Genomic DNA, 72,089 nt, shown 5'->3' with positions numbered 1-72,089 from the left:
TTATTTGATCTTGTTTTCGAAATATTCTTGCGTTTTCAGATAGATCTCTGAAAAATAAGGGAGGTTTGTTCTTCGTGTTTTTCATAAAAAATGGTTTTTGATCGAGTTTTGGAGCTTCAAAGTCGAAAAATCGTTGTTTTTGGTCGAAATCTGCGAGGGTGTAGCGGAGTTTGCGGCCGGCGGCTAGGGTTTCGGAGTTCACGGCCCGAGGTTCACGGTCCGGAGTTTGCTGCCCGAAGTTCACGATCCGAGCTTGCGGCCTCGGAGTTTACGTCCTCGGTATGCGGTCCTTGGTGGTTTACGGCTCGCATCGCCTCGCCTCGTCCTTGCAAGCAGCTTCTAGCCTCGCATCAAAAATAAGACGCGCTTTGGAGGAGCCGAGAATCGAACCCACGACCTTTCGATCATCAACCCGGCGCTTTACCAACTCCACCAAGAACGACTTTGTTTCTTCCCTCCAAAATTTTAAACTTAACCACTCCTTCTTGCTTCCAACTTTCGAATTTTGATACTTTTAACCCAAAAACTCAATTTCTTTTATTTTTAAATTCATTTTCCATCCAAAATTAAAAATAATAATAATAATAATAAATAAATAAATAAATAAAAATAATAATAATGAATAAATAAATAATAAATTAAATTAAAATTAATAAATAAAATTATATTTTAATTTTTTACTTTTATTTTTTAACTTTTGACCTTAAATTTTGACTTTGGCTTCCAAGTTTGACCTTTGACTTTAAACTTTGATTTTTTTTCGTTTAACTTTTAAATTTTCAAATTTAGCTTTTCGGTTTGACTTCTAAGTTTGACTTTTCAAGTTTGACTTTTGAGTTTAACTTTTTAAATTTGACTTTTAAGGTTGACTTTTGAGGTTTATAATCAAAGGGTTTGACTTTTTAGTTTGATTTTGGCTTCTAGTTGTGCTTTTTAATGGCTTTTAAGGTGTACGAGGGAGTTGAAAACATGAAAGAGAGCCGTTAGGATATGTTAAGACAAAATTTTAACATTTTCGATTATATCCCTGGAGAAACCCTCGAAACTCAGTTGTAGCGATTTATTACACTCACCACTGAGATGAATATAACTGGGATCTTCTTGACTAAGTCCGAGATAAACAAAAAAAACTGCTAAATTCACTTCCGAAATCGTGGGATATGAACGTGGCTATCATCAAGAAGACAAAAGATCTCAATCATCTTAGTCTTGCTGATGTAATTGAAGAACTTGATGCTTTGAAGTGTGGAAATACAATGAGTTATGTAAACCTTCCGGTCAATGAAGTTTCATGTTCTCAATCATGTGAAGTTTCATGTACACTATCTAATGAAGATACGGTTAAATTTCTTCGGGAACAAATTGATTTATTGAAAAGAGAAGTTGAGGACGTGAGATATGAAGGATATCAACTCAGGAAAGGACAGAAACCCCTGAAGGCTGAATTAGAAGCAAAAACCAAGGACTTTAGGAAACTTCAAGAAGAGTATAGCAACAAGTGTGAAAATTATGAGTATATTAAAAAACAACGTGTGGAAAAACAAAAACCCCTGAAGGCTGAATTAGAAGCAAAAACCAAATGTCAGTTTCAAAAATTATACTGCGTCAAGTCAGACTATTGAGTCCTTATTTGAAACCCAATTAAAATTTAAAGATAATCAAAACAAGGGTCTAGGGTATGATAGTGTTCCTCCACCTTTCAATCATAACTACACATCCATCCCTATGACACAGGAAGAAATTGCCAGGGAGGCACATCTTCAATATGGCAAACGAGCCGGATTTGTGTCAGGAGGAGTTATTAATGTTAAAAATTCTAATGCTTCTACTTCATGTGCAGGTAAAGTAGCAGAAGATGAGAACAAGGAGAAAAATATTGAACAAACCAACATCTTCTTGAACTCTGAATCTGTTGCTTCGAACTCAGCTATTTCTGATCAACCTGCTGTTGAGAAATACATGCCACCAAATTCCAGCGAAACAGAGTGCCTCCTGCAATTATGCTTATGGGAAAAATAAGAGACAAGGTAAGGATACGCTACCAGGGGAATGAATAAATAATTTCACAGTGAAGAAAAGACTTGTTTTCACTGTGGAACACTTGGACACATTGCCAAAAATTGTCCTAATCGCGCGTACGTTCCCTACAATGCGCAAGGATGGAAAAACATGCCAAGTGGGAGATACTTCAAAAGAAACCCTTCCAGGTCACGTTCAGACAATGGTGACTGGAACGCGTAGAAGGCCAAAAATCAAAATCCCAAGGGCAAGAAGGGAATGTCGACCAAGAAGTCCAATCCAAGAGATGCCCCAACAAAACCAAGACTGGCTAGGTCAAAGTCATCTCGGCGATCGGCTTCGTGTTCAAAATCAAGTACTGAGCAACCCATCGGATCGAACAAGAAATGGGTTAAACCCAAATACAAATGAGTACCAAAGGTTCAATCTCCCAAATTAATTAATGATTCTAATATTTCTACATCTTCTATTGTGATAAGCAGGATATGTCATGGGAGAGAGTATCGTGCGTTGATGACAAAGGTCGACCTAGTTTTAAAATGGACTGGGTTCCAAAGACCAACTAATCCCGCTCTGTGTTGGAGCAGCTATGGAGGCATATCATCAGATTTCAGTTTGTTGATAGTGGTTGTTCCAGGCACATGATAGGAGGCATCTCTCAACTGTGCAACATTTTGACCTTTGCTTGAGAGTATGTGTCCTTTTGCGGGAAGGGAACAAAGGAAGAGATCACTCATGGGGTTAGTGCTTAACGATGTGAAGAATTTTTGGATCTGTTCTGAGATTACGCGTGCTGTTCTCAGACCTTCTGGATGCAAATTCAATCGGTGACTTACGGTTTGCATTTTCTTCTCTATACTCCTGAGTTTTTCTTAAGCTGATTCGCTTTAAAAACTAATTTTTGTTTTAAGATAGTTTAAATTTGTGCATTTACTTTCGTTTCTCTCCTATGCACAAATTTAGGGGGAGAAATAAAAACAAAACAAAAATTAGAAAATTTTAATTTAAAAATTGTAAAAAAATCAAAAAACATTAGAAAATCAGAAAATCAAAAATATGGTGTTAATGGAATGTGCTTGCAAGAGATGTTTTGGGAAATGAAATTAGCAAGTGATAACGGGCAATTTGAATTGGCGTAACGTACCTAAGTTGAATCGTCTACGCTCTGTTTTCGATGCGCTGGTAGGCACGAAAGATTTTAAATGGACTTGACTAGGGAAAGTTGAACCTAATGAATTTAAGGACTTGACAAACTTTGACCTAGTTAGATCCATTTAACCTAACTTCACGAAGCTCGGATAGGTTGAGCAGGGAGATATACATGGGAATCTACCGGTCACATTAAATAACCCGTATCTAGAACGGTGGATTCACTTTTCCTCGATGTGTGGATTCTATCCTTAATTCTGGTTGGATAGGGCGACTGGTAAATTCCGATAAATTAGGTTTGTAGAAAATTGTTTTCTTTCTTTCTGTCTGTTAGTCATATGTTGCCTCCTCTGCGAGATCGGGAGATCCGACCTGGACTATAACATATGAAACTCTATTTCTCTGCATATTATATCTATGTAATTCCTGTTATCTGTTAGCCATATGTTGTCTCCTTTACGTGACTACCAACCCGACCTGGAACACGGCATATGCAACCTTCTACTTCTCAATCCATCTAAAACAATAAGTAATAGCAATCTGAATATATCCTCTCTTCGAATGATTATCTGCTCACCTGATGTAAGGAGTACTCTGGAAGTCCTTGATGGTTGGGGCATATCAGGAAGCGGGAAACACGTTCTAGTATAATTAAAATTGAACACATACAGATTCTCTGTAGATCTCGCTGCTCAATTTAGGTGGACAACAATATCCCTCGTCGTAGTCAGTTAAATGGTCATAAGGCAATTTTATTTAAGAATTAGGGTCAATCATGATAATGAGGAATTACAATCATTTATATGTATATGTATCATGTCAATGGTAAATTGTCCAAAAATTGTCATAAATTTTATGTGTTTAAGTGGTCCACAATACCCGCGATCGACCAGACAAAGACGTGAAGATAGAAGGTACCGACAAGCGGATAAAGGTTTTCTAAAAACTTTGATCCCAAATCATTCTTAAAGTTAGCTATTATTTTTGTTTTTATTAAGTTTTTTCATAGTGTTCTTCTAATTTGAATATAAGGGGGAGAATTAAAAGAATAATGAAAATAAAAAAATTCAAAAAAAAATCAAAAATCCAAAACTATTTTTGTTTTTGTTTTAGTTTTTGTGCTAAGTTTTCTTTTAGTTTTGTTTTGTCTTGAAAAGTGATTTCAGGTATAGATAAGACTCATGGAGATTGTGTCGAAAATTTCTAAGCCAAAGCTTCATCCGTGATCATCGAAGAATTCTCATTCGAAGGAGCAAGAAATGAAGATTATTCTTTCAACATTCAATTTTTCTACCCTAGAAGCAAGGTGAAGCAGAAATTGAAGATTATGTGACGGATTGCATTGAAGCCTCCTCAATCAGTCTGTTGCTATCTATGAACCTGCTGAAGTGATCCAGAAGATTATTTCTCTATAAAGTTCTCTCTGAAGATTCTCAAGCTGAAAGCACCAATTTTTAAGAATCAGTACATCAAGCCTCCTCACCCAATGTGCGTTAAATGTCAAATTCTAAAGAAATGCCCAAGTGTTGGGTCAATTAAGAAAAGAAAGTTATAAACCAAGGGGGAGATTGTTGGGTTAAAATATGGTTTATACTTTGCTTTTCTGGGCAATTATATTTTTATGTAATATAATTGAGCTTTCAGTCTAGTTTACGGTCAGGTGGAGTTTACGGTCAGTGTTTACAGCCGTAAACCCATTTACGGCCCATGTCCACCAAGCCCATATTCCCTAGTATATATATAGGTGTTAGGGTTGAGGAGTAGAGATTGATGAATAGAAGAGAGTGCACGGTCTAAAGAGAAGAGTGTGTGTTAGTGTATGAATCTCTTGTATCCGGATCTTCATTCATATCAATATATACATAGATTCATCATATTCTTCTTCTTCTTCTCTTCTGTTTGATCTGACATCATCCATTTGATTGGGATTCCGCACCATCAAACGGATCTGATTGATACACAGGCATTTTTGGGTACTTACACCCATAACCATCAAAGATGCTCTTCTGGACCACGACTGGATTGTTGCAATGCAAGAAGAGGTTGCTGAATTTGAAAGAAACAATGTTTGGAATCTAGTCCCCAAACTAGAAGGGGATACCATAGTTGGAACTCGTTGGGTATTTCGCAAAAAAACTGGATGACTCAGGTGTGGTTATCAAAAAAAAAGCCCGACTTATAGAAAAGGGTTATAGTCAACCGGAAGGATTTGACTATGACGAAACATATGATCCAGTTGCAAGGCTAGAGGCCATACATATCTTAGTGGCCTATGCAACACACAAAAATGTCAAAGTACATCAAATGGATGTAAAAAGTACCTTCCTCCATGGCTAACTGAAAGAAGAGGTATACTTATAGCAACCTTTAGGTTTTGAGAATCCTTATCTTCCTCATCACTGCTACAAATTAGAGAAAGTTATGTATGGCTTGAAGCAGGCACCAAGAGCTTGGTATGAAACTCTTTCTAAGTTTCTTATCAAATCCGGATATAAGCGTAGGGTCATTGATCCTACCCTCTTTTAAGCTCAAGTGAAAAGCATTTAATGCTTGTTCAAATCTACGTGGATGGCATTATTTTCGGTTCAACTAATCAAGTTATAGTAGATGACTTCACCAAGTTCATGACTAGTAAATTTCAAAGGAGCATGAATAGAGAGATTAACTTCTTTCTTGGTCTTCAAATCAAGCTCGTCCCTCAGGAATCTTTATTCATCAACAAAAGTATACTGTAGAGTTGTTAAAGAAATATTAAATGGATAACTGCTCCTTGGTAAAGGTTCATATGACCTTCAGCTTTAAGATTGTCATAGACACCATCGGAGAGTCAGCTGATCCAAAAGTATACCAAGGAATGACTGGTTCTCTATTGTACCTAACCGCAAGTAGCCCGGACATAGTCTTTGTAACAGGTTTGTGTGCCAGATATCAAGCTGATTCCAAAGTGTCACATCCGAATGCAGTCAAACAAATTTGCAGATACCTCAAATGATCTAAAGCTTTAGGTCTCTAGTACCAATTAGGAAACAACTCCAGTCTGCAAGCCTTACAGACTCAGACCATGCAAGTTGTCTATTAGACCACAAAAGCCCTTCTAGAGGATGTCAATTCTTTGGTGGAAGACTAGTGACTTGGTCTTTAAGAAAACAAAATTGTGTCTCACTCTCCACCGCAGAGGCAGAATATGTTGCCACAGCAAGTTGTTGTTCATAGGTTCTCTAGATGAAAACTCAACTCATGGATTATGGCTATCGAATGTTACGAATACCAATTTATTGTGATTTAGAGAGTGCAATACATATATCACACAATCCAATTCAACACTCAAAGACGAAGCACATTGAACTACGATAGCATTTTATCAAAGATCATATCTTAAAAGGTAACATCGAACTTATTTTTGTTCCATCCCATGAAGAAATTGCAGATGTTTTCACAAAATCACTTGATTCCACTAAGCTTAATGGTTTATTAGAAATGCAAGGAATGATGAATCCTAATCCACAGTTCTTCTTAAAAGGATAAAACGTGAAGACCTTTGGTCTTTGCATCTAACAAATAGATTTGCCTCATTCACCTCGTTATATGGTCTTTGAAGCAAATATATTTTTCCGTTTTTATTCTCTTTTAAGATTAACTCCTGAGCATAGATCTCATAAATGCCTCCTTCGCATCCTCTGGTTATCGAAGAGTATTTATGATTTATGTACTATCCGTATCACTTTATTATTTTTATATCTAACCTCGTGATCAAGTTTCTCTGTAGTACTCAAGACACCGCAAGCCTAATCAATCGATCTCACTGTAGTTCTTTCCTTTCAAGAACATGAAGTCTGTTTTTCCTGTTTGGCAATAAATAAAGTTTTTTTAAGTGTACTATTTAATGAAGTGGAACATTTAATTTTTACAAATGAATGTTTTTATTCCATTCATTAAATATGTTGTAAAACTTAACGATAACTTTTTAAAAACCGCTCCATTTCCCTTTAAAGTAAAATAAAAAGAGATTTTATGTTTTCAATCTTACTATCAAGAGACACATTTTCAAAACGTTTTTACCCACGTGTCTGACAGTTACCCATACACCACCTCCCACGATTACCCATGCATCATTTTGTTCATTCAATGCGCCCATTTAGCATTAAATGCGGGTCTTTTACGGATTCATTTTAAAAAAAATTATTTTCAAAACCGGATAAAAACCTTTTACTCTCCTGGGTATAGCTATAAAAGCAAGAGTTTACCCAATTTAATATCTTTTCAAATTCGAAGGTATAAATCCCTTCCTCTCCACAGGAAATCTTTTGTGCTTTATAATTCTCTGGCAATCTTTCTCTCTATCCTCTTGCACAAAAAAACTTTCCGCCAAGTTCTTCAAATCTTTTTTCAATGAACAATGGTGAAATCAGGCGTTTCCAAGAAACAATAAAAAATAACTAGTTCGATAGCCACTATGAAAACCCTAGGGCCAACGACTGCTCCAAGCAATTATCGAGGAATCTTCAAGATCATGACTTTTATGACAAACCAATCAAGATCATGAACATATACATGGAGAAACACTTTCTCTTCAACGCATTCAACTCAGTGGCTGACATTGTTCCTCTTCCTCTGCAATCCAAATGTATTTTCTCTGCCTACCGACCAATCGATGATCCTAAAATCATCAACTTCATTCTTGCTAATGATTCAACGGCGACGCTCACCAAGGCCAAATTTCTTGACTTGATCAATCTCAGGGTACCCCTAAACACCATCTTTAAGAGCCCTTCAAATGAAGAAGTATTTAAAGCCCTATATTAAATGGTCTATCAGTCCAAGTTGAAAGGGTTTGCCAATTTCAAAAAGGAAAAACTCCCAGCTGTGTGGCAATTTGTGTGTCACTATCTGATTCAACGCCTTTCCGGTAGAACCAGCAGCACAGACGCCACAGAAAAACAATTTTTGGATCTTCTATAGAGCATCTTCATCGGCAAACCAGTGGATTTTGGGTTAATCTTATGCGACGACTTCTTGACTTATGTTGGAAGGAATGAACCAAGACAGGGCCTCACCAAAATCACCTCAGCCTGCTCGTCTCTATGCATCAAAGACCTTCATGTCGCAGCCAACATTAGCCTAGGCGCAAAACATCAACTTCTTCATCTGTCGTGAACTCAAAAGGTACTCTTTTCCCGAAGATCCAACTATCTTCATTCTAATTAGACAACTTCCTTTACACATCTTGACTGAAGTAGGAACAAACAAATTGCAAAGAAAAAAACCTTTAAAGTTATTGCAATCACTAAAACTAACAGGAAAAGGTCAGCGGTTACCAAACCATATATCGCGGTTCACCCAACATCAGAACCTCATCATACTAAAGACCCTTTAAATGAAGAAGAACCTAAACATTATCAACCTCTGTTAAGGAAGCGAAGAGCCTCTACTACCTCTCCCACTGGCCAAAAGCGTTATAAAGCTCACACCGGAGACTGTCAAAAGTCTCCTGGAGCCATTGGACTCAATGCTAAGTCACCTGAAAATACCACAGCCATCCACTCTGATTCATCAAGTGTATCGGTTTTAGATCGTTCGATTGGATATAGAACCTAATCAGGATTCCAAGTGGATCCTGATGTTGATCAACCTCCCAAGGTCTCTGGGAGCAAACAAAGGTACATCTTTACCCTACAGGAGCTGAACTCAATTTTTTCTTCACTTACACATACACATCACACACAAACTGCACTGTATGGTCCTTTTTCAGTGACCCTGGCTAGAACAAATCCTAGGCCAAACTTGGTTTTAGACCAAGGAAGATTTGGAAATCCTATGCCGCCTACATTACTATCAAGTGGATTAGGCATGGGGAGCCTCATTAGGCAAGGAACCTATAACATCCTCCTCTATAACGTATCACAATCCGCTTTGGGCTCCCAGCACTAAAACTTCCCAGGGGGTCACCCATCCCTAGATTTCTCTCGTTCGGGCACGCTTAACTACAGAGTTCATATGGGATCTGCTACCTTCACGGCTTTAAAATGCGTTGTGATAGGGAAGGTTTCCACAAACGCTATAAGGAATGTTTTGTTCTCCTTCCCAGCCGATATAGGATCAGGTGCAACTCACCTTCACCCCGCATTATAGGGCTCAACGTCACCGTCGAACACATCGACTCCTGCCCTAGCTATGATATCATTTGTAACATCCCCTTCTGGCATGTATCAAAATACTGTCTGCTTTGGGCTCCCGACACGAAAACTTCCTAGGGGTTCACCCATCCCTGGATTGCTCTCGCTCGGGTACACTTAACTATAGAGTTCTTATGGGATCTGCTACCCTCACGGCATTAAAATGGGTTGTGAAAGGGAAGGTTTCCATAACCCTTATAAGGAATCTTTAGTTCTCCTTCCGAGCCGATGTAGGATCAGTTGCAACCCACCTTTATAAGAAAATGTTTCGTTTGTAACGACCCAAAATCCAAGGTAAAATTTCATTTTTATTATAACCAAAAGCATTATTGTAACTTTTTTAAGACATTGAAAAACATTTCGATTAAAAAAAATATTTAAAGATCACATATTGTGGAAAACACAGGTGTATGCGCTGCAATCGTCCTGAGCTCTTTCATTTGAAAACTGGAGTACTTGAAACAAAAACTAAAAACTGTAAGCACAAAGCTTAGTGAGTTTCCCAAATACCTCATACCATACATGTCCAAAAATCCATACAAGTCATACATAACCGTGAGCCATACATATCATTCATATATCATAATCAATAAAGGTGTTATGTGCTGTACATAGTGTTGCCATTATGCCACGAGCCACCTCGTCGTCTTTCTTGCCAGACCGGGGGCCACAACCCTGGGACTTACAGACAAGTGCCAGGAGCCACCTCTGAGTCTTCCATGTAAGCATCACAAAGACAACTAGCATACAGTCTACATCTACTTAACTAATAATTGCCAGAGTTTAGACTCTATTCTTTCATTCAGTGTACTAGGAGCTGCCTCCTAGTCTTTCATACAAAATGCCAAGGGCTATCCCCCAAGTCTTCCTACAATACATAAACCAAATGGGACGATATTGAAGCCTTCGACCCATAGAAAAATGAGGAGATTCGCCTTGAATGTTGAAGCTCACTACAAGAAACTCTAGCTACTGCCCTGATGATTTCCCAAGCTTATAAGAGCTGAAAATGTAGCAAAAGAGTCCAGATCCACAAGCCTTTCCTTGATTCACCACCTTGCACAAAGCTTCCACACTATGAATACACACTAAAACCCACCAAGGATGCACATAAGAAAACTCACAACACTCTAGGATGAAGCTACAACTCGAAATTAGGGTTTAAGACAATAAAGGATGAAAGGGAGGCTCATACCAAGAACTTAAGGTGCTTAAATAGTGATCCAACCCTAAAAATTAGGGTTTTGCGACTCAGCACATTACGATGGGTGTAACGTCTGTATGTTGGGCGTACATCTTGATCATCCGCGCATTACTAATCTAACCTTACGTTAGGCGTACCCCCAGTTTACGCTAGGCGTACCCAGCTATACACACACATGCATCCTTGCATGCATGGGACTACCTTGCCAATAATGTCCATTAGGGACCAAAGCTGCCAATAACATCAAAATACCATAACTTCTTCATTCTAGGTCCGTTTCCAACAAACCTTATATCCACGAAAAGGTGGCAAGCAGCCCTACGTTCCTAATAAGACCCCAAGCCTTAAAACCTCCTGAGCAAAACCCAAAATTTATAAAAGACCGACATATCAAATTACGATTATACCCTTGGCTTCCGAAGACACAATTGAATACTTGGATCACGAATACCATGACACCCACATCCGAAATGAGCCAAATACTTTCTATCTCGAAGCCGAAACCCTCGTGACAACTGATGACTAGGCTGCAGCCCCAAGCAACGAAGCAAATCCGAAACCGAGTGTTACAGAACCATGAACCCAGGGGACACCCTGGTGGTAACTGGTACAGATTCTCATGTTTCAGGTTACAGTTGGACAAACTACAGACCAACCTCTAAAGTAGGCCTGCAAAGGTTTTAAGCTCATAAACGAGCAATTAGAGCAAGAAAGGAGCAATCTCTACTAAACCAACAAAAGAGAGAAGAAGCCAAACGTTAAGCTATGTAGTTATAGCAGTCCAAAATCAAATATCGGTCAAGGGCCGATATTTAATATATAGGTTATCGCAGTGGGAGATCGTTTGGATATCGGTATTTTTATATTACATAGCGCCTTTTGTAATCTTGTGTTGTATTGGATGAATACAAGGTCATATAGTAAATTAGAAAATATTGGAAGCAAATGTTTGTTAATCCCATAAAAACCCCACCATATATCTACATTTTAATAATAAATGAAGTGATTTAACAAAACTTTAGCTATAAACGCCATTTCACCGCTATCCCACTGATATTTGCCAAATATCAATCAAATAGCGGTCAAATATCGGTCAATATTATCGAGATTTGCGGTACCGCTATTTTGCCAACTACCGATAATCGCTATCTGAAGGGTTTTGAAAATTCTGACACTCCTATGGTGTACACGCAATCCTAGAAACCTTGGATCTATGTTTTCTCAAATATACATGTAACTTTGATTTTTCCAAGGTTTACATCCTAACTAGCATGGCATGGGGTAACTGAAATACAAAAACTAGTAGAATGACATACCTTTCTTGTGGAGTTGATTCCTTGAAACCTTGTGAACCCAGCACTCCAAGTGTGATGCCTCAAATGTTTCACACAACACCAAGAACCCTTGGAATAACTTGAGAGAAGAACACTTGACCATAAATTTGGCTAGCCCTCCTTGTTCTTTTTCTAAGTGCCCATTTTGCTGGCCTATGGGGTCTTTATATAGTGTGTCAAAAGTAGGGTTACACCATGTAAACCCTAATTGACATGGCTTTTCATTTCCTTCATGATCTATGGGTTTTAACCTCCGTGGAGCATCCATGGAGCACCCAATGGGTCCTAGCCCAATCTAGTGAATCATGAACCATAAGCCCACTATACAAGAATAAATGATTTACAAATCAATCCCCATATATTAAATTAGTCTCTTTTTATTAATTCCAGCTTATTTCTTGATCAACACTAATTAAATAATATTATTAATATATTAGAACTTATAACATATTAATAAACCATAAGTGTCCTTTTCTCTTTTTTTGTCTATCCAAGTATTATGATGCCATGCAACCCAATGGACCATGCCAAATCGGGTCAAGTACATACCAGAAATAGTTATGGACTTAGACACCTTATCCAACAGTCTCTCACTTGGATAAGTCTAAAAACTATAACTGCAACTATGACTTCAGGAACCGATCAGCAATCATAGCTCTTTCAAAGTCTCACGGAACCAAGATGATCTGCTATTTAAGATAAGTGATCATATAATCCTCTACTATCAAGATATCAACCAAACAAATACATGGAACAATGTCGTACTTCTTGGCCAGCAGTTTGTTTCCCGATTTCCGATTTGTTTGACATAGAACTTAATCGAACACATCAATTTAGTTCTGATCGGGCTTGGTACATAGGTCCAAACAAAATCAAATAGGGGCCCATATATTGGTTTTAATCCTCCAAGGACTAGAAGGATCAGATAATCTTCGACTCATATTCTTGTTCTACTACTTCTTGAATCATATGATGGGTTTGAGCCAAAAGAACATCCTATGTGCTCATGCAAACCTTTATGCTTGGATCTAGGTTTCTCTAATTTTGTACGCATTCATCCAAGACTTTCAAACCCTAGATCTAATGAGTATAATTCGAAATTAATGTGACAAATCAGATCTAGATGATTACCTCTTGTTGCTTGCTTGAATCTTCTTGTCTTTGAAGCTTAGAGTCACAAGTGTCACTCCTCTAATGGCTTACAAACACAAATAGCAAAAGAATGATCTTGGAGAGAGGTTTCAAGAGGCACAATTTCGGCTATGATCTTTCTAGGATTTCATGTGGCCGCAAAATGTAAGCCTTAGGGTCCTATTTATACTGGAGCAGCTAGGGTTTCAGTCTAAACCCTAATGGACAGCTTAGGCCTTAAGCTATCCAAGGAAGCTTCTGGAATAGGGCCTTAGGTCCAAAATTATGGATGGACACATCCTAATTTCGTCCATGCCTAGTCCAAGAGACTCCTCAGCCCAATACTCAACTATCACACATTTGACAGTTGAAGTCCCTATTATTAAATTAATGTCTTTTAGCCACATAACTAATTTCTTAATTAATTATTGTCTGATATTAATTTAATTATATGAATTCTCCAGTAATATATTATTCATATAACATATTAATAAATCATAATAACCTCTTTCTTAATAAACCATCCTATCATGTTGCTTCGGTGAAGGCAACCCAAAAGGACCATGCATAACCGGGTCAAGTATTTACCAAATATAGTTACGGGCTTAGGCACTAATCCAACAGTCTCCCATTTGGATAAGTCTAGTAACTACAAATGTAAGCGTAATCCGATTAGCAATCGTAGCTCTCAAAGACGCTGTCAAACTCTAATCTTATCAGTAACCTGTCCTTTTAGATAAGGAACAGTCCTCTGTTCAAGATATCGTGCAGACAATTACATGGAACATAGTCATACTTATTGTCCAGCAGTTTGTTTCTCGATCTCTGATTCATTTGACAAAGAACTTAATTGAACACATGAATTCAGTCCTGACTGGTCCTGACACATAAGTCAAACCAAATCATCGAGGGGCCCTAATATCGCTTTTACTCTCTTAGGATAAAAGGAATAGATAAACTTTGACTTATATGCATTTACTATCCACTAATCAAATCATACACAACAATGTGTTTTATAACATCAAGTTACTGATGCGTTTACGCATTATCAATTCACAACTAATTAGCAAAGAATAAACCATATATCTAGGTTTTAAGACCATATGATATTATCGTCTTGCGATCACTCGAGATAAATTCCATGAAGTGATTCCAACAAGCGTGGGTTTATTCCAATGCTCAAATCAATCTCATAAGCACTCATGAACATTGTAGCAAACTTTTGCTATGTCTAATACACTTTAGAAAATCTACACACCAATTCATGACAGTCTTCATTCATACCTACTTCCAACATATGAACGACTGTGGACGGTTCGAATAATCTCATTATTCAGGAAGTCAAATCATGCAAAGTTAAACAATAGGTAAACAATTAACATAAGACAGTAACATTACTAATAAATAATACTCTTTTATTTAATCATCAAATGTTAATTACAATTTATCTATTACACGTTTCTAAACTATCTAATCTAAACTAATATTGTCCTTCAGCCCAATGCTCCTAGCGTGCTGCAAGTGCTTAACCGTGCTAAGTCCCTTCGTAAGCAGATCTGCTGGATTATACTCTGACGATACTCTCTTTACTACAAGGAGTCCTTTTTCCACCCGATGTCGAATAAAGTGATATTTTCTGTCGATATGTCGAGATTTGCCGTGATCCCTCGGTTCCTTGGTCAAGGCAACCACTCCTTCATTATCACATAAAATTTTCATGGGCTCCTTTATGGCTGGCACAATACCAAGGTCTCCAATGAAGTTCTTCAACCATATTTCCTCCTTTGACGCTACGCTTGTTGCAATGTACTCTGATTCGCATGTTGAATCAGCTACGGTCTCCTGCTTGGAACTCTTCCAAGTCACTGTTCCTCCATTAAGGGCAAAGACCCATCCCAACTGCGAACGGTAGTTGTCCATGTCGGTCTGAAAACCGGCGTCACTATACGCTCGCACCCTTAAGTCATTACTCCCACCGAGGACTAGAAACCATTCCTTGTTCATACGAAGGTACTTAAGAATATTCTTGACTGTGGTCCAATGCGCTTTGCCATGGTTCCCTTAATATCTGTTGAACATGCTCAAAGAGAAGGCCACATCAGGGCGAGTACAAGTCATAGCGTACATAATCGAGCCAACCACGGAAGCGTATGGTACTCGGATCATTTCTGCTATCTCGGCATCGGTACTAGGGCTTTGAGTCTTACTCAACTTTGCATTACTTTGGATTGGTAACTCTCCCTTCTTTGAATTTTCCATACTACAACGTTTTAGTACCTTGTCCAAGTAAGTATTCTGACTAAGTCTTATTAGTCTCTTACTTCTATCTCTCACTATCCTTATTCCCAAAATATAGGAAGCCTCTCTGAGGTCCTTCATAGCGAAGCACTTCCCGAGCCAGGACTTGACTTCCTGCAACGTCGGGATGTCGTTTCCTATGAGTAGTATGTCATCGACATACAATACGAGGAAGCTAATTATACTCCCACTGGCTTTGACATATACACATGATTCATCCTCGCTTCATAGAAAACCAAACTCTTTGACTTTATCATCGAAACAAAGATTCCATCTGCGAGACGCTTGTTTTAGTCCATAAACGGACTTCTCAAGCTTGCACACTCTATTGGGATGCTTCACATTGACAAGACCCTCTGGCTGAGCCATGTAAACATCCTTAGCCAACTTCCCATAAAGGAAAGCGGTTTTGACATCCATCTGCCATATTTCATAATCATGAAATGCGGTAATGGCCAGCATCACCCTAATAGACTTAATCTTCGCAACTGGTCATCATAGTCAACTCCGGGAGTTTGAGTGAAACCCTTCATGACAAATCGCACCTTATATGTGTGCACATTCCCATCCATGTCGATCTTCTTCTTGAAGATCCACTTGCACCCGACCGTCTTACGTCCTGGTACATGGTCAACCAAATTCCAAACTTGGTTGTCACACATGGACTAAATCTCACTGTCCATTGCCTCTTTCCACTTCGCAAACTCCGGGCCTGCCATGGCTTCCTTATAGTTGTTACGTTCATCTAAATTCACTAGTGTGCCATCATTAATGAACATATCCCCTTCGATAGTGATATGAAAACCATAAAACTGGGGTTGAACCCTAACTCTTTCGGAACATCTAAGAGGTAAGGACTTGTCAATCAGTTCAATCGGAGTTTCCTCCTCGGGTTGAGCGCCAGTGTTAGAGGTTCCTTGATCGCTCGACACTTGAAGCTCTTCAAGATCGATTTGCATCCCACTTTCCCCTTGGCTTATGAGTTTTTGCTCTCGGAAAACCCCTCTCCTTGCAACAAAGATAACATTGTCACTCGGTCTATACAAGAGATATCCAAATGACTTATGCGGGTAGCCGATGAAAATACACTGCTCACTACGAGGTTCAAGCCTATCGTGAGTCTCTCATCTTCCAAAAGCCTCGCAACCCCAAACCTTGATATGTGTCAACGAGGGAGCTTTCCATGTCCACGTCTCGTGAGGTGTTTTGGCAACCTTCTTAGTAGGGACTAAGTTAAGGATATGGGGGACAGTCTCTAAAGCATACCCCCAGAATGAGATAGGTAGTGAAGCGCGACTCATCATGGAATGAACCATGTCCAACAAGGTTCGATTACACCTCTCAGCCACACCGTTCAACTGTGGTGTCCTAGGTGGCGTCAATTGCGAAACGATTCTACATTCCTTGAGATAGTCGTGGAATACAAGACTTAGGTACTCTCCTCCTCGATCGGATCGAAGCATCTTGATTTTCCTGCCCAACTGATTCTCCACTTCTTGTTTAAACTCTTTGAACTTTTCAAAGGTTTTTGACTTGTGCCTGATTAAGTAGACACAAAAGCGGCTCGCATCCATTGTGGTTGATCTAAAGGACCCACACACATCAGTGTGCACGAGATCCAATAAACCCTCACCCCTTTCACAAGTGCCAGTGAAGGGTAACTTTGTCATCTTTCCACGTAAACAAGACTCACACACGTCATCGTCCCTAAGGTCGAGTGACTCCAACACTCCATCCTTTTGGAGTTGGGATATGCGTTTCTTGTTGACATGTCCAAGACGACAATGCCACAGGCATGCTTTATCCAAACCATTCGATGAATCAATACACAACACATCATTTCCTAAATTATCTACAACCATCACAGTTTCATATATTCCATTACAAGGCAATGCTTCAAAATAAAAGACATCATTAAGATAAGCATTAATAGAACCCTTTTCACTATCAAATGAATATCTAAAACCTTGTCTATATAATCCATAAAATGAAATGATGTTTCTTGCCATATCTGGCGAATAGCAACAATTGTTTAAATCTAATCCTAATCCACTGCTGAGCATTAAAGAGTAAACTCTGATCTAGGTGACAGGTGACGATTTTCTGTTCCCCATGATCAAATTTATCTTCTCGTGCTCCACATCCCTATCTCTTCTTAGGCCCTACAAATCAGAACAAATGTGAAAACCACATCTTGTATCAAGTACCCAAGAAATGGAATGTGATGAAACATTAGATTTAATTATGTAAATACCTACGGAGGATGGGTTGATCTTCCCATCCTTGATTGTTTGTAGATATTCTGGGCAACTTTTCTTCCAATGCCCTATCTTCTGGCAGTGGTGGCACTCTGCCTCCTTGGGATTTGAGTTGGGTTTAGCATAACCAACTTTGGTTCCACTAGAAGAGGTGTCATCTTGGAACTTTCCCTTGTGGTGGCTCTTTGAGGGAGCCTTCCTCTTATTACCCTTCCCTTGCCCAATAGCCAAAAGAGGGGCAGCAGTCGGAGCAGGAGTTGACGCAACAGAATTATCTTTGAGATTGCTCTCAGTAGTCCTTATCAAGCCTTGAAGCTTGCTCAAAGTGACCTCTTTCTTATTCATGTGGTAGGTCATGTGGAACTAGTTGTAGTGGGGAGGCAAGGAGTGAAGGATGTTGTCAATTTCCAGCTCTTCATCAAAGTTAACATTCAACTTTAGCGGGCGATCAACATATCTCTGCATCTTTTGTAGATGGGCGGTAAGGGACTCTTCATTACCCATTTGGGTAGTGATCATCAAAGTGATGATCCCGTACCTTTCTTGCCTCACACTTTGGTGGTACCGGTCCAGCAAGTCTTGATGCATCTCATAGGGATACATGTCCTCATAAGACTTTTGGAGTTCAGAAGTCATTGTCGCTAGCATGATGCAATGTACTTTCGTTACATCACGCTCGTAGGCCTCAAAGGTAGCGATCTCTTCGGGAGTGGCAATGTTCATGTCGACCTCCTTCAGCTCCTTGTCAAGGACATACTCTTTGTCCTCGTAATGGGTGACCATTCTTATGTTAAGGATCCAATCATTGAAATTGTTTTCGTCAAATATCACCCTCCCAAACAAGTTCATGAGTGAGAATGAGTCAGAGGAATTTGAGCCGGAAGCATTGTTGTTTTTCATGTTCGACATCTGAAAAGGAAAAGAACAAAGTTTGATTAGAAATTAATCCCCAATTAAACACCCAAATGAGAAATTACGGCTAGAATCCAACAACATTATTTACAAATTAGAAGAGGGATGCCGTAATCTAACAAGTAAATAATTTAATGGTAAGTGAATGACGATTCACTAACTCTCCACCATGAAAAACGGAAAAAAAAAAAGATTAAGTTTTAAATGTATTGAAAATTCCTAGATCTTTTGAGATTCATTGAACTTTTTAATGGCATGTTTAAATCTCAATATACCCCTCTAGTTTGTGACTGGGATGCCGAGGATCACAAAGTGGGTGTGAATAACCATGCAAATGAACATGCTGACCTCATTGTTACAGTCACCTATTCGATGTGCCAGTTAACCACAAACACTCCATCGAACTATAACAAATAACGAGTCACCCTTTGTCACCTTTTCTAAGAACCCAATTAGTGTGCCGGTTAACCACACACGCTCCACTAATGTCTTAGCAAGGGTACAAAGTGTCATTTCATGGAATTGCATCAATTCACTTTTGCCTAAAGTAACTAAGATTGGGAATTTTGTAAAAACATTTAGTTACTTTTATAATTCATTAAACTTATTAATGAGAAATGGTTGCCCTATCCTACCCGTTCGGCTAACGACCCTCCACCAATCATGGGATCGGTGGGTGAGAGTGGACACCCATTAAATGGGCATTTTATAGGCCATAACCTTATACCCCCCCCTCTTATAGATTGCCTTCGTGAATGAGGCCTACTAACGGTAAGACTAGCATTTTAAGTTATACATATATATATATATATATATATATATATATATATATATATATATATATATATATATATATATATATATACATATCTTATAATATTATAAAGTATAAGGTTGAACTTTAAACTTGTAAAATTCTAGGGTTTGAAATTTAAATAGTTTAAATTAACTTTAAACCAAAAATTTTAATTTCAAAACTTGAGGACAAGTTTTGAACTTTTCAAAACACAAAGGATCAAATAGCAAATAATTTTAAATTAAACAATTAATTTAATGATTATCTAAATTTGACCTAATCAATTTATTTACAAGATAATTATACAATTAATTCAAATAATCAAATATTATCAAATAAGGCATTTATTATTCAAATAATTGGTAATTATCTTTTGATTTGATAAGGATATTCACAAAACAATAATAAAATTCGGATTTTATTAATCTAAAATGATTTAGGTAAGTATCTTTAAGCAAAACAGCAAGAAATCCCGAACATCTCTATGTCTGATAGCTAAACTCGTCAAGTTCATCCAACTCATCGAGTTCCCTATGGAACTCGTCGAGTTCATCAGACAGACAGCCCAAAAATCGAATTTAAAGCATGAATGAACAATCTGTTGGATAAGGTGTCTAAGTCCATAACTATTTCTGGTATGTACTTGACCCGACCCGGCATGGTCCATTTGGGTTGCATGGCACCATGCAATTGGATAGACTAAATGAGAGAAATAACACTTGGAGATTATTAATATATTATAAGTTCTAATATATTAATAATATTATTTGATTAGTTTGATCAATAATTAATTTAGAATTAATTAAGTGGTCAAAAGAGAACTAATTAAATATATGGGTTGATTGTTTAAATCATCCATATCTTGTATAGTGGGCTAAGAGGCTCCATGGATTATCAAGTTGGGTTCTACCCATAGGATGCTCCATGGGAGTTACAAACCCATGGGTCATGGAAATGAAGAATCATGACACATTAGGGTTTACATGGTGTAACCCTAGATGTGCCAACACTATATAAGAGTCCCATTCTCCACAAAATTGGCAACAAAAGTTGAACACTAAGAAACTAGAGGGCTTGGCCGATTTTGAGAAGTGTGTGTTATCTCAAGAGTCTTTCCAAGAGCATTTGGTGTTGTGTGAAGCATTTGAGGCATCACACTTGGGGTGCTAGGCTCACAAGGTTTCAAGGAACACAAGCAACAACAAGGTAAGTTATTCTATCTATGATTCAAGTTAAAATTGTTCCCCATGTATGCTAGATAGGAATATAACCTTGGAATTCAACTTTGCATGATAATTAGACAAACATAGATCCAAGGTTATTAGGGTTGCATGTACACTTAGGAAGTGTTAGAATGCTCAAAACTCATCAGTGGTATCAGAGCCTAGGCTTGTTTGTTTGTTATTTGTGCTTAAAAGTTGAAGAAAGTCGAAAATTCTGCTGTCTGACTGATGGACTCGGCGAGTCCATGGGGAGGACTCGTCGAGTTCATGTGTATCTTCAACCTACTCGGCGAGTAGGTTTATGCACTCGGCGAGTAGGGTCGACAGAGTGCAGAATTTCGACTTGAGTTGCTGGAAATGAATTAGAATCATTACCCTAAAAAGTTTTGGTACTTGAAAACTTGTTTTAGAAGGTGTAATGTCTTTTCTAACTCATTTACAACAACTAGTTATCAAAATTACAAAGATTAAATGTGATTTTGATTCTTGAAAATGTTCATATTCATATTCTTGTTCTTATGATGTTTAGATGATCATAGGAATTATTTGTAACCTATGTGGTAGATTAATTCATGATCATAATGTGTTTTAATGGAGTCCATAACTTGTCCTCAAGTTATGGAAAACCAAAAGTCTCTTGGATTAAAAACCATTAAAAGAACACAAGAGTTAGGAAAAATGAAAAGTCCTCATTTTATTACTCTATTAAACTCATAAGTTACAAGAAATGAAAAGTTTTGAAAGTTTACAAAACTTGCCCTCAAGTTTTGGAACAAGTAAAGTTAAGTTAAAACTTTAGTTCCAACCCCTAGAATTTTAAAAGTTAAAATTCAACCCTTATACTTATATTATTATGATTTAATAATTATATATATATATATATATATATATATATATATATATATATGTGTGTGTGTGTATAAGAACAAAGTCGTCTTACCGCTAGTACGCCTCATTCACGAAGCCGGTCTATAAGGTGGGTATAAGGTTGTTGCCTATAAAATGGTGACTTAATGGGTGTCCACTCTCACCCACCGCTTGCTTGATCGGTGGAAGGTCGTTAGCCGAACGGGTAAGACAAGGACTTATTAATTCTCATTCAAAGTATGATGAATATTATAAAGTAACTAAATGTTTTATTAAATTCCCAATCTTAGTTACTTTAGGAAAAATGTGAATAAGGTGCTATTCCATGAAATTACACTTTACACCTTGATTAAGTCGTTGGTGGAGCGTGTGTGGTTAACCGGCACACTAACTTGGACTTAACAAGGTAGGTAAAGGGTGACTTAGGGTTTATTATAGTATCGATGGAGCGTGTCTGGTTAACCGGCACATCGATTGAGTGATAAACTTTAAGGGTACCAAATGATTTGCATGGTTACTTCACACCTCGTTTTGTGATCCTCGGTATCCCAGTCACAAAACTTGGAGGGCACACTCGAGATTGAAACATGCCTTTGAAAAGTTCATTGCATCTCAAAGAATCTAGGAATTTCTAAGAACCATTCAAAAAACCTAATACTAAAATATTGCGGTTTTCGTGGTGGAAATTGGTGAATCGTCATTCACCTACCTTTCAAATATGATATAGCTTAGATTACGACATACCTCTTCTAAGTTATATTATATTGTGATTGGATCCTAGCCTTAATATTACATTTGGGTGTTTTATTAAGGACTCTCTTATATCTAAACTAATCATATCCTCTTTCCTTCAGATGTCTTTCAACAATGCTTCAGGCTCTAATCCTAATGGCTCCTTTACCCTTATGAACTTGTGTGGGAAAGTCACCTTTGATGGATCCAACTTCAATGAGTGGATCAGAAACATCAGGATGATTACCCGCTACGAGGACAAAGAATATGTCCTTGACAAGGAGCTTAAGGAGATTGATGAGTCCACTGCAACTCCTCAGGAGATCGCTGAATTTCGGGCACATGAAAGGGATGCTACGAAAGTGGCTTGCATCATGATGGCCACGATGACAGCGGAACTCCAAAAGTCTTATGAGGATTTCTACCCTTATGACATGCACCAAGATTTGATGGAAAGATACCATCAAAGTGCAAGACAAGAGAGGTATGAAATCATCTGCTCCATGATAACAACCATGATGAAGGACGGGGAATCCGTCACGAGCCACATGCAGAAAATGCAAAGGTATGTGGATCGTTTGCTAAAGCTTAATGTGAACTTCCCGGAGGATCTTGCAATAGATATCATTTTGCATTCCTTACCATCGTGCTATGATCAATTCCGCATGACATATCACATGAACAAGGAAGAAGTCACCCTCAGCAAACTTCAGGGACTTCTCAAGACCGCAGAATCAGGTCTTAAGGGGAAGTCGGTTGCTATCACTCCTACTCAAAACTCTACTCCGGTTTTGGCAATCGGGAAAAGTCGAGGGAGGAAGAGAAAGAGCTCTTCTAAGGGTACCAAGGTTCGGACCCTTGATGGCTCTTCTTCAAGTGGAACCAAGAAAGGTTTCATTACTCCCTCTTCTGACCCAAAAGAGGCTGAATGCTTCTATTGCCATGAAAAATCTCATTGGAAGCGGAACTGCCCAAAATACCAGCAAGATGTGAAGGATGGGAAAGTTAAACCCAACCATGCAGGTATTTAAACTATCATTTCTAATAACTCACCCCATTCTAATTCTTGGGTCCTTGATACCGGTTGTGGTATTCATATTTGTTGTGACTTGCAGGGACTAAGAAGAAGTGAGAATGTGGAGCAAGGAAGAATAAACTTGATCATGGGGAATAGGAAAGCTTTACCTGTTACCAAGATTGGAGTTTATACTTTATCGCTAAGTAGTGAGTTTAGTTTAGATTTGAATAAGTGTTGTTATTCGCCAGGAATGGCAAGAAATATTATTTCCTTTCATGCTTTGTACAAACAAGGGTTTACCTTTTCATTTAATAATGAAGTTGGTTCTATTGATGCTTTCTTTAATAATGTTCTTTATTTTAAAGCATTACCTTGTGATGGTGTGTATGAAGCTGTATCTGTTGTAGATGACTTAGGAAATAATGTTTTGTGTATTGATTCTACTAATAATAACTTGGATAAAGCATCTTTATGGCATTGTCGTCTTGGACATATAAGCAAGAAACGCATAGGCCAACTCCAAAAGGATGGAGTCTTGGAGTCGTTTGACCTAAAGTCAGATGATAGTTGCGAATCATGCTTACTTGGAAAAATGACAAAGTCACCCTTCACAGGTTCGTGTGAGAGGGGTGAAGGTTTGTTGGACCTTATACACACGGATGTGTGTGGACCATTCAAACATGCCACAAGGGATGCTAATCGTTATTATTTGACTTTTACTGATGATTATAGTAGATATGGATATGTCTACTTGATCAAGCATAAGTCAGAGACTTTCGAGAGGTTTAAGGAATTTAAACAGGAAGTCGAGAATCAATTGGGCAGGAACATTAAGATGCTTCGATCCGATCGTGGTGGTGAGTATCTTAGTTCAGAGTTCCTCGACTATCTAAGGGAATGTGGGATAGTCTCACAATTGACACCTCCCAGGACACCACAGTTGAATGGTGTGGCTGAGAGGCGTAATCGAACCTTGCTAGATATGGTTCGTTCCATGATGAGTCGAGCTACGCTACCAATCTCATTCTGGGGGTATGCCTTAGATACTGCCGCCCATATTCTTAATCTAGTCCCTACAAAGAAAGTTGCCAAAACTCCTCACGAGATGTGGACTGGTAAAGTACCTAAACTAGACCACATCAAGATTTGGGGTTGCAAGGTTTTCGTGAGACGCGAGACTCATGATAAGCTCGAACCTCGAAGCGAGAGGTGTATTTTCATCGGTTACCCACAGCGATCCTTTGGTTACCTCTTCTACAGACCTAGTGACAATGTGGTCTTTGTAGCAAGAAGAGGTGTCTTTCGAGAAAGAGAGTTTATAAGCCAAGGAGACAGTGGGAGGCAAATTGATTTGAAGAAATTCAAGAATCAAGCGGTGAAGGAACTTCAAACTCTAGCCCTCAACTTGAGGAGGAAACTCCTGTTGAGCCAATTGACAAATCTGTACCTCTGAGATGTTCCACGAGAGTTAGGAGTGCACCTGAGCATTACTATGGATTCCATATTACTGCAGAAGGTGAGACACTTATTAGTGATGAAACACTAGTAAGTCAAGATGACCCTAACAGCTACGAGGAAGCCATGGCAGGCCCCGAGTCTGCTAAATGGAAGGAGGCTATGGATAGCGAGATACAATCCATGTATGATAATCAAGTTTGGAACTTGGTTGAAAATGTACCAGGTCGTAAGACAGTAGGGTGCAAATGGGTCTTCAAGAAGAAGACCGACATGGATGGTAAAGTACACACTTATAAGGCTAGACTGGTTGCAAAGGGCTTCTCTCAAATTCCTGGAGTGGATTATGATGAGACCTTTTCTCCGGTAGCCAAGGTTAAGTCTATTCGGGTTCTGTTAGCCATAGCTGCATTTCATGACTATGAAATATGGCAGATGGATGTCAAAACCGCTTTCCTTAATGGAAAGTTGGCTGAAGATGTCTACATGAGTCAGCCAGAAGGTTTTGTCAGCAGCAAGTACCCTAATAGAGTGTGTAAGCTTGAGAAATCCATTTATGGATTGAAGCAAGCACCTCGCAGATGGAATCTTTACTTTGATGAAAAGGTCAAGGAATTTGGCTTTTCTAGGAGTGAAGATGAATCTTGTGTGTATGTCAAGGCTAGTAGGAGTATAGTTAGCTTTTTGGTATTGTATGTGGATGACATACTACTCATAGGAAACAACATTCCAACCCTGCAGGAAGTAAAGTCCTGGCTTGGGAAGTGTTTCGCTATGAAGGACCTTGGTGAAGCTGCCTATATTTTAGGGATAAGGATCTTGAGAGATCGGAGTAAAAGACTAATTGGACTTAGTCAGAGTACCTACTTGGATAAGGTGCTGAAGAGATTCAGCATGCAGGATTCCAAGAAAGGAGAGTTACCCATCCAGAGTAACACCAGATTGAGTAAGACACAAAGTCCTAGCACTGAGGCTGAGATAGCAGAAATGAGTCGAACACCTTACGCTTCGGCTGTAGGATCGATCATGTATGCTATGACGTGTACTCGACCCGATGTAGCTTTTGCCTTGAGCATGGTTAGCAGGTATCAGGCGAACCCTGGCAAGGCATACTGGACTGCGGTAAAGAATATCCTCAAGTACCTACGAAGGACTAAGGACTGGGTCCTTATCCTCGGTGGGAGTGATGACTTGAGAGTGGTAGGGTATAGTGATGCTAGCTTCCAGACTGATAGGGATAACTTCCGCTCTCAGTCGGGCTGGGTCTTTACCCTAAACGGAGGAGCAATTTCTTGGAAGAGTTCCAAGCAAGAGACAGTGGCAGATTCTATTTGTGAATCAGAGTATATTGCAGCTAGTGAAGCAGCAAAGGAGGCGATATGGCTGAAGAACTTCATTGGAGACCTTGGAGTTGTACCAGCTATTAAAGAGCCAATGGAAATTTTCTGTGATAGTGAAAGTGCTGTTGCCTTAGCCAAGGAACCAAGGGATCACGGGAGATCCAGACACATCGACAGAAAATACCATTTCATCAGACATCGGATCGAAGAAGGACTCCTCGTGGCAAAGAGGGTATCATCAGATGAGAATCCGGCAGATCCCCTCACAAAGGGACTGACTCGGGTTAAGCATCTTCAGCATGCTCGGAGCATAGGGCTGAAGGATGATATTAGATTTAGTAGTTAGATAATCTCGAAATTTGTAAAGTGTAATTGACATTAGATGATGAATAAAAAATGTTTTATTTATGAGTAAAGTGTTGCTATCTCTTGTCAATCGTTTACTATATTTCTTTTGCATGTTTTGACTTCCAGAATAATTTTGTTTGGTATAACATATTATTCAAACCTCCACAGTCGGTCATATGTTGGAAGTAGATAAGAATCAAGACTGTCATGTTTGGTTGTAGAGGTCTTGGACAAGGCTACAACAATCATGAGTGCTCATAAGTTCTGAGCATTGGACTCAACCCACGCTCACTGGAATCACTTCATGGAATTTTATCTCGAGTGATCGTGAGACGGTAATATCATATAAGTGTTCAAACCTAGAGATATGATTTGTTACTTACAAGTTGGTTATGCATTGACTGTACGAAACCGCATTGGTAACTCGATGTTATAAAACGTACTTTTGTGTGTAATTCAATGAGTGGTAGAACAAACATATGAGTCGAAGTTTATCTGTTCCTTCTTGGATTAGAAGCTGATATCTGGGCCCCTCGATGATTTTGTTTTGACCCATGTACCGGGCCCGGTCAGAACTAAGTTGAAGTGTTCAATTAAGTTCTATGTCAAACAAATCGGAAATCGGGAAACAAATGCTGGACAATAAGCAAGACATGTTCCATGTATTTGTCCGGCTGATATCTAGAACAGAGGATTATATGATCACTTATCTTAAATGGCGTACCATCATCTTCTCAGTTCCGAGAAACCTTGAAAAGAGCTACGATTGCCGATCGGTTCCTAAAGTCATACTTGCAGTAATAGTTATTAGACTTATCCAAGTGGGAGACTGTTGGATAAGGTGTCTAAGTCCATAACTATTTCTGGTATGTACTTGACCCGACCCGGCATGGTCCATTTGGGTTGCATGGCACCATGCAATTGGATAGACTAAATGAGAGAAATAACACTTGGAGATTATTAATATATTATAAGTTCTAATATATTAATAATATTATTTGATTAGTTTGATCAATAATTAATTTAGAATTAATTAAGTGGTCAAAAGAGAACTAATTAAATATATGGGTTGATTGTGTAAATCATCCATATCTTGTATAGTGGGCTAAGAGGCTCCATGGATTATCAAGTTGGGTTCTACCCATAGGATGCTCCATGGGAGTTACAAACCCATGGGTCATGGAAATGAAGAGTCATGACACATTAGGGTTTACATGGTGTAACCCTAGATGTGCCAACACTATATAAGAGTCCCATTCTCCACAAAATTGGCAACAAAAGTTGAACACTAAGAAACTAGAGGGCTTGGCCGATTTTGAGAAGTGTGTGTTATCTCAAGAGTCTTTCCAAGAGCATTTGGTGTTGTGTGAAGCATTTGAGGCATCACACTTGGGGTGCTAGGCTCACAAGGTTTCAAGGAACACAAGCAACAACAAGGTAAGTTATTCTATCTATGATTCAAGTTAAAATTGTTCCCCATGTATGTTAGATAGGAATATAACCTTGGAATTCAACTTTGCATGATAATTAGACAAACATAGATCCAAGGTTATTAGGGTTGCATGTACACTTAGGAAGTGTTAGAATGCTCAAAACCCATCACAATCAACACATCAATACAATAGAAACCAAACAAAGATCTGATACCACTGATGGGTTTGAGCCAAAAGAACATCCTATGTGCTCATGCAAACCCTAATGCTTGGATCTAGGTCTCTCTAATTGTACATGCATTCATCTAATACTTTCAAAATCTAGATCTAATGAGTATAATTCGAAATTAATGTGACAAATCAGATCTAGATGATTACCTCTTGTTGCTTGCTTGAATCTTCTTGTCTTTGAAGTTTATAGTCACAAGTGTCACTCCTCTAATGGCTTACAAAAACCAATAGCAAAAGAATGATCTTGGAGAGAGGTTGCAAGAGGCACAATTTCGGCTATGACCTTTCTAGGGTTTCAAGTGGCCACAAATTGTAAGCCTTAGGGTCCTATTTATACTGGAGCAGCTAGGGTTTCAGTCTAAACCCTAATGGACAGCTTATGCCTTAAGTTATTTAAGGAAGCTTCCGGAATAGGGCTTAGGGCCGAAATTATGGATGGACACATCCTAATTTCGTCCATGCCTAGTCCAAGAGGCTCCTCAGCCCAATACTCAACTGTCACACTTTTGACAGTTTAAGTCCCTATTATTAAATTAATGTCTTTTAGCCACATAATTAATTTCTTAATTAATTCTTGTCTAATTTTAATTTAATTATATGATTTCTCCATTAATATATTATTCATATAACATATTAATAAATCATAATAACATATTTCTTAATAAATCATCCTATCATGTTGCTTTGGTGAAGGCAACCCAAAAGGACCATGCACAACCGGGTCAAGTATTTACCAAATATAGTTACGGGCTTAGACATTAATCCAACATCATACACAAAGGCATGTTTTATAGCATCTTAATTTTCCTGCCCTGTTGATTCTCCACTTCCTATTTAAACTCTTTGAACTTTTCAAAAGTTTCTGACTTATGCTTGATTAAGTAGACATAGCCATATCTACTATAATCATCAGTAAAAGTCACATAGAAGCGGTTAGCATCCTTTGTGGCGGTTCTGAAGGGTCCACACACATCTGTGAGTACGAGATCCAATAAACCTTCACCCCTAGCACAGGTACCAGTGAAGGGTGACTTTGTCATTTTTCCAAGTAAACAAGATTCACAACTATCATTTGACTTTAGGTCAAATGATTCCAAGACTCCATCCTTTTGGAGTTGGCCTATGCGTTTCTTGCTAACATGTCCAAGACGACAATGCCATAATGATCTTTGATCCAAGCTAGTGGAAGAATCAATACACAACACATTATTTCCTAAGTTATCTACAACTGACACAGTTTCATATAAACCATCAAAAGGTAACGCTTTAAAATAAAGAACATTATTATAAAAAGCATTAATACCACCAAATTCATTATCAAATCAAAAAGTAAATCCTTGTTTGTACAAACCGTGAAAGGAAATAATCTTTCTCGGCAATTCAAACGAGTAACAACATTTATTCAAATCTAATCTTAACCCACCACTTAGCAACAAAGAATAAACTCCAATCTTGGTGACAGGTGAAGCTTTCCTATTCCCTATGATCAAGTTTATCTTCCCGTGCTCCACATTCTCACTTCTTCTTAGTCCCTGCAAATCAGAACATATGTGAATACCACAACCAGTATCAAGGACCCAAGAATTAGAATATGGTGAGTTATTAGACAATATAGTGTAAATACCTACATGGTTGGGTTTCACTTTCCCATACTTAACATCTTGCAAGTACTTTGGGAAGTTTCGTTTCCAGTGCGCCTTTTCATGGCAATAGAAGCATTCAGCCTCTTTAGGGTTGGAAGAAGGAGTGACAGAACCACCTTTGGTTCTACTTGAAGAGGATCGGTCAAGAGACTTTCCCTTGGTACGCTTCGAAGGGCTCTTCCTCTTCTTCCCTTTACCTTGCCCGATGACCAGAACAGGGGCGGTGGTAGCAGTAGGAGTGGTAGCAACCGATTTACCATTAAGACCACTTTCGGTGGTCTTCAAAAGTCCTTGAAGTTTGCTGAGTATGACCTCCTCCTTGTTCATATGATAGGTCATTCGGAACTGATCATAACAAGAAGGTAAGGAGTGTTGTATGATATCAATAGCCAACTCCTCGGGGAAGTTCACATTCAACCTCAGCAAATGGTCCACAAACCTTTGCATTTTCTACATGTGGCCCGTGATGGATTCACCATCCTTCATCCGGGTTGTTATCATGGAGGATATTATTTCATATTGCTCTTGACGATCACTCTGATGATATCTTTCCATCAAATCCGGGTGCATCTCAAAAGGATAAAAGTCCTCATAGGACTTTTAGAGTTCGGCTATAATCGTAGTCAGCATGATACATGCCACTTTAGTGGCATGTCTCTCATGAGTCATGAAGTCAACGATTTCCTCTGGAGTAGCAGAAGACTCATCAAGTTCCTTCAGCTCCTTTTCGAGGACATATTCCTTGTCCTCATAGCGAGTGACCATATTTATGTTCCTAATCCAATCATTGAAATTAGTCCCATCAAATATGACTCTCCCATAAAGGTTCATGACAGAGAAAGAGCCGGTAGGATTTAAGCCAGAAGTAGCATTGTTGGAAGACATCTGAAAAGACAGAAAGACAAGTTTACATTATATATATATATATATATATATATATATATATATATATATATATATATATATAGTCCCTAATAAGACACCCAAATGTAATATTAAGATTAGGACCCAACACAATATTTTATAACTTAGAAGAGGGATGTGGTAATCCAAGCTATAAAATATTTGAAGGTAGGTGAATGACGATTCACCAATTTCCACCATGAAAACGAAATGTATTATTAGATTTTAATTGGTTTTGAAACTCCTAGATTCTTTTGAGATTCATTGAACTATTCAATAGCATGTTTCAATCTCGATTGTGCCCTTCAAGTTTTGTGACTGGGATGTCGAGGATCATAAAACAAGGCGTGAATAACCATGCAAATATACTTGGTACTCTTAATTTTTATCACCTAATCGATGTGCCGGTTAACCACACGTGCTCCACTGATCTATGATAAACCTTAAGCCACCCTTTGCCAACCTTGTTAAATCCAAGTTAGTTTGCCGGTTAACCACACACGTTCCACTAATGACTTAAGCAAGGTGCAAAGTGCAATTTCATGGGTTAGCATCAAATTCACATTTTCCTAAAGTAACTAAGATTGGGAATTTATAAAACATTTAGTTACTTTATAATCATTACACTTTTAATACCCGTTCGGATCACGACCCTCCACCAGTCAAGGAAGCGGTGGGTGAGAGTGGACATCCATTAAGCTGTCATTTTATAGGCAACAACTTTATACCCTCTTATGGACTGGCTTCATAAATGAGGCCTATTAACTATAAAACGACTTGATCTTATACATACATATATATATATATATATATATATATATATATATATATATATTATTAACTTGTAATACTATAAAGTATAACGGTTGAATTTTAACTTTTAAAATTCTAGGGGTTGGAACTAAAGTTTTCTAAAGTGACTTTACATGTTCTAAAACTTGAGGGAAAGTTTTGTAACTATTCAAAACTTTTCAACTTCATAACTTATGATAATAACCTTTGACTCATAAGTTATTGGTAATCCATAACTTGAGGACAAATTATGGACTCCATTAAAAAACATCTAGATTAAGAATTAAACTAACAAACAATTTGGAAATTTTGATAACAACCTTTGAAAAAAAAGAATCATATAAACACACATAAAACTTGAAATTTTGATAATAACCTTTGAAATTGGATTAATATAATCATTACCACGTCAAAAAACAGGTTTTTATAAGTCCAAAACAGTTTAGTGTAATGATTCTAGTCCAATTCCAGGTTAAAAACCCGAAAATCTGCAAACTAGATGACAAACTCGTCGAGTTCTATAAGGAACTCATCGATTTCATGCTTTAACTCATGAACTCGTCGAGTTTTTGGCCAGAACTCGTCGAGTTTTCAGTCTGGGCAGGTTCTTGGTTATGAAAAGTAAGTTGCATCAAGTATAATTGAAAAACAATCTGGCTTTGATACCACTGAAGGGTTTGAGCATTCTAATACTCCTATGGTGTACATGAAACCCTAGAAACCTTGGATCTATGTTTTCTCTAATATACATGCAACTTTGATTTTTCCAAGGTTTACATCCTAACTAGCATGGCATGGGGTAATTGAAATACAAAATCTAGTAGAATGACATACCTTTCTTGTGGAGTTGATTCCTTGAAACCTTGCGAGCCTAGCACCCTAACTGTGATGCCACAAATGCTTCACACAACACCAAGAACCCTTGGAATAACTTGAGAGAAGAACACTTGACCATAAAATCGGCTATCCCTCCTTGTTCTTTTCTAAGTGTCCATTTTTCTAGCTTATGGGGTCTTTATATAGTGTGTCACAAGTAAGGTTACACCATGTAAACCCTAATTAACATGGATTTTCATTTCCTCTATGATCCATGGGTTTTAACCTCCATGGAGCATCCATGGAGCAACCAAAGCCCAATCTAGTGAATCATAAACATAAGCCCACTATACAAGAATGAATGATTTACAAATCAATCCACATATTTTAATTCGTCTCTTTTTTATCAAAAAATTAATCCCAAATAATTCTTGATCAATACTAATTAAATAATATTATTAATATATTAGAACTTATAATATATTAATAAACCATAAGTTTTCGTTTCTCTTTTTTGTCTATCCAAGTGTTATAATGCCATGCAACCCAAATGGACCATGCCAAATCGGGTCAAGTACATACCAGAAATAGTTATGGACTTAGACACCTTATCCAACACTATCTCACCACTATCCTACCGCTAATGACTGCACAGACATTAAGTAGCCTCATACTTAGCTTCAACAATAGTCAACATAAAGAAAGCTCATGATCTGGCCCAAAACAGAGCTTGGATGGCAATAATGCAACAAGCTGTTCATAAAGCTCACATCGGAGAAGGGGCTTAGATTGGAGGTGCCCAACCTTCCTTTCCTCCTCCATTGGATCTAGATGTTTTTCAAAGAAGCCATTGGATCCCAACTCTCTACCTCCAAACTCAAATAGAAGAAGAAGAAGAAAAAGAAGTACACCATAACAAGGAAATAATTTCTTGATCTCCAAAGAAAAATAGATCAAATTCTTTTTGTGGTTCAACAACCACCCCAATCCACAACTCTACCATTGCGGCCTCCTCCTCCCTCATTGCTTCAATCTCTTACAGAACGAATTCTTCAAATTGAGGCCCGAGAAAGATTACCGCCCAACAACTGCTTCTGAAGATTAAACAAGGGCTCAAAGAACTTAATGACTAAAGGAAAAAGGATCATGAACAATTTTGTAGCAGGAAGAAGAATTAATCACCGAAGTCAAAGCTCTCACAACTCCAAAAGGAGACCAAAGAGCAACAACAAAAGACCACTCAACTGATTAATGCAACTCATGATGCCTATAAAGCAGGATACACAGAGCTTCAAGAAATATTCAGAGGTCTTCGGCACTTAGTCATGACAAAGGAAACATTGAATGAAACTCTCACCTTCTGCAAAGTTATCTCTGAGTACATCAAGAATCCAGCCCTAATGGCAACAAATGAAGTTAACGGGAAAGCAATGTTCCAATTTGCAAGGGTCCTCTCTCAACCGGACGAATTGAAAAAATTGTTTGAGGAAAAAGTGAAGCCTTCTTCCTAAAAAAATCAAAGATAGTGGAAATCGTCACTACCAAAGAAATCTCTAAATCCCCCTCCCCCCCCCCCCCCCCCGATGACACAGATCTGTTAAGTCTAAATTAGTGTTGTGTCAAATGTATGTTTTCAGATTTATGTTTAATTACGATTCTAAAATGGGGCCTATCCATATTCGGAATTGTTGTGTTATTTTGTCTATATATAGCGTGCATGTAACATCTAGGGTTACAACTTTTGAATCAATTACTGAATAGTTCTTCATCCAAGAACTATTATATTGTTTTGATTAGTACATTCATCTCCTTTTCAATCATTTTCGTTCCTTGTCATTGATTATTCTCATAATATAGAATCTATCGATCTTTGCCACTGGAGAAATAAAGGGATATGGCATGATAACAAATGGAGAATTCACGATTCCGAAGGTACCTTATGTTGAAGGATTGCAACAAAATCTAATTAGTGTTTCTCAATTGGTTTAGGTAGAGGTCTCAAAGTGTCTTTTGATGAAGAAGGTTCAGAAATCATAGAAAAGAAACCTAAAGATGTTCTTCTGAAGTCAAACAGGAAAGGAGGAATGTATCCTCTAAATCTAAATCTGATAATGGAAAACCATTTATTTTCTTGCTTACGAAAGCCACCTCGGATGACAGTTGGTTATGCCACAGGAGACTTTCTCACCTGAAATTCAAGGATATCAACAAGCTCTACTTGGTGATCTTGTCCGTGCGCTTCCTCTTCTGAAATTTGAAAAGAAAACTTATGTGTTGCTTGTGAGCTCGAAAAACAAAGTAGAAAGAGCCATTCTTCTATAATAAATAACAAGATCATTAAACCACTTGAATTGATGTATATTGATCTCTGTGGTCCATCTACTATTGAAAGCATTGGCAATAACAAATACATTTTGGTTATTATTGATGATTTTTCACGATTTACTTGGGTATTATTTCTTAAATAGAAATCTGATGCCACTTATAAGCTCATTGATTTCATCAAACAAGTTGAGCTATAATTGCGAAAGCCAGTTTAGAAAATAAGTAGTGATAACGGTTCGGAATTCAAAAATCATGCATTTGAAGAATTCTTGACAAACAAATGAATTTCTCACAATTTTTATTCGCCTTACACTCTATAACATAATGGTATAGTTGAAAGACGAAATCGCTCTCTCTGTGAAGCTGCAAGGACAATGCTCTCATTTGCGAATCTTCCTTTATATTTCTAGGCCGATGCTATTGCCACTGCTTGTTTTACTCATAACCGCTCTTACATTAACAAACAATTTTTGATTACTCCATATGAAATTCTAAACAATCTAAAGCCGAACGTTAAATTTTTTCATGTGTTTGGATCCAGGTGCTTTTTGTTCAATTCAAAAGAACATCAGAACAAATTTGACGAAAAATCCAATGAAGCAATCTTTTTAGGATATTTATTGACATCCAAGGCATATCATGATCTGAACAATAAATCAAAGAAGATTGAAGAAACCTATTATGTTACGTTTGATGACAATTACATGAAGAAATATCAAAAGGGTGATTGTCAAACTGAAGAAATCTTCCCATCAAAAAATTCTAAGACTACTCATCTTATGAATCTATATGAGGATTTTCTAAATTTATTTGATGAAACTGAAAGGGAAATTTCCTCAGAATCAAACGCCAAGGACAATCAATAGGATGAGTTAATAAAAATATTTGATGAAGTTGTTGAAGAAATAGAGACTCCTCCCGAGTAACCTACTCCAAAAGTAACTAAAATTCCAACTCAGTTAGAACCTTTTGATGCTCCATTCCAGGGGCAGAGTTCCACTCCAAACTTCAATGCAGATTTTCTACTCCAGGGGGAGAACTCAACTTCGTATGATGGGTCACATGCAAATTTCTAGGGGAAGAATAATGAAAATAATTACTCGGGTGCTCAATCGGAATTTGAAGAAATATTTGCTAAAATCAATCCAGTCTACGATCAGAAGTATCCACCAATGACAAAATGGACCAAAGATCGTCCACGGTCTCAAGTGATCAAAGACTCTTCTTCAGGAGTTCTCACTCGTGCTCAACAAAAAGCAAAGCAAACTGCATTATTTTGTAAATTGGAATTTTTCATGTTTAATTTTTTTTTTCAAAAATTGAACCTAAAACTGTTAAAATTGCTCTTGATCATGCAGACTGGGTTTAAGCAATGCAAGAAGAATTAAATGAATTTGATCGAAACAAAGTGTGTAGATTGGTTCCTACTCTAGCAGATGCATCTTTGGTTGGTATGAAATGGGTATTCGAAAAAAGATGGATAAAGAAGGAAATGCCATTCGCAATAAGAAATGTTTGGTCGTTAAAGGTTATTGTCAAGAAGAAGGAATCGATTTTGAAGAGATATCCGCACCTGTGGCTAGAATTGAATCAGTGCGCATATTTCTCGTCTATGTTGCTCATAAAAACTTTGAAGTATATCAATTGGATGTGAAGTGTGCATTTTTGAACCGAGAACTTGAAGAAACAGTTTCTATTGAACAACCTCCAGGTTTTGTGAACAAAAAAATTCCGAATCATTGTTCTATTCAAACAAGGTTCTGTTGATGCTACCTTCTTTCAGAAGAAGGAGGGTAACCATTTAATGATTGTTCATATTTATGTTGATGATATTATTTTCGGATCAACTAATCCCAGCTTAACTGTTGAATTCCGAAAATTAATGGAAACAAAATTTGAAATGAGTTCTATGGGTAAAATTAACTGTTTCCTTGGATTAAATATAAGACAGAGTTCGGAGGGAATATTCATCAATCAAGAAGCTTTCACAAAGACGTTATTGGGAAAATTCGTAATGGTGGGTGATTCAAAAGTCAAAGTCCTTATGGCATTCGGAACGAAACTCACTCCTTCTCTTGATAAACCAGCAGTGGATATCACCTTGTTTTGTCAGATGATCGGATCTCTGTTGTATCTAACATCCAGTCGTCCTGACATAATGTTTGTTGTCTGTTACTGTGCCAGGTTTCTAGCGAATCCTCGAGAACCTCACATGTTGGAAGTTAAGAACATATTATGGTATCTAAAGCGAACTACTTCTCTTGGTTTATGGTATCCATCAAATTTTGTATTCTTTATGCAAGCATACTCCAATGCTGACTTAGGAGGTAGTGGTCTTGATCGGAAAAGCACATCAGGTGGATGTCAGTTTCTGGATGGCAAGCTTGTTAGTTGGCAATCTAAGAAACAAACATGTGTATCCTTATCTATAGCTGAAGCATAATGCATTGCAACAACATCATGTACATCCCAAGTGGTGTGGATTCAGAACCAGCTAAGAGACTACGGAATCAATATGAAACGAATTCCCCTATATTGTGATTCTGAAAGTGCCATAAGAATTTGCCACAATCCATTGCAACATTAGAGACAAAGCATATAGCATTGAGATACCATTTATTAAGGATCACGTTGAAGATGGGAATGTGGAAGGCTACTTCGTTCGTTCCTCAGATCAGTTAGCCGATATATTCACGAAGGCATTTCCAGAACTATCATTTAATCGAATTCTACAAGGGTTAGGAATGATTGAAGCTGACTCAGTTCCGAAATCCACTTCGTAATTGTCATAGTTACTATTCACATTCTGAATAGTTTCGGGCTTCAGAATGGTTCAGAATTCACTGTTCACTTCCAACTTGTTCCGTTAGGAATGGTTCTGAAGTTACTGTTCATTAAGATTCCAAAACCTTTTCTCTTTGTAAGTATTTTGTTCTTGTCTTTACTTTTGTCCATTTCTTTATTTTCGTTCTCTTCATAAAAATAAAATTCCAAAAATATTTTATTCGTTTCTGTATTTTCTTTTCAAAAATCAAAAACAACAAAAAAAATATTTTATTTTCTAAGAATTGATATTCATTTCTGAATTTGAGTCTACAAGAAGGAATCGACGGTTAAAATTCTTTCTACCATGTCTTATCTCAACTTCCACGTAATCCCTTGATTATTGGAACAAAACAAGTTTCGGTATAGGGCTGCAAAAACTCTAGTTAATGATCGCAAAATCATTGTCAACATGATTTTCGTAAATCTCCTAACCATTCTACTCCCAAACTATTATTTTGTATCGTAATCCTTAAGACACTTAGGTTTTACCACTGAGGTTTAGGTTACAAAATATATGTATTTATGATCTTGCAATCGTTATCACCATGATTTTGAGTGAAACCCAAAACTCCAAATACCTTTTCTGAATTGACCATGAACAATTTATTGTTCTATATTGTTACCCAATGAAGTGACGGTGAACAAATCATTGTTCTAGATATTTTACCAACTGAATTGACGGATAAAACCATTTGGTTTGTACCATTGCATGTTCGAAATTTCATTTATTTTATTTTATTGTGTGATCTTAATGAAATTTTCACGACCCAAGTCATTTCTTGCCAAAAGATCCAAGTTTATTTTTTTTAGATTTCCATTATATCCAGTTACTTTAAAAAGAATATCCAAAACTTACTTGTTTTTATGGCTACACTAGTCAAACAAGTACTTCTTTCATATCTTTGGACTTATGTTAAGTTTCAGAAATTATTAGAAGTTGAAACCACTCTTTAAGCCTTAATAAAAGAATCATTTCACATTTTCTCAACAAACTAATGATCGTAATTCAACGAGAAACCACACAAGCACTTCGTATTCTCTCTTGACTCAAAAAGAAGAGATCGTTGCCCGGGATCTAACAGCTTTTCATATCAAAATTGTTTGATATCACAGAATCCTACACATTAAATTTGCTTTATTTCTTTTTCTTTGGCACACTCTTGCACTAAAATCCTTCTGATTTTACAAAGTCTAGAAACTGTTTCGATTGATCACTTTAATTCAGAAGATCGGATCTTGGTCGTAATTCCGATGGATACTGCTCCCGCTTCTACAAAGCTGGAGGCTAGATCAATGATTTCGAAAGTGGAGATTCCATAACACCCTTATCCCCATAAATGGAAATTCAGGAAATTTAAATCATGGCACAACTTTTGAATTTCTATGACATCAGCGTGTTTGTTACAACAGCCGCTAACACATGATTGATGAGCTGGCACTATATTATTGGCTAATTTTTCGGCACTACAGGAACTTGAAACAACGGTTTCTCTCTGCACCCATCATCTTCCATATAAAAGGATTTCAAACGGTTCATTTTCCTTCACCGCAAACACAACTCTCAAATTTTCAAAGAAAAAAATGCTCTCGCTCTCTACTTTTCATCATCACTCTCAAAACATCAATGGTCGCTTCATCAGAGCAAGTTTCATTCGCAGATCAATCTGGATCCGTGATCATGTTGGCTGTTAAACCTAACCAAAATATGATAATAGACCTCGATGCTTTTCGCTACAACGCCCTAATCAAGCCCATGATTGAATGTCTCAAGTTCTCTCCATTGATGAAGGCGTTAACAATGGCTGAAGAAGTTCGACTAGTTCATCTCTCCAAATCCTTCTCCATTGCCATCTACACAAAAACTGGAGAAATTATCAATTTCGAGGTTGCAAACCACAGCACCTCCATCAACAAAACTAATTTTTGCAAGCTACTAGGGCTTGTATCTTTAATTGTGGGTATTGACCCATAATCAATTACAGCAATAGGCCTGATAGAGATATTCTACCAGATGAGGTACATCAGCGACATTTATTTATTGTCCAAGTTCAAGAAATATTTTTTACCCCCAATGTGGAATGGGTTATTTACCCTATTGTTCAAAATCCTGACAGGAAGGGTTTCTGGTTCTGATAGTGCAAGAAAGTTGTTCTACACTAAGAACTATAGGTTATACCATGGCATAAACCTCGAATATAGGTCTGTTCTTTGGGCTTAGCTCATTTAGAGCACCAGTTCTTCAACACGACACACAGGAATTTCATGTGCTCGTTTCTAGTCAATTGTTGTGAACCAAGCCCTAACTCACTTCAAAGTTACCTTGATGCACGACTCTCTCGTGGTTGAAATTCCGACGCTCCAAACGACTACATTCGTTATCTTGTATCCACAAAACTCTGACTTTGTTTGCTTGATCCCAGATGAATTGCTTGAAAAAGTTTCACTGAACCGCCTTTATTAGGGCTTATTGGAAAATTCCCTCTTCTGGTGTTCGTCCCATCCCAACGGAATTACAAAATATCATAGATGAAGGTGATAAACCTAAGAGGGGAGGGAAAAGGAAATCAAAGGCTTCTACTTCAGAAAACGTCAAAATTCCAAAGAGGGGAAAGAAACCAGTTTAGAAACCAAGATCTCCATCTCCGATAATTCAAGAGGAATCCGAAGAGAGAAATGTCACTGAAGTTCAGGAGGACAACACTCTCAGAAATGAAGAGGAAGATACAACTATAACTTTCGAACCCACCAATACTGAAAATATTCCGAAGGTATCTTCTCATCCAATATCTTCCATTCCAGAACGAGATATTTTTGGCAATATTATGCATAATCCATTTCTGAATCTCAATACATCTCCGCCTCCACCTCTATTCACTCCACCAACATCACAAATGACAACCTCACCAATCACCTCCATAGTTCCGATAACATCCATCCCTCCACTACCACCAACGAGCTCTGTTAAAACATCACTTCCTCATGTCTTAATCCCACTTTCCTCACCCATCTTCACAGACTCAACAGTTTGTACAACAACCTCTATTTCTACCCTACCAGAAGTTTTGAATATTAAATCCGTTTCGGAGGAGATTTGGACTTTAGGCATCCCTGGAAACACATCTGATGTGGGGCCAAATGTTAACATTGGTGTGACTTTCAAACATCCTTCCTCTTTGGTTTCTCCAGAACATGACGTTGCTGACATCTTTTTTGGAGATGATCAAGAACCGACTGCAGATTTTGTTTTTCATCCAATATTTGTAAATTTAACCAGTGGTGATGAGGAAGCGCCTATCATGAAAGGTCAATTCAAGAATTTGAATGTGAAGCTTGATTCAATCTTCGAGTATTCAAATTCCTTTTCTTCTATAAAATGGGAAAATTTTACTAACAACCCATCTGAAAATCTCACCAAGTTACAAAATGACTTGGCTGTTGAAAACAAGATTATGGATGCACCTGACGAACAAACGCAAAAAATGAAGGTTCTTACTGAGAAGCTGAAGAAGGCATCCCTTAATATTGCCAAACTTGAAGAAGAGAAATCTTTGGTTAAAGGGTGCATTTCCAAAATCAATCAACGCTTTTTGTGAATCGTTAAAACTCGTGATTCTTTATTTACTGTCTCTGTCCGACGGAATCTCTCAAAAAAACTCCAACCTATATTTGCCATGTTGAATCAACTGCAGGGTGCTTCAGGAAGTGGGGCTTCTGCGAAACAAGGAGGAGACGAGGAACAAAACTTAACAAAAGCATATGATCGGAAGGATAATGAAGCTTCCGGATCACGAAAAGATAAAGGCACAGGTGTTTCTAAAGAAGAGAATGACAAAAATCCAATATTGTCTGAATCTGAAAGGATTGCTAGAGAGAAAAGAGATAAAGAGATTAACAAACTCAATGCACTTCGGAAGAAACTTGGGGCAGAAGAAGCTGAAGCCAAAAATTCGAAATTAATTCTTGAAACTTAGAAATCTTTGTTTTCTGCTTGGTCTCTTGAGTGTATACAAAAAGAACCCATTGATGATCTAAATCTCTACTGGCTGGAGCCAAAAATCTCCTTCGACATAGATAATGATATGGAGTGTCAGTTTGATTTTCCAATCACTCCAAGGGCATTTCTCTTCAGGGGTTTTGAAAAGATTGAGAAATTTGTGATCTCTGATAATGCTATAAACCGAAAGCTCTTTTCGTTTTACTTAAAATATGAGAAACCGAAATATGAAGCATGGAATTTAAAAAGAATTATAGCATTGAAGGTTGGATTACCGGTTCAGACATAACACTTCTTGAATATTCAGTTCAAAGGATTCTGAGGTGCCAATCACATTCTTCACGAGTTCACCTTGGCTGATCTGCCATTCATGAACCCTTATGATTGCTTATCTATGTTTTACATTGTAGCGAAAGATGTCCAGAAATATAAGCCCATTATTGAACACTTGAAGCGGATGACCAAATGTTAAATCCTAGAAATTGCGAAAATGGATGTCGAAATTGCTTCTATTCTGAAGAAGATGCCAATTCTGAAGCCATACGAACAACCGGAAGGCATCCAACATTTGAAGGTAGGGATCATTAGAAAGAAGCACTTGTACTCTACAACTGCTCTAAAAACAATCTTATCTTCGGATGAAGCTAACAAATGCAACTCTGTTGCCATCGTTAAACGTTTTTCCGATATGATTCGTTGGTATCTATCTTTTTAGACATCCCTTCTAAAGATTATGCCGAAGATTTTCATCGCTCAAAGCCAATAATGAAGACCTCCTTCCAATTTGGCACAAAGGGGGAGATTGTTAAGTCTAAATTAGTGTTGTGTCAAATGCATGTTTTCATATTTAAGTTTAATTCCAATTCCAAAATGGGGCATGTCCAAGTTCGGAGTTGTTGTGTTATTTTGTCTATATATAGCGTGCATGTAGCATCTAGGGTTACAACTTTTGAAGCAATTACAGAATAGTTCCGAATCCAAGAACTGTTCTATTGATGCGATTAATACATTCAGATCCTTTTCAATCATTGTCGTTTATTGTCATTGATTATTCTTATAATATAGAATCTATCAATATTTCATTGATTCTCACAAAATCTCCAGTTCAATCTCCTCCAAAATCCCATGAAAAGGAAACCGAATAGGAGATTATGTCCTCTGATCATTCAAACGACTACTCGGCCAAAAGGTAGAACAAAAGAGCTTGGAGAGCTGCCAAACTAGCTAACGAAATCTGACATGCTCAGGGAGTCGATACAACCTTTGATGAAACTCTGATCAACTCATGGATAAATCCATGTCGCAGACTTCAAGATGAATATTATGTACCTTATCTCACCTACTCTTCCCTAAGCGAAAACATGTATTGGGACATTCCTTTGTCTCCCAATCGGATATACCACAAGGTGCTTGAAGACTTTGATCTATGGATTCCCGACTACAGAAGATTTCCCAAGGAGTTCCAGAGATTAACTCTTTTCTACAACAAGCACGGAAAAGCACCTATGAACGAGATCTGATCGAATGAAACACTAGAGGTTGTCACCAACTACAAGCCAATATCATTTCTCAAAGCTTAGTTCTTCCAATATACTTTGGTGCGCTTTGGCAAAGAGTATTACAGAACATAGGCTGACTTTCCAAAGATGAATCCTGGAGAACAGTTCTTAATTGAAAAAGTCTTTAGTCACAAGATTGAAAAACATCATAAAATGAAGACTCCTTATATAAGGGTTTGCACCTATCTTCAATCCATGCTCGGTGACTTTGCCACTATTGATACCGAGATTTATCCAGTGTTACAGGCAAAACTTGAACTTCCACCTCTCGAACCTCCACACTTCATCACCGAAGGCATACAAGAACTAAGTCTAGGAGCCACCAACAATCCAGACCTTGGCATTATTTTCCATACATCCAAAGGAGCTCCAAAGAACTTTCTCCCTACGCGATCCTTCCATCGTTGTAGCAAAAAGTAGCTAGAAGACATCCTTCTGCTAACCGAAAAATCCAAATACACAACTGAGGAGGTCAAGTATGAAATTCAAAGAAGAATCAAATGGATATTTCAAGTTAGAGTTTTTTGGTGGATCTTGATCAAGTTCGTTAAACTCAACAAGTAGATGGTGAAAGTTGCGAAGTCACTTAGGGGAAATAGTTAATACACAAAGTAACCCTCGACAGCTGAAGTGTGCAATCAATACCACAGAGTTGATGATTCGAGAAGCCAAAGAATAGACAAGTCTTACCAAAGAGCCTTGTATTTTGTTGAGGAATACCGATGAGGAAAAGTTTAAAGATGTTGTTATGTATTTTCAGTGATAAAACAATGATCAACTTTATCCTTACCTTTCTTGATGGACTACACACATCAGTCATAGGCAATAGGGCCGACCGAGCTACTCTTATTTTATAATTTAATGTGTAATGTTTTATTCTATAAATAGATGATCTTGTTTATCAATCTAAGTAGGTTTTTCCACTTCCGATATCTTTTCTGTGTAATCGTTATATCAATACAGAAGTCTTTTTATCAAGATTGTCTTTCATACTTAGTTTCTCATCACGTTCTAACCTGGTCTTTAATTCATGCCTTGTTACGATTCAACTAATTGTTATTTACTTGCTTATATTTTAAATAAACTTGTTACTATATTTGTTCCTTATTATTCGGCAATCTAGTTATTGTTGAGCTTCACTAAAAGATCAATTAATTCCCCACTTAACTCAATATCATTAAAACATTAAACCCTCTTTTTCTCAACATGTGGTTAGAAAATAACTGTAAGATTTTGATATATGTATTTGATTTGAGCATATTGATAGGTATGATTATGCAAAGCCTTATTTCTGATTATGGTGTTTGCTGCTAGAATGAGGGAAAATGGTGAAGAGTTGGTTGGTGAGTTGGGTTTTAAAGAAGATGATGGTGATTCTATCTTCTGGGTATTAAAATGAGTGTGTGTGTGTGTGTGTGAGAGAGAGAGAGAGAGAGGTGGGCTGGGTAGGGTAGGGTAGGGGTGGGTAAGTAGGGCCTTTATTTATTATATAATAAGAAAATAATTGAAAATAGCAAAAAAAAAAAAGAAAATTAAATATAGTAAGAGTATAATAGTCATTTCAGTTTTAGGAGAGACCAAAAGCACAAACAAATTTGATGAAAATGACTATCAATCCAAAAATGTTGTGGTTTTGACCAAAACACGAAAAATGCATACGATATGGATCATTTTTTCTTGGGTTGAGCATAGGCCGGGTTGGGTCGGTTGTAGCGTAAAACCGAACCCAACCCATAAATTTCAGTTTCTGGGTTTAAGAACCCATTGGGTTCAGTTTTAAGTCGGTTTCGGTTTCTGGGTTTGTGGGTCAGTTTTATCGGTTTTGATTTTAACCCACGGGTTTTGGATTTTGGGTTGTAACCCATTTTTTTAGCAAATCTTTATGAGATAAAAAAAAATGTAACAAAATTGACAACCTAGATTAAAAAAAACCTTAAAAAACCAATTACAACACCAACACAACATCAAAAGTATCTTGCTAAAAGCTTACAACAACCAAGTTTAACAAATAAATGTTATATATATTTTCTATTTTATTAAAAAAATATATTAAATTTAATAATATAGTATAGGAAGGGTCGGTTTTAAGGCAGGTTAAACCTAATGGGCCAGTTGGTTCCTATGGGTCGGTTTTTAGCACTAAATTCGAACCCATAACCCATTTTTTGACTTTTAAAAATTTAAATCCAAACCCAATGGTTTGGATTCGGTTTCTCGATTACGATTTTTTCGGTTCTGCTCACCCTTAATTTTTACAGTTTTGTCTAAAAATAATATATGAATTTTTTCTGCATATACATGTATAATTGGTTGTAAATTTTTTAAAACATAAAAAAATTTTCCAAATTACATTGAATACATTTAGGACTTTTATTTCTAAGGATGGAGGGAGTAGACCATTAACAACCCACTCAACTCACTAACATATCATATTCAACTTTTTTCTCTTATATTTTTTCTATCTTTTCCAACCCACAACACATAACAACCTATCTTTCCCAAATCACTCAATTAAAAACATATAAAAAAACATACGATGTAAGTCCTTAAGCACGAAGTACAAGACATAAGAGAAAACGATTCGATGGAGAGAGAGAGAGGTGACGGGCTAAAGAACCTGCATGAGAGTATTTTGGCGGCACCCACCGAGGCACTAATTTGTTACCCTGGCTGTGATCTAAGAGCCCGAGCACGACTCCGTGCACCCTAAAGGAAAATTTATATGCTAGTACTTTCAAATTGATGTTTTCTTTTTCATTTTTTTCTTAAGATAGTTGTCAAACACAAATTTATAACCATTCAACAAAAAAATATAGTCAATCTCTAAAATTTAAAGACAAAATCACTTGCAACTAGGGATGAACATCGGAACTAGGTACCCGTTTTTGGAACTGGAACTGCCTCGAAACCAGACTGGTTCCTAAAATTTTGGAACTGTCTTAAGCGGTTTCGGTTCCGATTCTTATTTTTGCGTAACCGCTACCCGCTGGCTACCCGTCAAAACCATTATATATATATATATATATATATATATATATATATATATATATATATATATATATATATATATATATATATATAATATTTGTAGGTTTAACTGTGTTTAAAGAATGTAAATTGTGAAAAATCGGTAAAGAATAAACAAGCTAGAATGCATGTAGTTATTGACAGACAGAAGAAGCATGGTATACACTTTCGTGTACTAGCTAAAGCATTATGTATGTCTGGTGGAGACAATGTTCTAAAAACCGGTTTGAACCGGCCAATCGAACTGGAACCGGAACCGGAGGAGAGAGCGGTTTAACTATCACCGGTTATATGTCGATTTCTGAATCGGATTGAACCGACCGGTTTTCTGAAAAACCCGGTTGAACTGGTCAAATTAAACCGGTTGAACCGGTTAAAGCGAATAAAAACACATGGAAAGAACCATTTGAATAAAAAAACTTTGGTGATTTTTTTCAAATCTATTTAGTTTTCTCAACATGTGGTAAATGTTATAAAAATGTTTTTTGATGTGTTTGTATCATCTATAACGATATTTTGTTTCGTATATTTTATTTACCTTTTTGACGTATATGGATTGATGTAAAATACTAAAACTTATGGTTATATGTTATTTTAATGTATTTGGATTGATCTACAACTTATTTTTATGTATATTTTTAATGTTTGAACTAGTAAACGTCAAATTCATGATTTATATGTGTATGTATGTGTAGGGAAATAGGCAAAAAAATGAAAATTATAGAAACCGATTGACCCAGCGGTTGAACCAAGAAGCGGTAACCATACCGGTTCAATTAAAAAACAGGATTTTAAAACATTGTGTGGAGATCATATTCATTCCGGTACCGTAGTAGGAAAACTTAAAGGGGAAAGAGAAATCACTTTGGTCTTTGGGGTGTTTATTAGTTGCTAAATGGGTGAGAAGTTGAATGAGTTAAATTCTGACTGAAACTTATTGTTTGATTTTTCATCTGATTAGATGTGCAAAATGAATGTATTACCCTCAAAAAACATTTTTTATAAGATTTGATTATTTTTGTACCCAAAATACCCCTTCTCATCAAAAAGCCACAAAAAACAAAACAAATCAATCACACATCAACAAAATGAACGTTTATACATTATTTTTAGGCCTAAAATACCTTTGTTTAACATAACAACCAAAATATATGACATATACCGAGCCAAAACGACTAAGTATACATGATTTTTAATACCTAAAATACCCATGCTCAAATAACAACCAAAATATATGATAATTCCTATGAACAAAAAAAATCTAAAATATAAAAATACCACCCCTCCCAAGCTTCACCATTTCATCCCTACCCTACTAGAATTGCAACTAGAATTAATTTGATTCCACGGAATTCCTCAAGAAAAATCAATTTTCTTACCTAAAGCATTCAATTGCTTCTTCCGTGAATTAGGTGGTCTTCCTCTATGTTTTTTACAATTCCATCACAACAATTTTTGACTTTTATTGGGATGATTTGGTGAACATTTACAAATCAATACTTGAGATTCCATCTGTAAAATATTGTACTGTTCTTTCAAAGTTGGTTCAGATTGCAGTTGTTTTATATTACTTCTATCTCCCACTGAGTACATACGAACACACAGTTAAACGGTAACAGCAAAGATCGAAAAAAAATTGGACAGAACTTAATCAATAAATCAAAAAATCCACACAAACTAAAAAGAATAACAAACTCAAATATCACAGAAAAAATCGAACATATCAGGAAAATCGAGCAAACAGGAACATAAACTCACTTTTTTTAGAACCGCAGATATTATAAGGGGCCACAGCCTAGCAAGGTACTAGGCGGCCTAGGAAAGAAAGTTACAATTGAATTGAATTATAAACATTTCAGTGGTCAAATACACCATTCAGTCCATCTATAATGGCAATTGGCTCTCCTATGTCTAAGCCAACTGAACACTAAAGACTTCACACTATCCAAAATCTTGAGTGGGAAGTTCATATGTTCCTAAACACCCAGTCACATCTTGATTTCCATTGTAACCAAACTACACCATAACAAACACTAATTAGGTTGTTTCTCCTACTCTGGCATCTCCCCCAATTTTTTACAAAACTGATAAAATCCCCAATGGTTTGGAATTGTGGAGTCGAGATATCACACCATTTAAATATCAGGTCCCATACAATGCCCGCCACTGGGCAACGGATCAGGATGTGCCCTGTATCTTCATCCTCAAAATGGCACTGGGAGCATGTTGTGTTTACGACTGTGACTCCTCTATTCTTTAATGCCAAGTTGGATGGAATACAACCCTGATTAGCTTTCCAAATAAACGTATTAACCTTTATAGGAATATCATGAATCCAAGGGATGATTACTTCGTTGTTCGTCGGTCCTATATTATCCATCTTTAATCTGAGCAAGCCTACGTGATTTGTACCATCCTCCGATAAGGGGCAATTCCATGTATCAAATTCTGAGGATGGCTGGTGATCTCCGATGACAGCTTATAGCCTGAAAAGGTATTGAAAGTATTATAACATTTAGCAAACTTACCATTTGAATATGATGTGTATAGTGTGTTAATTTATAAATAGTGTAGGGGTTGTTTCTTTATATTTGTCTATGCAGGTGTGTGTACGCGCGTTGTAAGTTCGATCCAGATCCATGGGTAGTCTATGGGTTGTAAGTTGCTCCAAGTATTTAAAGTGTAATCTGAGTTCATTTGTAGCACTGCACAAGATATTTTTCTACTATATACTCTCGTTTTGTTCTCTTCTTCACTGTGAGAGAGTTTTAGTTCTAGGGTTTCTGTAAACACATATTTGTGTGTATTTTGATTTCTTGTTTACATCTGAGTGTTAGAGTGTGATTGTAGTGAGGTTTTATTTTGTATTTTGTATGATGAAAACCAACTGTTTCATAATAAACGAAATGTTGATGTTGGGAAAGTTTCGTGTTCTTGTGTTTGTCCTTTGAGTTTATACTTTGTTACATGGTATCAGAGCCACCGTGTGGTATCAATCGTCTTCATCGACGATCTGTTGAAGATTTCATACAGGTTCATTAACGTTCTTTTTTCATCAGTTTATTATATCGTTTTTTGTTTGTTTTTGAAACCGATCTTGTTAGATCCTCTGTTCTTTTGTTTGTTTGTGTCTATTTCTTCATAAGAAATTGGTTACTGTGAGTTTTTTGGTTTGGTCTTGCAGATCTGGTGAAACTCTTTCGATCCTGAAGGATCTGTGGTTGGCTCGTGGTCTTGATTTTAGCACTCCGTCATCTGGTCTGCTCACTCAATCCCATTATAGGGTCAAAGTAACTCTGACAGAGAGCGGATTTTAGTCTGAAATAACTATGTCAGGGAACAACCCTAAGGGAGGTGAGCGGTCAATTTTGGGTTATAAAAAACTGCCTTAGATCACTGTGAGAGTTTCTTGTTCCTTTCTCCTTTATTCTTAGCATAGTTGTGGAAGATCTTGGTGTCTTGTGTACAACAGTTACATATTTATTTGTCTTGTTTTGACTCTATATCTGTTTTCTTGGGCCCCAATAAACGTGGTGACCATCTGGACTTTAGTATAGTGTTTCATTGGTTTGATTCTTTGATTCTGTTTTTATGGCTTGTTCTAATGATCCTCCAGGAGGAAGTGGAAAGGATGATGCAATTAATCTTGATGATCCTCTCTACATCCATCCATCTGATAATGTTACTACAAACATTGTTACTGTTAAACTAACCGGTAATGAGAATTTTCGTATATGGAGGAGTTCTATGTCTAGGGCTCTTAAGGCCAGAAACAAATTAGGAGTTGTTGATGGTACTTTCAAAAAAAGTTTTGTTGAGACTAATAAAGTTTCTAAACGGGAGAGAGCTAATGTTGTAGTCTGTTCATGGCTTTTATCTTCCATTAGTGACTCTATATATGCTAGTCATGCTTATTCTGATAATGCTCAAGAAATATGGGATAGTTTGTTTGAAACATATAATAAGGCAGATGGGTCAGTTGTTTTAAATATAGATCAAAGAATTAATTCTTTAAAACAAAGTGGTATTTCTGTTTCAAATTATTTTAATAAAATAGATGTGTTATGGAAAGAGTTTGATGGTTTAACCAGTCTCACAGAATGTACTTGTGAGGTTGCTGTTAAACTAAATGATCATGCTAAATTGATGAAACTTATGCAGTTTCTTAGTGGTCTAGATAGGTCCTACAATCAGGTTAAAGGTCATATACTTCTTATGGATCCTCTTCCTAGTGTCAAAACTGTTTTTTCTTTATTATCTCGTGAAGAGTCACTTCAAAGAAATGGGTCTTTGTCCAATGACTCTCAACTCAGTTCCAAAACTCAACCTATAGCTTTTAACAGGAAATTTAATAATAGGTTTTCTTCTGGTGATACTGGTAGTAAAACTAAAGGTCAGGTTGTTCAATGTAAAAATTGTAGGATAAAAGGACATTCTATTGAAAAATGTTATAAAATAATTGGCTATCCTAAAGATTTTAAACCAAGGAATGAATTAGGTCAGAACAATTTAAGTAAAAACTTTAATGCTAACTCATATATTGTACCTTCTGGATGATCTAGGTCTGGAGAGTCTGTGTGACAACCCAAAAATTTCCATTCTATTCAACCATCCACTTCAATATGAGTCAAAACTATTTCTGCTAACTTTCAAACTTTTTGGAATAAGTTTGAGTGTTTTAAAGTTAGTGCTTCAGAAGATATCAGGAGAGTGGATACCCTAGGGTTTATTATGTAGCAATAAGTGCCCAAAACTTCAAGAGTTTTGAGTTTACGGTCCAAAATGGTATTGGGACCGTAAACCCAAAAGCCTATATAAGTGAGACTTAGAAATTTTAATCACTTTTTCACATTTCCAAAGACTAGGGCCATTTCTCTCTCAAGTATCATCCCGTTTCTCTTCAAGATCTTCAACTATTAAGTGTTTCTAGCCCTTTCATGTTTAGATCTAGTGTTAAACATCAAGAAATCATCAAAATACCTCAAGGACAAGATGTTCACGGCCCAAGAAGATCTTCTTGGACCGTGAACACTAAAAGTGTGGCTTAAATGAGCCCAATGCCCCTCTAGACCTTCGAAACAAGCATGGAAACAACCCTTGACATGTTTAAACCTTAAGAGCATCAAGAAAACACCCAAATATCACAAGGAACTAGTGTTTATGGTCCAAGAATCTCCTTGGACTGTAAACCCTAAAAAGGGTGCTAAAAGTGTGCCAAAGTGCCCTTAAACTCTTGCCAAACCTTAGAAGCAAACATGGAACCTTACCTTGTTGTGTTTAGCACAAGAAAACCACAAAAATGTCCCATGTTTAGGTGTTTACGGTTTGGGGAGCTCCCAAAACCGTAAACACCCCAATGAGGGTTTTTATGCCCCATATTTCTTCCTTAAGCCAAGAAACTAGCCTAGACCTTTACCTAGAAGTGTTTAGGACTTGAAAACTTCATTTGACCATAAACCATATGGGTTTACTACCGTAAACCCAAGGACATATGGTCCAAAAACCGTAAACCCTATAAAGGGGTGATTTGTTGCCCTAATCACTTCCTAAGGCTAAGACTTGAAGTTAGGATGCTTCAAAAGGACTTCTAGGACTTCAAACCACCATATGGTCAAAGTACCATGAGTTTAAGACCGTAAACTCATGGGTTTACCACCGTAAACTCAAGAGGAGGTGGTTCCAAAACCGTAAACACTAATTAGTGCCATTTCACTTCGCTTTGTTGAATCACATGTGATTCCAACACCTAGCCAAGGTGTTTCCTAGTCCCGGAAGGTGTTATCTTTCATATAGTTGTTTATAAACACTATATTCATGTCATTATGTGTCCTTAAATATTATTTAGGACTTATTGTGTCTCGAAACTTCATTCGTGGAACTTCTCATCCGTACGCGCATACCCGTTTGAATCACCCACATCAGGTGAGTTCATACCCCGTAATGAATCTTTTATCTATTTTAACTGTTTTAAGGGGGGAATACAAGTTGAACACAATGATAATTGTGTAAATGTTTGTTATAAACATCTTTCAAAATTTTACCTATGTTATTTATAAGTTGTCAATACATTCCAAACCTCTTTTAAAAGTTATGTTACTTTATAGTTGTACAAAACTCCGTTTTTAAAGTATAAGCATAACTGAGTAGATAAATGAGTCTTTTCAGTAACAGTCCAGGTAGAACATTAGTAAAATATTATAGGTATAGTTTAGGAAAATGCTATTCATTACTTCTAGTACAATGAAGCACACAAAGAGTCAGTTCAGTTCATGAGTCTATACTAAGGGTATACGTTTACATAAATACTTTTACATAGATACGCTTACATGGAATACATTTACATAAGTACAATAACAATACACGATAACAGAACAGAACATAATAAGGTGCTATAGCATGGAACAAGTTCAGGATCTAACTATATCAATGAATCACTTCTGCATTAGTGATAGTTATATTGGGTATACATGATCATAGTAATGTGGATGTTCGCGGCGTGCACTCATGCAGGTGTCGCGTAAAGTCCCTAGAATCTCTTGATAAGGGAGCGTCTAGCATAGGATCTAGCCATCACATTATGCCTTAACCCTCAATTAAGGCACAATAGTACTTAAAGTAGTCACTTATTACAAATACTACAGTACTTACACTGTCATCACGACAATTACAGAAGGATATAAAATTCCAGTTACAATATTATTAATACCTTTACCATGTGTCTTATTCACATAATCGATAAGGTAAATTAGATTTAATTAATAATAGTCGTACAGTCGAGTCTTGGTAGAAGACTACTTTCAAAACAGTCGAGTCTTGGTAGAAGACTACTTTCAAAACAGTAGATTCTTGGTAGCAGACTACTTTCAAAACAGTAGAGTCTTGGTAGCAGACTACTTTCAAAACAGTCAAGTCTTGGTAGAAGGCTACTTTTAAAAGTTAGGACCATGATGCTAACTTTATGATTCCTTAATGTATGCACTATAGGATACAGATATGCTAAGTAGTTTCCGACAGCTAATAGGATGTGTGCTCTTCGCTGTACGTCCTGTTCCCGTTGGATGTGGGCTTACACCGACGTCACCCAATCTATTATCTACCCGAATCTATATATATATATATATATATATATATATATATATATATATATATATATATATATATATATATATATATATATGCTTAGTATACATTAAGTCATCATAAGGGTACCAGGTATGGATCAGGTCATAGGACATAGAGTCAACACACAGTTATCCTAGTACAAAACTTACTTATCAAAGACAGTATTTTTGGCAGAAAAAACTAGAGAATTTCCAGAAAAGGGCTTAACCCATTTTATTAAGCCAGTACAGTTTTAAAAGACTTTAAGTGAGTTAACTCTATAACACCTTAGTTTATACACCATGTTTATATACAAGACTAATATCCGATAGATAGCTAAATGTGTGTTTTCCCCCGACGCCCTGTTCCTGTTGGATGTGGGCTTAGAGCAGATTCCCCCAATTAACTATCTACCCGATATCAGATTATATATAGCAGTATAAACAAAGATATTATAAAATTAATCACCATAGTCAATATTTTACTATAAGAAATATAGGTTTTCTTAAAAGAACTCTCCATTAGATATAAAGGAACCATTACAAATAACTCCATGAGTAACAAGTGAATACACCAAGGTTATATATGACAACGATCTAACAACCAATGGAATGTGTGTTATCCACCTTACTTACTGTACCCCGTTGGGTTGTGAGTTGAGGGCAGATGCGCACAATCGATTGTTTATTTACTCCAAGTATATATAACTTGTACCCACTTAGTACGCATAGAAAGGCTTGTAGTGTCATTTTACTTAACTTCCATTAAAGTAGGAAATAGGATTTTCTAGAGGAACAGGCGAACTTTTCAAAACAGAACTTACAGCTTACATCACTTTACATATACATTTTCAACCACATTTTACAGCTTACTCACATCACTAAAATCTTATGAACTCACCAACTTAATTGTTGATCAACTCTTTCAAATAACTTGTATTCTCAGGAGACTATTAGATAGGTGCTCGTGCTGGGAATTTAGAAGATGGAGCATTACAGCTTCAAGTCTTGTTTTGTTATTTGTTTATGGCTTCTATGTTTTATGAACACACATTGTAAACACTTTCTATCTAAATGAAATGGTGGTTCATTACTTGCTTACCATATACATATCTCGTGATACTTGACATGACGTCCTCCACCCCCGAACATTTCCGCCGTTCCGATTTTGGGGCGTGACAGTCTGAGTTTCATCAACTAACTAAGGATCAATATGTCAAATTTCTTAATTTGATTGGTGAGAAGCAATGCAATGAGGAAACATTTGTCAGTGTTAATATGGCAGGTACTTACTTATTCAATGCTTGCAGTTCAAATTTTAATTGTAACAAATGGGTTGTAGATTCAGGAGCTAATCAACATATGATAGCTTCTGAGTCTCTTTTATATGATATTGTGGATGTGTCTAAACTTAATCTTCATGTTATTCATCCTAATGGAACTAGTGCTAAAATTGAGAAAATTAGAAATCTTAATGTTTCTAGTTCCTGAACTTTTTTTGATGTTTTTGCTGTTCCTGAGTTCAATGTTAATTTGCTATCAGTTCACAAAGTTTGCAAAGATAGAAAGTGTAAGGTTGTGTTTAATGAACATAGTTGTAAAATTCAGGATTTACAATCCAAGGAGATGGTGGCGAATGGTAGTGGGTCTGGAGGTCTCTATTATGTAGATAGTGTACCCTTAGGTAATTCTTTTAGTTCGAATTCTGATGTATGTTATGTTTCTAAGTTGACATGGCATTGTAGACTTGGTCATCCATATGATCAAGCCTTAAATTCTTTAAAGTCCAAGCTTAACTTTGGTATCAAGTCTTTGCCACCTTGTGAAGTTTGCCACAAGGCTAAACAAATAAGGAATTCATTTCCTTCTAGTTTTCATAAGTCATCTAGTTTAGGTGAACTGATTCACCTTGATGTGTGGGGTCCTTATAAAGTGATCACTTCAGAGGGATTTAGGTTTTTTTCTTACTATAGTGAATGATTTCACTAGGGCAACTTGGGTTTATCTGTTAAAATCTAAAAGTGAAGTCTTTGCTTTGTGTTGCTGCATTTTTTAATATTTTGCTCAATTAATTTGATGTTAAAATAAAAAAGGTGAGGTCTGATAATGGCACTGAGTTTTTAAATCATAATTTGAAATCTTTTTTCTTTAATAAAGGTGTAATTCATCAGACCTCATGTGTTTACACACCCCAACAAAATGTGATTGTTGAAAGAAAACATAGACACATTTTGAATGTTGCAAGGTCCTTGATGTTTCAGTCTGGATTATCTTTAAAATTTTGGGGTGATGTTGTTTTAACTTCAATGTTTTTGATTAATAGAACACCCACTTCAGTTTTAAATGGAGCATCTCCATATGAACTTGTGTATAAAACTGTTCCTAATTTTAATAAGCTTCGAGCCTTTGGTTGTCTTTGTTTTGCAACAAAACTAAACAATTTAGATAAGTTTTCTGAACGTGCAGAAAAATGTGTTTTACTTGGATATTCATCTGAGCAAAAGGGCTACATATTTTTGAGTCTTAACACAAATCTTGTTTTTGTTTCCAAGGATGTGAAATTTCATGAGTCAGTATTTCCTTTCAAGCTTAAATCATCTTTTGGAGACAAATCCGGTTTGTTTGATAATCCAAGTGAACCATTTTCCTATGATGAGCCATTAGTATCTATTTTTCTACAAGAAAGCATTAATGTAGGTGATTTAGGAATAACCCCACGATCTGATGGTGCTGGAGCAATCCACAATATGGCTAAGTCTTCATCCAGTGAGGACAACAACTAGAGTGATGAGGCACATGTGCCTCAGGTTGAGGTGGATGTTCCTGGCTCATCTACTATGGCTGAGGATAGTAGTGTAGAACCTAATAATCCTTCTGGTGATCATGTGATAGGAGTCACCCGTTCTGGTAGAAATATGCGTTTACCAGCTAGATTTAATGATTTTGTCGTAGAAAGTTCACATAAATATGGTCTTGAAAAGTCTGTGAATTATTCTTGTTTAACTAATGAAAGTAGGTGTTTTGTGTCTAATCTTAACAAAACCTCTGAACCTAAATCTTATTCTGAAGCTTCAACTGATCCTAATTGGATCAAAGCTATGAATGAAGAAATGGAAGCATTATACATAAATCATACTTGGGATATAGTTGAGCTACCTAAAGGTAGAAAGCTTATTAGTTGTCGTTGGATTTATAAGATTAAATATAAATCAAATGGTGAGGTTGAGATATATAAAGTTAGACTTGTTGCTAAAGGGTATAATCAAAGAGAAGGCATAGATTATGAGGAGACTTTTTATCATGTTGCTAAAATCGTTACAGTTAGAATTGTTATATGTGTTGCTATTAATAATTCTTGGCCCCTTTATCAACTTGATGTGAATAATGCTTTTTTGTATGGTGATTTAATTGAGGATGTGTATATGGTTTTACCTGAAGGTTATCATACTAAAAATGACAACAGAGTATTTAAACTGGTAAAGTCTTTATATGGTTTAAAACAGGCTCCTCGTAAATGGAATGAAAAGTTATGTGCTTCTTTGTCTAAATTTGGTTTTGTTCAAAGTATAAGTGACTATTCTTTGTTTGTGAGGTTCAAAAATGACACTATTGTAGTTTTGTTGGTATATGTAGATGATATTATCTTAACTGGAAATTGCAGTGTAGAGATTGAAAATGTTAAACTGTTCCTTAAGTCTAAGTTTAAAATAAAAGAATTAGGGTTGTTAAAATATTTTTTGGGAATTGAAGTATTGCCTACAAGTGATGGTGTGTGTTTAAATCAGAGAAAATATTGTTTGGAATTATTGCATGAATTTGGAATGTTGGGGTTTAAACCTGTTAAAACGCCCTTGGAGGTTAATTTTGTTTTTAGTAGGGATAATGATGATAATTCAGAATATGTGAATAATATAACAGAATTTCAAAAGCTTATTGGTAAACTAATTTATCTTTCAGTAACTAGGCCTGACATAAGTTATGCAGTTCAGGTTTTAAGTCAGTTTATGCATAAACCTAAAAAAATTCATCTAAATGTTGCTTCTAGAGTATTAAGATTCTTAAAAGATTGTCCTCGAAAAGCTATTTTTTAATCAAAATCAAGTTCTTTTGATATTATTGGTTTTGTGGATGCTGATTAGGCTAAGTGTTTGTCTACAAGAAGATCTATTTCAGGTTATCTTGTATATTTTGGTAATTCACTTGTGTCTTGGAAAAGTAAGAAACAGAGCATTGTATCCAGATCTTCAACTAAGTTTGAATATCGTGCCTTAGGTTCTGTTGCATGTGAGGTTTTATGGATTTTAAAAATCATGAATGATCTTGGTTATAAGAAACTTACTCCCGTAAAGTTGTTTTGTGATAATGAGTCTGCTATAAAGTTAGCCTTAAATCCTGTTTTCCTTGAGAAAACAAAGCATTTTGAATTGATGTTCATTTCATTAGAGAAAAAATAGAAAAATGAAATTCTGAAAATTGTTAAAATTGATTCATCTAATCAAAATGCAGATATATTAACTAAGTCTTTAACTTCTTTTCAACATGATTTTTTTTATCAAAAAGACATGGTCTTAAAAATATGTTTGCAGGTAAGTAAAATAATATTGTGTCAAATGATAAGTTTGAGAGGGGGTGTTGAAATTATTATAACATTTAGCAAACTTATCATTTGAATATGATGTGTATATTGTGTTAATTTATAAATAGTGTAGGGGATGTTTATGTATATTTGTCTATGCAGGTGTGTGTGTGTACGCGGATTGTAAGTTCGATCCAGATCCATGGGTAGTCTGTGGGTTATAAGCTGCTCCAAGTATTTAAAGTGTAATCTGAGTTCATTTGTAGCACTGCACAAGATATTTTTCTACTATATACTCTCGTTTTGTTCTCTTCTTTTCTGTGAGAGAGTTTCAATTCTAGGGTTTCTGTAAACACACATTTGCGTGTATTTTGATTTCTTGTTTACATCTGAGTGTCAGAGTGTAATTGTAGTGAGGTTTTATTTTGTATTTTGTATGATGAAAACCAATTGTTTCATAATAAATGAAATGTTGATGTTGGGAAAGTTTTGTGTTCTTGTGTTTGTCCTTTGAGTTTATACTTTGTTACAAAAGGCTACGAATTTGTTCAATAGATGGAAGGGGTGTTCTCCATTCCCAAGTTTAGGCCTCCGCTTGTAATCTTGGGTTAACCCTGCAAGTCTTACGTCTTTCAAGCTGATAGAGTTATGAAAATTTATCTTTAAGTGGCTCACCATCACACCGCCCATCCATCCAGAAGAGGGTGTCGTTACCGTTCTTCACTTGTTTCTTTAGAATGTCATGAAAGCTTATTCCAACCTTAGTTAGATCCTTCAACACCTCCGCCATATTGTTCCACACGCCTGGAATAGTTCTCTCCGGTTGAGTGGTCGGAGGAAGATGGCGGTCGTCGATCAACAGGTCGGAAGGATAGCAAGACGTTGATGGCTTTTGTTGATTGGCAGGTCAACGATCGACGATGGCTTTCTTCTGTGTAGGCATTTTAGAAATTGACAGGGCAAAATTGCAAAGAAAACTTATTTCTCATTTGTTGTGACGGTCCAGCAGTGGAAAGATGGGACCAAATCAGCTCTAAAGCTTAGACTGAGTCCACATTTTGGACCGAATCCTTGATCGTAAAATCTATATCAAACATGTTGATTTGTTTTTTTAGACCGGGTCTTCTATTGGACCCAATTAATAGCTATATCAAACATCCCATTTGTTGATTTACTGCGTGATGTTTTAATTGAAAAAGATAGAAATCATGATATTTATTTCATCCAAGATTGGGTCTCTCTACCACGTGTTCTGCCTATATTCACGTTTGTCATATGCCTGCTCTGACTTAGATATTCAGAGATGATTCTGTACTACAATTCGGTGGAGGAACTTTAGGGCACCCTTGGGGAAATGCATCCGGTGTCGTAGCTAATCCAGTATCTCTATAAGCATGTGTATTCAGGCATCAAAAGTTAGCTATTGCTTCGTATCTCTATTTCCAGTGAAGCGTGTTTTATGATGTGGGATATTAAGTTAAACAAGGAAAAGGAAAATTTGATGGTCATCCCAAATGGGTAGGATTACAAAATATTAAAATGAAAGGTTGCCTATAAAGTTTTAAATCCACCATGTTTTTAGTAAATTAGGTGTTTTGTGCAGCTTCCTTCTTCTAATTAAGAACCCCCCACTAATTGACAATCATGCAACAATTTTGCCATTATAAGTTACTATTAAATCTTTGAGTTATTAAGTTTGAACTATAGGTATAGGAGAGCACTTTTTGACGACCTCTGTTTTAAATTCACATCGTCTAACTAGATTTTTTAATTTTTGACTTAATATATGTTGTATACTACTGTATCTATTTTTTTATAGTGAAAAATATTTTAAGATATTAAGAAACCGGGTACCCAGTATCAGAACCAGTTCCCGCCGGTTTCGGTTCCGATTCTAAAAATTGAAGAACCGGTGTAGACGGCTCTGGTTCCGGTTTCAAGGGATTTGGCTGGGTGTCCGCTTATACTCATCCCTACTTGCACGTTTTCTAAAACCCATTTTCCTGCTTATATATATACTTATTATATATACACCAAAATCAAAATTACAAAAGAAACAAATCGAAAAAATAAACGAACAAAGAAACAAACAAACCTAAGTGCCAAGACAACCATGATGAAGCCAACAAACTAACTCCTGAGTCGAAGGCCTCAACTTGGGATTCTCATTCAAACAAACACAAGCAATCTCAAGAACCCACAACATCCCCTTGGCATTATCTTTATCAAAAACAAACGAATCAAACACTTCATTCTCTCGTTTCTCTCTCTTCATCTGCATCACAAACGAAATCAAATCTCTACTCCCCTTCGGTTTACACATATCCATCGGTCTTTTCCCAGTCAAAAGCTCCAAAAGAACAACCCCAAAACTATATACATCTCCTTTGTAAGATGCCACCGACGCCTGACCATATTCAGGAGGAATGTAGCCCAAAGTCCCAACCAAATCAGTCGTCACATGAGTATCATATGGTAATATCAGTCTCGCAAGCCCAAAATCAGCTAAATGGGCTTCGAAATTCTCATCTAGAAGTATATTGCTTGATTTGATGTCTCGATGAAGGATATGGGGGTCGCAAGATTGGTGTAGATACGCGAGTCCTTTAATTGCGCCTTGTGCGATTCGTAACCGGGTGTCCCAGTTTACTTTTGATCGGCCGTCTGGTTTTTCGTGTAGCCAGTAATCGAGACTTCCGTTTTCCATGAATGAGTAGATCAAGAATTTGTCGTTTTTGTGTTGGCAATACCCTTGAAGGAGGACAAGATTTGGGTGCTGGGCCCGCGAGAGGGTTTCCACTTCCGCTTGGAATTCACGATCGACTTGACCAGTGTCGCCGGACAACCGTTTAATGGCGACTTTCCGGCCGTCTGGGAGGGTGGCTTTGAAGACGAGACCGAATCCTCCGCATCCGATTATGTTTGCTTGATCGAAACTGTTGGTTGATTTCAAAAGATCGTTGAGGGAAAGATCTTTGTTGTTTTCGTTTGATTTCTGGAAAAGAACGACTAGTCTTGATTCGTGTTCTTCTTTGTTGCTATCCGTTTCATCTTCTTTTTCTGGATCGACTTCTTGTCTGGTTGTTGCGCGAAGAACGATCAAGAACATGAGTAGAAGAATGAATAATGTTCCGATTCCGATTCCGATTGCCATACCTGCAATTGCGCCTTTGCTTTTCCTGGATTTCCTGTTTTGGGATTGTGGAAAGAGTTCGTTTGAATTCTGGCAAGTGTAATCGCATAACTTGTTTCCTTCGAAGCTTGAATTTGTAAACGTTGTGAACTGGCCTCCCTTTGGGATCAACCCAGTTAAATCATTGTAAGCGACACTAAATTTGGACAAAAAGGTTAAATTCACCAACGAAGGAGGGATCCATCCTGTCAAATTGTTATACGACAGATCAAGAATTTCAATACTCGTCATCCCTGACAAAGAGCTAGGAATTCCACCGGAGATATTGTTGTGTTTCAGGTCCAAAACAATTAGCCTTTTCAAGTTCCCAAATTCCGGCCAGATTGACCCGTTGAGGTGGTTATTACTGAGATCAAGAAGAGGCGGGAAGCTCATAATCTGATTATACTGCAACGCGACTGCTCTGTTACTGATGTTGGGTCGCCGGAAAAACGGGAAATCCGGTGAACCCTCTTCCAGTGAGATTTCCCGGAAACTGAGGCAAGGTAATTGCGTGAGGTTCTTTGGTATCACCCCCGATAACGAGTTGTTGGATAGATCCAAGTAAAAAAGATACTGGAAGTCACCTAAATAAGATGGAATCGAACCTACCAAATTATTCCACGATAAATCTAACAACTGCAATTGTGTTGAATCTTTTAGCCACGTGGGTATGCTGCCGGAAAGTCCACAGTTTGCAATTACGAGAGCTTTGAGTGCTCTGAAACTTAATTTATCATCATCGGCCGGCAACTGTTCACCACGAAAGTTCATGGTTAGAACCAAAACGGTTAGGTTTGGACAGTGTTGAAGGATTTTAAGAGTGGTTGAGAGGTTACTGAAACTGCAATTCGAGAGGGAAAGGTAAGATAGTGATCGGAAATTTTTGAAAGTTTCAGGGATTTCACCATGGAATCTGTTTCTAGCGAGATTTATAGCTCTTAAATTCCGGCAAGATGAAAGGTCGTCAGGAATGGAACCGGAAAAGTTGTTGGTGCCAAGATCAAGTGAGGAGAGGTTCGTCATCATGGAACAGTTCAATTCAATCGGACCATTGAAGGAATTGTTTCTTAAATTAAGAAAAGAAATGGCCGGTGAATTTGAGAGTGAAGAAGGTATGCCACCGGAGAAACGATTCGATTGAGCTGAGAAATGAGTCAAGTTCGGAAAATTATGGAAGAAATCCGGTAGATTCCCGGAAAGCTGATTTGATGAAACATCCAAACGGGTAACATGGCTAGAGGAATTACCAATTCCGGTGATGGAAGTGAAGGAGTTATCTTGAAGATCCAATGCTCCCAATCGAGGTAGATGGAATAAGAACTCCGGAATGGCGCCGGAAAGAAGATTGGAAGCGACACATATATGTTCAAGGAATTTACAGTCCCCGAGTTCGGGTGGGATGCTTCCATTTAACGAATTCACAGCTAATTTAAGCACACGAATTCCGGTGGAATTAACAAATAGACCAGCCGGAATAGAACCATGGAAGCCATTACCAGAAAGGTCTAGTTCTTGAAGTGCAGGCAGGTTAATGCTATCAGGGAAAGCTCCATTAAAATCATTACTGCTCAAATCAAGAACTTCCAGATGGGTAAAATGAAAGAGGGAAATTGGAAGAGGGCCGCTGAGGAAATTACCAGAAAGATTTAGCGTTCTAAGCTGATCTAAATTGGAAATTAGATCAGAAAAAACACCTGTTAATCTTTTCTTCGGGAGTTCTAATCTAACAATCCTACCAGAATCGGAATCACACTTAATTCCTACCCAATTACAGCAATTGAAGGATGATGATGATGAATTCGTAGGCCACCATCCATCAATGGCGGATTCCACTCCATTCCTGAAACCCTCTAAAGCTTTTAAATCATTGGAATTGCATGTTAGGTTCTGTGAAATCACAAGAACCCGAGAAACCCCAAGAAGAATCACAAGTACCCATATCTTCCACAAAACAACCATCCCAGTAAACATAAAATCGGAGCAAAAAAGGTAAACAAGGTTTGAAATTTGGTAAGGCTTCAGGATTCAATTAGAAACCTCATTTGGTAAGGTAAATCGAAATTTCTTGACAGGGGTTCTCTCAGATCAATTGCTTTTTGACTAAACGTTGAAGCACGTACCAGTCAAGACAGCAAAATCCAAAATGATGAACAGGTTGTCGGAGCAAAAGTGAAGATCATAAAGTTAAGGTTATTGAAGAACACTGAATACGTGTTTGGTCCATAAAAGGAGGTGGGTTTTTCTTTTACTTGTAGATTTTAGGGTTTTATTTTGATTCTAGAGAGAGAAAGCAGTCAAAGATTTTAGAGAGAGAAAGAGAGGGGGTGGAGAAAGGATTAAGAAGCCGTTGGTGGTGGTGCACTGGTGGTGATAGTGTAAACGCAGATAATTAATTTAAAAGGGAGCCATGTAGACCCGGCAGATCCTGTTATTTCTGGAGAAAAAGGTGAAATATTATTATTATATATATGATTATTATATGGTATAATATTATTTCCTTAATATTTAAATTGTTTATTTTAACTTAATTTTTGTTGACTATTGACGCTATTTCGTTTACTATTGTGATTTCTAAACATAATAATATATTTTAGATTATATTCTGATAAAATTCTAGATTTTGTTTGAAAAAATAAAGAGATATATACAATAAAGTCCCAATATTTTCATCGATTTGACAAGAAAGTCCTAAACTTTATTTTTTTGACAGTAAAGTCCAAATTACCGGCAATTTTTGACACTTTTACCCTTTTTCACCGGTTAGCCGGTAATTAGGACTTTTTTGTCAACAAAATAAAGTTTAGAACTTTCTTTTAAAAATCGTCAATTAGTACTTTACTGTCAAAAAAATAAACTTTATAACTTTTTTGTCAAATCGTTCAAAATATTGGGACTTTAGTGAATATATAATTTTTTTTGTTAGAAATTTAATGGTATGATACTCTTTAAGCATAAGAGTTATTGAAACATTCTCTAATCAGCTAGATCTTATTGAAATCCTTTATGTTTGCTTCTTGTTAAATCGTTTTTTTAATCTCAACAAACCGACATTGAAAAAAATTGAGATAATCAAGAAAAAAAGAAAGAACCAGGGTTGTGTTGGCTTTTTGCAGTCTCAAAAATGGAGAAATTAGAAACCTAAAAAAACGAAATTGCCCTAGCTTTATACAAACACAAACAACACATGCCTAGTCAAAAAGGTGTGAATGTGGAGAAGGGAAAGAAGGGCAATTTCGTTTTTTTCGGTTTCTTATTTTTCCATTTTTGAGACTGCAAAAAGCCAACACAGCCCTGGTTCTTTCTTTCTTTCTTGATTATCTCAATTTTTTTCAATGTCGGTTTGTTGAGATTAAAAAAACGATTTAACAAGAAACAAACGTAAAGGATTTCAATAGGATCTAGTTGATTAGAGAATCTTTCAATAACTCTTATGCTTAAAGAGTATCATACCATTAAATTTCTAACAAAAAAATTATATATTCACTAAAGTCCCAATATTTTGAACGATTTGACAAAAAAGTCCTAAAGTTTATTTTTTTGACAGTAAAGTCCTAATTGACGATTTGACAAGAAAGTCCTAAACTTTATTTTGTTGACAAAAAAGTCCTAATTACCGGCTAACCGGGGAAAAAGGGTAAAAGTGTCAAAAACTACCGGTAATTTGGACTTTACTGTCAAAAAAATAAAGTTTAGAACTTTCTTGTCAAATCGATGAAAATATTGGGACTTTACTGTATATATCCCAAAAATAAACATATTTTAGTAAGAAAGTCTATCATAACAAGAGAATATCCTACTTAATAAATGAAGTTTTTTTTTATCACATCTCAATTTCTCATTAGTTTTGATATTTGTCATTTTATGGTATTTTAGAAATAAATATTATCCACCTGTCAATTTTTAGTTTGTTTCAATTTTTAAAATTAAAGTCATATACTTATATGTAAAGTATTAAATATGATATATATATATATATATATATATATATATATATATATATATATATATATATAGAGAGAGAGAGAGAGAGAGAGAGAGTTAGGTTCAAATGTTTTCACTATCTATTGTGTGCATGTATGACTGATTCTTGACCAATCATTTTAGTTATTTTAAGAAAGTAATGAATGCATATTAAATGCTGAAGATGTAATGAATATTCATTATATCTTCAACATGTAATATGCATTAATTACTTTCTTAAAATAACTAAAATGATTGGTCCAGAATCAATCACACATGGATACAATAGATAGTGAAAACAAAATAACCTAACCCTATATATATATATATATATATATATATATATATATATATATATATATATATATATATATATATATATATATATATTAAATTGCAATAAATATGTATCTTTCTTAATTTAAAGTTATATATTAAAAACTAGTTGTGAAACCCGTATATTATATGAGTTGATTAAAACAAAATGTTAAATAGAAATGATTCAATGAGAAGTTTATTTGAATTTCAAATTTAAAATAAATAAAAATTATGAGAAAAAAAACATGCAAAAAATAAATAAGTTAAAATTATTGTTTAGTTATCAGACCCATATACTAAACAGGTTAATTATAACAAAATGTTAAACACAAAGGTTTTAACTGTAAATTTATTTAAAATTGAAATTAAAATTTAAAATTTAAAATTTGAAATTAATATCATTATGGTAGGTTTAATTTATGGAAACAAATTAATAATATATTAGAAATGGAAAATGAAATAAATGACAAGTGGAAAATAAATATATCTCTAAATTATGACAAAATGATATGTGGCAAATTGAATGAGAGAAGGACATGTGGCAAAATCATTCTTATTTATTAGGGTAGATATTTTATGTTTACATTTTAATTTTTAATCTTTTTTTTAAATCAACTCATGTAATGCATGGGTTTCACACCTAGTTTAGGGTAATATATGTATATATTTCCTTCTAAATCAACATTTAAAGTCTAAATTTCTAAACCATCATATGGTAATTAAATAAATGTTTTGTTTATCAAATATAAACATAATTACGGACATATTTGGTAAAAATTAGTTGGTAGCTAAAAGTTGTAGTTTTTATTTGAATGTTTGACAAAAATAATAGTTAACTTTTAAATGTATAAATTTAGTTAAAACATATTTTAAGACCCACTAAACATAAAAATATCCAATATTCTACTTATAAGTTTACATCTTTTGTCTCCAATGTTCGTTCGATGAGACTTGAACCTCCATCATTCAATTATTAGTTAATGGATATTTATTTTGTTACTTAAAAACTAAAAGTTAAAAAGTTAAAAGTTTTCAAAAACTATTGAAAATATTTTTTGGACTTTTTTGTATGAAATAAAAGTTAAAATGTCGTTAACTTTTTGCAAGTTTTTTCTTTGAATCTAAAAACATTTGTACTAAACATTGAATATATAACGTAACTATATATTTAAAACGTACACGCTAGTTTTATCAATCCATTGTAATCGAGTTGAATCAATTTATAAGACAAATTGACTAAAGTTAAATGCAACTATTAAATTTATAAATATCAACTAAAATTTAAGTTAAATTCATTGATATAACGCTTGATTACAATCCTTACAAAACATGTGATATTTTGCAATTAATACCCACCGACTATTCATTAGTTGTATTTTAAAGTTTTAAATTTTAAATGACTAATCTTTATTTACCTTTTATCTTTTATGAATAAAGAGCTAAAATGACATTTGGTAGAAAAATTATCATATTTCCCTTTTATGAATTCTCATAATTTACAACTCTCATGTGGAAATATATAGAGGACAAAACTGCAAATTTGGTCCTTGTGGTTTTCAAAAACCTTTTGATGGGGTCTAAAAAGTTTCCAACTTGTATGGAAGGTCCAAAATCAAAGTTTTTCTGAGTTTTTGGTCCAAAAAAACTTAAAAAGACGATTATGCCCTTTTATTTTCTTTTTTGTATTTTTTATGATTATTCTAATGTTGTTTTAATTAAAAAACAAAGTAAAAAGAAAAAAAAAAGTATCCCCCACCCGACCCACTGTTCTTTCTCTCTCTCTCTCTATATATATATCTTCGTCTTCTCAAAAATCTCATGGACTTCATCTTTGATATCCCCAAATTGATGAACAAAAGCCAAAATCAAGCAATAGAAAGAAATTAAAACCCAAACACACAGACACACACATTCTATCGCAAAGCACCCACATCGATTGGAAACAATTTCATCACAGTGAGTCTCGTGTCTCAATCGGACGAAGCAAATAAGAGGGGGAAGGCAATCACCTTCAAATTAGAGTGGTGGCTGGACATAGATGGTCGACGGAAGCAACATTCGAAGGCGGCGATGGTTCATAGCAGTGGCAACAACGAGATGGTGGTCGGTGACAGGTGGCTAGCGATAGTAGCTCTGCTGCCTGGTTCCTTTGCATCTGGAAACACACGATGGGGAAGAAGAGGGAGGAGGGGAGAATTTGGTGGTGGTTAAAAACTATGGTGGTAGGAGGGTAATGACAACCACAAGCAGTGGCGGCCGTGGGTGGCAGAGGTTGCTCCGATAGCCTCCTGCTGTTGTGTCCGGGTTTCTGCTTGACGGGAATGACGAGAGGCGTATATGGGAAGATGACAGGGGGTCAGAGTAAGTCAGGAGATACAAATGAGGGGGTGTTTGGGTTGTTGTTGTCTTGGTGGTCGGAAAAACCGCTCCACCTCCGATGAATTTTCTTGGCTGTGAATGAAGAAGAAAGAGGAGGGGTAGTATTTATATGGTAAGATGCAAACCAGAGGGGGCGGAGAGAGAGAGGGAGAGAGATTTAAGCTTTTTTTAATTTTTTAAATACCAAAATAAATAAAGAAAAAAGAAAAATAAAATGAAAAGGGTAGAATCGTCTTTTCAAGTGTATCAGGGACTAAAAACTCAGATAAACTTTGATTTTGGATCTTCCATGCAAGTTGGAAACTTTTTGGACCCCATCCAAAGGTTTTTGAAAACCACAGGGACTAAATTTGCAGTTTTGTCTATATAAAGATACCAAGTGGAAATATATAGAGATACAAAGTAGAATCTTTAATATGACATTTGCCTTTTTCTTATCTTCTCTTCTCTCTATATTTTCTCTTCTCTCTATATTCTAACAAGTTTGTGTTCATTTTTTTCCTGTCGTGTCTCCTTTTCTTTTTTTTTCGTTTCTTAATTGGTTTTTCCTGCTCTTTCAATCTATTTCATATTTCTTTTACGTTGCCCCATATGTCAACCATCTAATTTTTATTTTTAGACTGCACCACTCTCACACATGTTAGTGATTTTAATGGCATCAATCTTTTTAGTATAGCCAGGATTAGATCTAGACATGTTAAGTTTGGCTTTGGTTATAACCCGATATTGGAGGTGCAAAATGAACAATCGGATAAGCTAATGTGAACTTTTGAACATGGGATTCAGGGAAAGCATCCCTAATTGGGTTTGAAGAGGCATCGCCTAGGTCCAATGGTAGATCCTCTGGTGGAGTCAATGAGGGCTGCCCTTACGGGGTGCAGGGCAGGGCCCCGTCTCGAAATAGAATCCATGTAAGACAATGTGTCCACTTGTTTATTTTCTCACCAGAACGTAAACCGCCATATGTCTTTATATAGCTAAAATTGTGTTGTTACATATCATCTTATGTGTACCATAGCGTAACTCTACCAAAATATTGTCTTGAAGAAAACAAAACGTACGAAAGCAAGATATTTCTATGTTTTGGTCTTGAATTTTTTCTAAAATTTAGGTTTTTCTTGGATTATACAAATTCCAAATTCGTGTAAGTTGTAACCCTGAGCAATTGGGTCGAATTATAGAATTCAAAAAGTGCTTTTAACATGGTCCACAAAATTTGACAAATCGTGTTGATATTCAGAACCTATTTATCTAAGAAAACTTTCTTTCTTTTTCCTTCACAAATACACATCATCTCATTTCTTTAATTTTTAATTTTCTTTTGCTTCTATTGTGACCACACCAAATCACATATTGCAAAGACCAATAAAAATTAAGAAAAATATAGTCATTTTTCCTATACACAACAATTTATGCATTAGATAGTTGTACTATAGTAATGTATAAAACATAAATTGTTGTGTATGACTAAAAAGTGTTGTATACAGATCATCACTCATTTCCTAATCACTTTGCAAAAATAGTCAAAATGTAATGTCCATTTTTATAAAAAAAAAAAACAATAATAAATTAAATGTTTTCTAAAAAAAACCCAAGAAAAATCTTATTATAATTAAATATGAAATGAAAAGATGAAGTAATTTTCTTAAATAATCATAACGTTAAACCATTTCCAAACATCATACAAAACATTAAAGCAGAAGTTTTAATAGTCATAATAGTTTTAGAAAATATTGTCTAGCACGATGCAGTCAAGCCAAATCTCTATGTTCCTGAAAATATTAATAAACAATGGATAATCATAAAGCTTAGTGAGCATACACATGACTCACTCATTATATTGATCATTTACTTACACTTAACACTTAACACATAGAACACACAACAATAATTGGACACACTAGTTCCTAACACATATTGTTGGTAACAACCATCTCTGTTCCCCGATCCGAGAATCACTCCCTTACTCCTCAACCTGGGAATACGAGATAAGAGTATAAATTGTTCCCTGCTTGGGAACAAGTTACATTCTATTTATTGTACACTATGTTGTGGTAGGGGTATTCATGGACAATAACACACATAAATAAATAAAGCCCATATAATATGGGAGTTAGTATAACTCACCTAATCTGAAGACATTGGAAGTCTCTTCCGGATGTGGATTATGAAGTAGTCACACTCTAATCAACCTACACATAGTTCTAATAATGTAACATCTTGTTCCTGTCATTTCTTATTTTCTGAGTCGTGGGCTGGAAGTCAGTTTGTGTAAAAGGATTTAGGCCTTAAGGAGGTCATGTTTAGACCTTTTGGATGGAGGCAATGATGGTTGTGAGATCTAAATCTTTGAACTGTGTATTAGGCCAAAGGGTTGAAAGGGAAAAGTCATAGGTCGGGTTCTTGCATTAAATATGGATTTTTTTTTGAGACGTTTTTAGTCCAAGTTATCTACATAATATTATAGGGCTCTTCAATACCTTTCCGTGGATATAAAGATCGTCGAAAACGGAGTTGGAACGAAAAAGTTATAAGCGTTAGAAGTTAGGAAGGTTTTGGGTTAAGTCGAGTACGTTGGGCGTACCGGGTGTATGTTGGGCGTACTAGGCCAGGCTGATCACAAAAGTTCAACCTGGTATGTTGGGCGTACACAAGCCTGATGCAAACCCTAATATTTGGTTCATGGACCCTATTTAAAGACTTTAACTCATTTCAAACCCTTATTACCTTCAGGTCCGTCCTCTCTAACCCTAATTTCGAAACCCTAGCCCTATTTGTGAGACCCTTGAGTTTTTGAGTGCTTTGGAGTGTTATTGGTACATCTTCTAGAAGAAGGAGCTCATTGGAGAAGTGTTGGTTGCATCGGAGCTTGTAGATCCAAACCTTGTTCACCTTGATCTTTCTTCTGGAGGAATATAGCTTGAATCTTGATGATGAATTTGTTAGATCTAGCTAGTTTTGGGTGTTATGAGATTTTGGTCACTTTAGTGCATAACGTTTAGATCTTGAAAGTTTGTTACCTTGTTATGTGTTGTGATATGTCGTCTCGACATAACGCCGTCACTGGATGTCTTGTTTAGGTTAAGCCTGAGAATCACAACAAAGAAAGAATAGACGTCAGTCATCGTCCAGGAGGGTTTCCCGGAACGAAGCTCCGACGGTCTACTCGGTGTCTAAATGAGGGAATTAGGTTTTAGCTTAAGATGGAGAAAGAGTTGATCCCTTTTCTTGGAAGAGAAGGATTCTTTTTATACATGTTGTCACTGGGACAGACCTCCAACAATACATTTTGTCCTTTCTGAGCCAACAGGACGTGGAGGAGTCCTATTGGTGGATCGTGCCCCACTAGCGGTTGCTCGTTGTTGGTGCAGACCTACCAGAGGGCAGCATGCTGAGCGTTACACCTGTCGCTCTGGGAGTCGTCTGGTACTATTTTTGTCTTGCTGTAGACCATAGCTTCTCATTGTTGGCCTAGCCTTGGTGCTAGGGGATCGAGATATAAATATGACGCCGTGGAGGCGAGGGCCCGGGCCTATCACCTGTCGAGTAGCGACCTTTGACTAGGTCTTCCTTAGGTAATAGACTCGTTATCTTTGACGTATTCCTAGTGGGATACATTAACAAATCCCCTAGGCTAGTAAACGTCAGTGTCTTGAGTTAGTTGAGTTGTTCTAGCTTAGACTTGGACATGTGTTTGGTGGGGAGGGCGTCTGATTCCTGCTGACATGATGGAGTCGTCTGCGTAGACGGTTTCATCATTGTAACCATTCAAATTTTCCTCCTGCATTTAAAACCTTCCTTATCCTTATCGGTTTCCTTTACTTCTTCCATTTCTTCCTTCTTCTTGCTTTTCCTTTCTCTCTCCATCTTGGTTTTGCTCATTGGTGTACAATGACCGCTCCGAGTATTGGGATTGTGCCCTCTCCAAGTGAGCTTGCGGATATGCAAGGCCGATTTGGCTTCTTTCCCACGCATGGGGTGGAGTACCCTTGAAAGGGGGCTGTTATATCCCAGCCGCCTGTGACATCCCCAATTTCATGGCCAGAAAAGACCGATTTGTTTATGATTTGTTTTTAAAATCAGAGTAATCTTTTATAGAAAACGGTTGTGAAATTTGTTCCCAAAAAAAATATGATAAGAATTTATCAAAGCATTTCTTTAAAGAAATGTATTTTCATTATATAACAAAATCTCGGGATGTCATGTTCAATACAGACCAAAAGCATAAACAAAACAAAATATACCTTACAACAGTTATTCATAACTACTGGCCTATAATCCAAAATCTCTCGTTATGTCAGCCAACTTATGCTCTCGTTCCATAACCTGTAATACAAAGAAAACTGAGAGTGTCAGGCTTGGGAGTCTGGTGAGCATATAGGGTTTTCATCCCACAATGTTATATCATATATTTATATAAATAGAACATTCAAATTTGTACAATTTCACCATATAAAGGCAACTCTTATCTCACCCCATCGATCCTCACAACGACATGGTCTAAACTCTCGTATCTAAAATTTTCCTCTTTAACTGATCCCTACTCACGGATCTAAAACTATCCTCTTCACCCGATTAGGCCTGGCAATGGAGCGGGTTTTGACCTTGATCCGATCCAAACCCTTAACAATTATACGGGTTTGGAGCATAGTTTTTGATCTGTTTACCCGTTAACGACCCGTACCCGCTAACCCTTTTATTAAAAGGGTCGGGTATGGATCATCACCGATCCGCTCCGTTTATAACCCACCTCATATAAATTTTAGAAATATAAA

At 36.6% G+C, this 72,089-nt stretch overlaps 1 protein-coding gene and 1 pseudogene across 1 annotated transcript; one reads left to right on the top strand and one right to left on the bottom strand.

Moving 5' to 3' along the window:
* The first annotated feature begins 41,710 nt into the window (after positions 1-41,710).
* Positions 41,711-55,689, top strand: LOC145098285 (uncharacterized). The gene is made up of 8 exons (XM_079035930.1): positions 41,711-41,919; positions 48,410-48,463; positions 48,991-49,064; positions 49,423-49,749; positions 49,864-50,214; positions 54,249-54,382; positions 54,515-54,590; positions 55,064-55,689. Exons 1-8 carry the CDS (start codon positions 41,711-41,713, stop codon positions 55,687-55,689), a joined length of 1,851 nt encoding a protein of 616 aa, XP_078892056.1.
* Positions 55,690-59,466: 3,777 nt separating this feature from the next.
* LOC145101398 (phytosulfokine receptor 1 pseudogene) lies at positions 59,467-63,084 on the bottom strand (annotated as a pseudogene).
* Between the last annotated feature and the right edge of the window lie 9,005 nt (positions 63,085-72,089).

Source organism: Lactuca serriola, chromosome 4 (genome assembly GCF_051521515.1).
Source record: "Lactuca serriola cultivar US96UC23 chromosome 4, Lser_US96UC23_V15, whole genome shotgun sequence".
In the NCBI taxonomy this organism is placed as follows: Eukaryota; Viridiplantae; Streptophyta; class Magnoliopsida; order Asterales; family Asteraceae; genus Lactuca; species Lactuca serriola.
The sequence above is the reverse complement of the archived record's forward strand: the minus strand, read 5'-3'. Positions and strand labels throughout refer to the sequence as shown.

Coding starts and splice junctions, on each gene's coding strand:
- LOC145098285 (XM_079035930.1), top strand. CDS start 41,711: ATGGATGTCGAAATTGCTTCTATTCTGAAGAAGATGCCAATTCTGAAG. Junction 49,065..49,422: donor TTTTAGCACTCCGTCATCTG/GTCTGCTCACTC, acceptor ATGATCCTCCAG/GAGGAAGTGGAAAGGATGAT. Junction 54,383..54,514: donor AGAAAATTAGAAATCTTAAT/GTTTCTAGTTCC, acceptor TGTAAAATTCAG/GATTTACAATCCAAGGAGAT.